A 72,089-nucleotide genomic window follows, 5' to 3' on the forward strand; every position below is an offset into this window, starting at 1 on the left:
TATCATCAATGCTTGTTGCTAGCAATGACTCCACACATCAATTGCACCTATGGCTATCAAAATACTATTACTTCTTGTGGGGCCTACTACTGTAGATGTTGAATGCTGAAATGATATGTTTTTTTGGATGCTTTTTGTTGTTTTTGTTGAATGGTTGTTTTTGGTGATGGATTGTTTGAGTTTGAAGATGTTTTGAAGTTTTTGGAATGGTTTGAGTATGTTTGAAGGGTTTATGTTGGTTTTTGATAAGGATATGATTTTCTAAAGGGTTCAGCGATTCTCTCTGTTTGGTTCTGTAAGGTCTGATTTTCTTTTGTTGTGTTCTATTTTGTTTCTGTTTTGATAGTTGAGATGGTTGAATGGATGTTTTGAGAGATGGTTAAGGTTGTGATAAAAGGTTTATGAAAGATTGAATTAGTTTTGGTTTGGTTTTTATGGTCTCTGTTGATCTTCTGTAAGGTTCTATGGCTTCTGTAGTTTTGTTCTTCTGTTGCCCTATTGCTCTGTGGTCTGTTCTGTTTGTTTCTATTGAGTGTTATCTTGTATGTATGAATGTTTTGGGAAGTGTTTTTGTATTAGGAAAATGATGAATGGAATCTCTATTCAAGTTAATTGAAGTGAAGAAGTGGCTGATGAAGATTCACAGAAGGTTACAGAAGAACAATGATAGAAGCCAGATCTCACAGGACACTATGATGCCTCTGGTGTCTCTTCGCATTAGACATACCTTTTGGGAGGTGTATCCACGACCAAGAAAGAAGAATTGAGTGCCATTATTGAGTATTGTAGTGAGGAGATGATGTACTATTGATAGAGAGAGAGAGAGAGAGAGTCAAGATAGTCAATTCTATCAAAACAATGTATCTATTCTGAAAGATTGAGAGATCAAGAGAGAAAACTATGAAGACAATGAAGATGAATACTATGTGATTTATTTCCATTCAAAGTGGTGTATTCTTTTATATTCTTTGTTCTATTGATGGATTCTATGAAGAAATGGAAGATTATGGTTGATTCTATCGAATCCATGGGAGATATCTACTATGATGTTGCGTGAAGATTTGTTGTTTTCCTTGTTTTGGTCATCAAAAGAATGAAATAGAAGCTTGTTGATGTTACAAGATAGATTTTCTTGTAGTAGAATCCCCTTTTCCTTGGTATCTCTCTTGGGGATCCATGTTTTTGGTGTGCAGCCGGGGAAACTTGCCATCAACAAGCATTAGAAGAGGCTAAAAATGAAGGAAAGGGCATTGCCAAGAAGAGGAGAATTCAATGGATGCTTGCAAAGTTCCTTCTTCCATTGAAGAGTTGGAGATTCTTATTGCAAAAGCCACTTTCCATAAGAATTTCATTCCACAATGGTGGAAACATATTACCATCATGATGCAAGCTCAATGCGATGGACTATTTCCTCTTCCTGTTGAAGCAACAGAGACGTGCATCTTGGTGGCAAATTGTTTGGGAACAAACTGAAGAGTAGAAACAGAGAGAATGACCATTCATGAAAACAAGAAGGAAAAGAGTTGGAATTTGTTCGTGGATGCTCAACAACAATATATGTGGGATACTTGGTGCACTGACAATCTTCTGTTTGTCCAATTAGCAACCCACTAGAAGTTGGTAGACAGAGTGTTTTTCACAATATACATTGTTGAAACCCTCAGAAGTTGGCATTATTATAATGATGGCACAACAATGATATTAAGAAGAATGAGTTTTGATACTTTTAGAATGGAATATCTCCCCCTCCGTAGTGGTTTGAAAGTTGAATTCAGAGATGTTGAAAAGAAGGAAGTAGAGGAGATGTTGGCCAGAGAATCCTCCAGAGACTGAAGCTCCTCTCTAATTCTATTCTATTGAGTACTGAACAACTGGTTGGAGCCAAGCCCCTGATGAATGGTGCAATCAAGAGGCAAGCGTTAGAATGAGTCCAGAGGTATGTGAGAAGAGAGAAGTCAAGAATCAAGGCTGAGAATGAGCTTGTAGTAGAAGCCTCCTTTGACACCCTAAAAGCACTCTTTACAAAAGTCCCCATGGTGACTCAAGGTCCCCTTCCTAGTCAGATTCATCCTGGAAATATTGATGACATGCCAGCAAATGTAGTCCCATTGCCAATTTTTAAGGGAGAGTACAATGAAGACCCCGATCTTCATGTAGTAGAGTTTATGGTAGCATGTGTGGCTAACAATGCAAGAATCCCTGAGCATTGGTTATCAATCTTCCCTGCCACTTTCAAAGGCATGGCATTTCAGTGGTATGAGAGACAAGCAGCAGGAACTTTTGGCACATGGGACGACTTGAAGTTGGCCTTCCTCATTAAATTCAGGCGTGAAGGTTTTGAAGAGCGGATGCGAGAGGAGTTCATGAACCTAAGTCAATCCTCTGGAGAAAGAGTAGAAGCTTATGTCTCGTGAATGGAATCCATCATAAAGAGATGGATTAACCATCATTTGGACGAAGGTATCCAGAAAGGAGTGTTCCTCAGAGGCCTACAACCAGAAGTTTGCAAGTTCGTGGAATTGAGAAGACCGGTCAATTTGCAAGTTGCAGTGGAAGGTGCAAGATTGTATGACGAAGTTGAAGCAAGGTTGTCAATGACTCCAGGAAGAGGAGTCTTACCTCCTCCCATGCCAAGAATGGTATACCCACCAAATGCAATCCCAGGGATAGTTCCCTACCCCTATCCCCAGATGCAAATAGTGCTGTAGTATAGTGCACCTAATCCACTATGGTCGCCACAGACGATAGTGCCTCAAATGATGGTTCAACCACAACAACAGTGGCCTCAAACAGTTCCTCCAATGGCGACTCAACAACAGTGGAACCCTACCAACTGGAATCAACAACCCCAAGTCTCAACAGGAGCTCTGAATCAGAACCAGAACAGAGGACCCTCTGGATCAACCCAAACTGTATATGTGGTAATTACAAAAGCTTCCCAAAACCCTACTACAAGTACTTTAGGAGGTGAAAATCTGAAGGACTACTTATCCAACTCAGTTGCAAGTATCAAGAAAGAGCTTATGGATGTGATTACAGAGCAGCTACAAACGCTGAAGGTGAATACCGCCAATATATCAACTCCTACGACGGGAGGTGGAAGAGATGTGATGCGTTCTAATAAATGGTGCGAGAAGTGCCATCAAGCGGGATATTTAGCCACTGAGTGTACCCGAAAACCAACCATTCCCTGGAGCCTTCTGTTCTTACTGTTTGCGAAAGAACCATATAGAGGATATTTGCTCTCTGAAAGAGATGCACGAACGAAAACAAGAAGATGAAAATGCAAGATTCAACTTGCTAGAATCCAAAATGACAATGCAGGACATTGGACCAAAGCCTAGGGAGTTTGGTCCTAATTTTGGTCCAAGGAGGTTTTCCTCTTAGAGTTATAGAGGGCGACAGTCTAGTGGTGGTTAGAGATCAGAGGTGGAATGTTACAGATGTGGAGAAAAAGGTCACATCTCCCTAAATTGTCCAAATCCTAGAAGATCTGTGGATTATAAGACCTTATGCAGCCGATGCAAAGGAGAAGGCCACACTACAAAAGACTGTCTAAGTCCAAGGCCAATGCCGTTGATAGCCAACAGAAGGCACAAGAGCCTGCCTCCAATTTAGTAGAGTTGGAAATTGTCGCTATCATGCGTGCCAAGAAGAAGGAACCAGTTGTCCAAAAAGAGAATAACTCCCCTGCCAAGACTTTGAAGTTCAACCTGCCAACATAGGGACAGAGTAGTACAGGATAGAACAGTGCAGTACAGAGTACTGCAGTGCCACAGAGAGTCACAGAGACAGTCCCACAAATAGGACCAGAGGTCCAGGAGATAGACGATACAGAAGCACCTCCAGAAACAGAGGGAGTGCCGATGCTGTCACCATTGCTAAAAGAAAAAGGAAAGATGAAAATGGGTGTAGCCCCATTCCCCAGTAGGTTGGAAAAGCCCATGGATCCTATCAAAGAATATGACTTGGTAATAGACCTAGACACTTTTAAACCAAACTTAACGTTTTGACAGTTGTTGATGCTGTCTCCTAGCTACTGAAAGAAATTCAAAAGTATCTTGACTCGAAGACGTGGATTAAGAATTGCTCCTTCAACAGCGACCAAGACTAATAAGGCCCCAGAGCCTGTAACGGAAGTAGATGTGTCTAATGCCTTTCTAGATCCTGGAACCCCCAGAGATTAGTGTATGGATAGAAGGATGCTTTATTTCAGATGCATTGATTGATGGAAGCTCATAAGTAAATATAATGACGGATGTGACAATGAAGGACCTAGGCCTACAAGGTATGCAACCTACCCAGTGGCTTATCAGATTGGTAGACCAAAGCAGAATCAAACCGTTGAGCATCCTCCCATACGTAAAAACAACCCTTGCAAGAAGAGACTATTGATTGCCATATTTGGTGGTCAAACCAAATTATTATGGGACCTCATATCCTCTACTGTTGGGAAGACCTTGGCTTTTTGAAGCAAGAGCCAGGACGACGGACTGGTTCTAAGGCACCCTAACCCTAGGCAAAGGACCCAACAAAGTGGTGTTGAAATTGTATGGATCGTAAAAAGGCAATGGATCCACATCCATTAAAGTCATAACAAAATCCTCCAACAAAGTAACAAATGGTACATCAGGAGACGAAGAGGCTATTAAATAGATCTTTTCCAAGAAAACAGAGGCACAGTCCCTAACAGTGGGCACTGTAAGTCAACTACCAAAGGAAGCCAAGTCTTTGTCTATGGGAGAATACCTCCTACCTCAACCCGAATTGACTTATGAAATCACCTCTGATAGCGAAATAGAAGCATGGATATACTGTTCTCCCTGTTACATGGCATTCGCAGATTCAGAAGCAGAGACAGAGCTAGAGACAGAAGCAGAAGAAGAAGCAGACGTAGAGGTGGAAGATCTGTTCTTCTCCTATAGAGCCCCTATAGAAGCAGAGACAGAGCCTTCAAAGGAAGAGGATGAAAATAATGAGGAAGAAAATGAAGCAGGTTATGAAAGTGCAGTTGAAGAAGATCCTCTGATAGCGAATGATATTGTTGATGTCCCTACAGCGACCTCAGAGGCCGAAAATCTCGGGGTGTTGGATGGAATGACCATGGTTCCATTTGGGTTGACCAATGGACCACAAAGTATGAAGAATTTGCATAAGAAATGGATCAAAGGAATAAAAACTAAGTTCATTAGGGGCTCTTGTCGCCCTGACTAGTCATTTTGGAGAAAGATGATGATGATACCCCTTGTCAACAAAAGCCAGAGCCATTAGAGCCACGCTCCACTCACACAAAAGCAAACAAAGATCTGATACCCTTCCAGCAATCTCAACAGAAAAATGAGTCATTTGTTTAGAAGGAGGACACTGGTTCTAGTGGAACATTAGACGATGACACTACTCCCTTGAAGAAATCAGACCTCTATCTAGAAGCAATCCTTGGAACATTTATCCACAAAGTGGAAGGTGAAAGGCAAGTGACGTTCTTGGATACTGACGGTACTAAACATCACCTGAAAGTGGGTCTCAATCTTCCAGAAGAAGAATTAGTGGTCCTGCGAGACCTACTGAAGGAGAGCTTAGACATGTTTGCTTGGTCGTACAAAGGCCTAAAGGGGATTGATCCCACAGTATGCCAACATCACATTGACCTAGAGCCTAATGCCAAACCTGTGAGGCGAAGACAAAGGTGTATGAATTCTAATTATTTGGCTCTGGTGAAGGCTGAATTATTGAAGCTTCTTGAAGCCGAGTTCATTTATCCCGTGGCTAACAGTGAATGTTTTTCGCCCATTGTGGTGGTACCCAAGAAGAATGGGAAACTTCGAATATGTGTGGAATTTCGTAAGTTGAATTTGAAGATGAAGAAGGATCATTTCCCTATCCCTTTCACAAACCAACTGTTAGACACATTGGCAAGGCATGAGCTCTATTCCCTCTTGGATGGATTCAGCGGATATAACCAAGTCCAAATTGCAGAATAGGACTAATCCAAAACAGCCTTCACCACAGAATGGGGGACCTATGCCTATAGAGTGATGCCGTTTGGGCTCTGTAATGCTTCTGCCACCTTCCAACGAGTAATGATGGATGCCTTCCAAAATCATCTGCATGATTTCATTGAGGTGTATCTTGATGACTTCTGTGCTTATAGCTTAATATGTGAGCATTGGGGACACCTAGAGCAATGCTTTGGTAGATGCCGAGAGTATGGAATTTCTCTCAACCTCGACAAATGTGTCTTTGGTGTCTCATCAGGAGTGCTTTTGGGCCATATTGTCTCTACACAAGGGATTGCAACAGACCCGGCAAAGATTGAGAAGATTGTCGCCTTGATAGCACCAACAAACCTCAAGCAATTGAGAGGATTTCTTGGCCATGTGGGCTACTATAGAAGATTTATTGCACATTTTAAGGAAGCCCCTCTGAAAAAGCTTCTAAGAAAAGATGTGGATTTCCTTTGGACTGATGATTGCAAAGAAGCCTTTAATACCCTAAAATAGTGCCTTATCCAAGCACCTATTTTGCAGCCTCCTGATTGGATGAAGGAGTTTCATGTGCACACAGATGCATCAGTTGAAGGGATAGGTGTTGTCCTATGTCAAAAGGGCCCCTCTAAATTAGATCAACCAATATATTATGCAAGCTGAAAGGACACTGATAGAGAGTAGAACTACACAGTGATAGAGCTTGAGTGCTTGGCAATGGTGTTTGTACTGGAGAAGTTTTGACACTATCTACTATCAACGCATTTCAAGTTCTACATGGATCATGAAGCCCTATCCTTCCTGATGAACAAAGTAGATGTTAAAGGATGACTGATGAGATGATTGCTCCTATTCCAAGAGTTCGATTTTGAAGTGGTCACTAAGCCTGGGCGTTCCCATGTTCTAGCCGATCATCTATCATGGATCCCTCAAACTGCAAAAGAGGAACATGATGATCTAGACCTTCCTAAAGCTTCCTTGTTTCTAGTTGAAATAGTTACTCCCTGGTATGTAGATATAGCCAACCTCTTGGCCACTCAACAGTATCCTCCTAGCATCTCAAGCTGTGAGAAGAAGAAGCTTTTGTTAGAATCATTCCCCTACACCTTGCTAGGCAATGCACTGTACAAGAGAGGCAAAGATGAAGTGTTATGAATATGTGTTGCAGGAGACGAAATCGGGATAGTATTGAAAGCAGGCCATGACAAACCGTGTGGTGGACACTTCATAGGAGAAGCAACAGCCAGGAAGGCTCTGTTAGCAGGATACTTGTGGCTGACCCTCCACAAGGATGCATATGACTACTGCAAGAGATATGATGCTTGTCAGCAAATGGGGAGACCCACCAAAACAAGTGCCATGCCACTGCAACCTATTCTTCCCCTAAAGCCATTCGAGAAGTGGGGGATTGATTTCTGGGACCCATTGATCCACCCACTAGACGAAAGCAAAACATATATATCTTAGTATGTATGGATTATGTCACAAAGTGGTGTGAAGCTAAAGCTCTGAAGTGGGATGATGGTAACAGCGTAGCCCTGTTCATGTACGAGAATATTATCACCCGTTTTGGCAGTCCCCTCGAGCTGGTAAGTGACAAAGGTACTCAATTCCTTAACAAAATCATGGAGGAGCTATCAGAGTTGTATAAGATCCGCCATCGCAAGTCCACTCCTTACTACCCTAGAGCCAACAGGCAAGTTAAAGTCACCACGCTCGATTTTGACAAGAACGATTGCCGCACATCATCACGACTGGGACGATCGGCTTACACAGGCCCTCTGGACATACAGAACCTCCCATAAGACTGCTATAGGGTAGGCCCCTTTGTAGCTGGTGTATGGTACAGAAGCCGTCTTCCTTGTTAAATTGGAATTGCCCTCTTTGCGAGTGGTAGTTAAAGAACGCTTGGGAGATGATGAGTCACTTCAATGCCGCCTCCTACACTTTGAATGTTTGGATGAGATTTGGCGGATGGCCCTACAGTGTATGGAAACTAGCGTATGGAAACCACTCAAGTGCAACGCAAGGCCTATCATGATAGTTTCATCAAGCACAAGGAGTTCAAAGAAGGTGATATTGTGCTAGCCTATGATTCGAGATTTGAAAGTTTCCTGGCAAGCTTCAACAACGGTGGATGGGCCCGTATAAGGTACTTGTTGTCAATCCTAATCGCTCTGTCCAAGTGCAAGCTGTCGATGCTTCTGAGGATCCCTTTTTGATAAATGGCTATCGCCTGAAGAAGTACTTCCCTCCCTAGGGATCTTGACAATCACAATCGGCTCACCCTTTCCCTTTTGGGCATCGCACTGTTCTTCTCCTTGTGCTTCTAATAGCCCTTATAATCTTCCTCATGAGGTGGTCTCGTTTTGCTAGCCCCTCATCACAGATACCTCTCAACACTACCTTGTTCTCTTCTCGTCTGATCCAGCAATGGTGGCGAGGTTGGTCTTGACACATGGTATTTCTATCATTCTCTTTATTAATGAAAAAAATAAAAAATAAAATAAAACAAAACAAACAAACTGTTATGGGAGAAAAGGAAGAAATTCCCTGTTATAGCAGGCCTCGTTCTAAGAAAAGGTGGAAACACCCTTGGGTGGGAAGCTGGCTGTGGAAAAGGTGGTAACACCCCGTAGTCCAGAATAACGGAATCACCAGGTGAAAATTTCAAGATGTACTTTCAAAGCCATCTCCCTTGGTGCACTGTCTCTGTATCTTTATCAGCCCATCTTACCCCTACAACAAACGATATCTTCTACATACTCAATACCCTGATGCCAGCAATAGACGAAGCGATCTTCATCGGCAATCCCTTGAGCGAGGTGAGCTTTCATCCTAACACCAGATGGGGATGTGAGTATGGGCTCCCCTCTGTATCTATTAAAAGAGTGTGAGATAGAGGGTGGGGTGAGTGATCGGTCTTTCCCTTCAAATCAAATGAGAGGAGAGATGTGTGAATGGAGTGTTGCATGCATGGGTTGGGCCTCTCAAGTTACAAAGCACGATTTGTTCCTGTGCATTGCACTGTAAGGCTCCCTGGCCTTCCTTCTTGCATTGTATGCCGGCACAGGACGGGATGCACAGTTGCACCATCAAATGCGCACAAGGCATACGACCTCTGCACAAGTGACAGTGAGGATTAAATCAATGGGTTTCGAGAATGGGTTTTCCTCCTATATCTATCAATAGAGTGTGAGACAGAGGGTGGGTTAAGTGTGATTGGTGTTTCTCCTCAATCAATTCCGAGAGGTGAGATTGAGGGACGTTACGACCATTGGAGTCGGGTACGTTCTTGTTTCCCTATGCACCCACGAGATGGGTCTCTGCCATCGTCACAAGACACGCAACTTTGTTCTAGGCACTGCACTACAAGGCTCCCTGGACTTCCTCCTTGCCCCTATGCCAGACGGGTTAGACACACTGATGCACCATCAATTGTATACCCTGGCATACTCCCTCTGCACCATTCCCTTATCAGTTCCTAAACTGGGTGTGAGATCTAGGTTTCCATCAATATTCACTCACGTGATGTAAGTTATGGGGCGAGTGATTGTTCTCTCATCCCATTTGAGTGCCCGTGAGTTGAGTGACTCTCCTTCCTCAACGACACCTACTTCGATAGACTTTATCAACCAGCTACCTCCCTGGGTGCTGCTGCACGGTCCCTGCCATGCTGGTTGAACATTGGAGTAAGCCATGGTATCTCCTATAGCTGACTCCAACCCTAGCAGTGACGGTTCCTTAGACCATATGCGAAACGGGCCAAGTCTTTCTAACCTTATCCTTATGATTGCAAGTGTACGTTATATTTTAAGTGTGGGGACGCTAGAGTCCAATCGGTTGACTCACTTTAATCATGCATGTATACCATGACCTGATTTTACCCTGATGGGGTCCCTTCCCCACCCACCCCCCGTCCATGACCTAATTTTACCCTGATGGGGTCCCTTCCCCACCTACCCACCCGTCCATATTCGCCCCACCCTTGGGGCTATTCCTTCTTTTTTTCCCTTTATCCCTTGTTGTGATGTTTTTTCTATGTGAACGTATCCTACATTCACCGAGACCCCCATCCAACCGTACATCCCTGTTCATCCCTTTGAATGATACACTTTTCCTTTTTATCAACCCTTGTTCCGACCGCCGGTTCTTGAGTTATTAATTTTTGAAGCATTTCTCGTAAATTGGACGATTTTCCATTTGAACGCACCTTTATTGTTTCTAAACAACAATTTTTCGTGAAAATCCTGTCCTCCATCTTCCCCTTGACATTTTTCCTTTTTACTCCCTAACATTCCGATGCATGGTTCATCCGATATTAAATTTTGCGGGTTTTCGAAATCATTTTTGTATGTATTTTTCACATTTTTTCATGGGAAAATGCCCTATTTTTATCGAACTTCCAGTTTCATTTGACCCCTGTGTCCATCCAGCTTTTCCTCTCATTTTTCATTTTTTCTCCACCCTATTTTGCTTGTTGGATTTTTTGTTATTAAAATTTCAAAGTGTTTTTGGTTCTGTTTTTTGTATTTTTCACATGTGAACCCCTTCTAACTCCCCCGGAACTGAGTTTTGATGTGACAGACCTGCGAATCCCCTTCTTGTGGACATTTTCTCTTTTTGCTGCCCTTTGTTTCACTGCTTGGGTCTTTCCGTATTAATTTTTGAGCCCATTTTTGGGTCCATTTTTTGGGGTTTTTTTCCATGTGAACGCATCCTCTCTCAGTCGGAACCGTGTATTGACGTGATAGGTTTGTCGGGCATGTTATTTGGCACATTTTTCCTTCTTTCCGCCTTGTGTTTTGGCGAGTGGATTTTCCAATATTAATCCTCATATGTATTTTTGGAGCTGTTTTTCGTGTTTTTCCCATTGGAATGCCTTGATTTGATCCCGGACACCTTGTTGTACTTTTCCGCAGTCTCATCCTCACCTTCCGACCCTGTTTTCCTTTTTACTGCATTGCGTTCCGACGAACGGCTTGCAAGTTATTAATTTTTCTTAGTTTTGCTGAGTTCTCACATGTTTTGCCTTGCGTGTGAACGCATGTGTTTTTGTTTTTACATGGCTCACGACACCCCCGTGGTGTCCATGTCTTCCCTATCACCATCCCGGCCCCCGTTGCTTCCTGTCCCTGCAAATGATAGCCTCCATCCCTTCTTTCTTTCTTTATTGTTAAAAAAAGAACAAAAAAAAAAACAAACACCAACCAAAAAACAGAAACAAACAAAAATAAAACACACAAAAAACACACCAAAAAAAAAAACACACACACACACACATATATCACAAAAGAAAATCAAAAACACACACACAACAACCAAAACACCCACAACAAAATTCCCCCACTTCACACTTAAAAAAAAAACCAACAAAAAAAAAAACAATTAACACCCCAATTAATTTTATAAAAAACCAAAAATAAAACCCCCTCCCCCACGACGGTTTTTTCCCCCCCCCTCTCTCTCTCTCTCTCTCTCTCTCTCCTTCCTTCTCTCTCCCTCTTTCTCTCTCCCCGTCTTCTTCTTCTCCTCCTCCCTGCTCTTCTTCCTCTTCTCCCTCCCTTCCCCCACCTTCTTCCTTCTTCCCTCCTCCTCCTTCCCTTTTCCTCCCCCTCCCTCTTCTTCTCCCGCCTCCCTCCCCTCCTCTTCCTTTTCATCATCCTCCTCCTCCCCCCACCCCACCCTGCCCGCTTGCCTCCCTCCCTTCCCCTCCTCTTCATCCTCCTTCTCCTTCCCTTCTCCTGCCGCCGCTAGTCGGCGCCGCCCGCCCCGTCGCCGCCCGCCTGCCATTGCCGCCCCGCCCTCCTCCTGCTGTCACCCTCCTCCTCTGTCTTCTTCATATTCTCTTCTTCCCTTCCAACCCTCCCACCCTCGCACCCCTTACTCCCCACCCCTCCAGTCGTCCACCTCCCTACCGCCCCCTCCCTCCCAACCACCTTTTCCCACCACCCAACCCACAAAATCCCCCATTAGCTCCCCTTCCCACCCTCCTCCCCCACCACCATCGAAACCCGCAGCCCTTCCTCCTCCTCCTTGATAGCCCCTATTCCCCCGCCCCCTATGGTTTTCAAGAACCCAACAATACCATAACCTATGACCCTCCCATGTCGCCCACATCTGCCATACCCCCCGCAACCGTGGGTCGTGTGTCACCTCGGTGTGCGTGTTCGTGTTGTTTGCGTGTGTTCACGCGTGGGGACGCACGTCCAACTTGTTCGTGCCATGGGGTGTTTAGCAGTCATTCATATGCAGTCATTCGCAGCCATTCATATGCAGTCACAGGTACTTCAAATCCCGAAAAACTTTAAAAACCACATTAAAAAATTCACAAATTCATTAAAATCCAAAAAAAATTATTACAAAAAAATTCTTGAAAAATCTCCAATATTTTTGCAAACAATCGAAATATTTTTCAAACTGTAAATCTAAAAAAAAAGGATATTCACAATTCTTTTCAAACACATGCAAAAATGGACCAAATTCATTAACAATTAATAAAAATGTCGGTCTAATTTTTGAATTTTTTTTTAAAAAATCCATAAACTCCCTTATACATTTTGAAAATATTTTTCCAATTGAAAATGCTTTTCTAATTGGTAAAAGTTTTATTTGAAGACATAAAACCCTAATTTTTTGCCAAAATTCATGCAAAATTCATTTTAAATCTCAACAATGAGCTGCAAAATGTGAATTAAATCTGATTACCTTATTGACACTTGATGATCATGTTTGATTGCTAAAATCTCAGTTTTACATTATGTAAAAAAGAAAAATCAAAACACACTATTAAAAAAAACAAAAAAAACCACAAACTTTTCGTACATTGATATTTCAACCCTGACATGTTTTTTCATTTGGTTTGTTGTTTCGATACATCAACATGAACCACCATATTGCCCTTCGTTTTATTTTTCACATTTTTGTCCTTTAAACAATAAAAAAAAAAACAAACAACAAAACCATAACAATAAAACCCAACCAAAACAAAATTCCAACATATCCATCATTTTATTTTATTTTGGTCATGCGTCGCATTTGTTTCATTATTTGTTTTGGTGAATGTGTTAGTTGTTTTTTCATTTTTCTATACGACAGGACGACTAGTTTTAGTCGACCTTTTGTCTGTTGTGTGGAATATTTGTGGATTGCGCCTTTCCTTTTTTGAGAACATGGTCTCAGACTTTGCAAATCGACCCACACATTGCCAAGTTTTTTCTTTTTTTCCCTCTCTCACATTGCACCATAATACACATTTCATTGTAATCAAAATCAACTGACCGTTGCACACACCAAATTAATAGAATGCATATCATAACATTGCAAATAAAATGAATCGGATGTTAATTGTAAAAAGGAACCCTGCCGTTGCACGAGAGCACTTTGGCACAATAATCCACCTAATTTTCTAAAAATTAATTCACAAGTGCACACGCACACGCGTTACATACACATTAAATTGTAATTAAAATAAACCCTCTGAAGTCACGCATGCATGCACTCAACTGCCACACATCATGTAATTGTAACAATGAACTGCATCAGTAGAGACCCAGTCGAGTCAAGTCGTGTCAAGTTTGAGAGGGGCTGGGCTATGCTTTCGACTCACCATGCATTAACGGATGGAATTAACAATGAAATGTGCTTAATTGATCATCTAATCAAAATGAGTCGTTAGTTTTACCCATCCTTCACTGCACTGTAGGACGCTGAGTGCTGAATGTTACATAGGATTTGGAATTATCAGTCTGACATTAGTCTGATTGGTGCTCATTATATTTTCAATTAGATTCTTTGGTTCAGTCATGATTTTTTTTGAGTCTGTGTCTAGGCTACGGTATGTGTGACATTTTTGTTTTATTTTGCATGCCTGATACGGGGATACAAGGTGCCTGTTTGTTGCATAGCATGAAGCTTTCGGTCGCATATATGCATAGGTCCTGTCAAATTTTCTATAGGATATGGTTTGCGTGGGGTGGTTTGGTCCAGTCAGTCTGGTTCTCAATCTATTTCCTATCGATGGTCTTAGTGGAGGTTTTGTTTATGGGTTTTGCAGGTTTTCTCTTTGTCTTCCTGGTTTTGTGTGTGTGGGTTTTTTGCTATAGTCTGAATGGAACCTCCTTCTAGCCCTCTGATTGTGGTACAGCATGTTCCCCTTGCAGTCCATGATTATTCCCTCCTTTTAGAGGCGGATTGCATTTGACGTGCAGGCCTCGGACCATTTGTTGCTCTTACATTGCCGTCTGTGGATGAGAAACTTTGTTACTCCTTCTTGGCTTCTTACAAAAACCAGTCTGGTCTGGTTTATAGCCGCACCTTCTGTTTATTTGTACCTAATATCAGTGAAGCACTGTGCTTGCCCATTTCTGCTTCATTTGTGCCCAACGGTAACCAGTTACTCACTGCTGAAGAGATTGTTACTCTAATGAATAAGGAAACTTATACCCCCTTGCTCCTTAACCAGCTCATTAATAGTTCAGGGGTATTTGTTGCCCATATCTCTTCTCCCATATGGAAGCAGCTATGTCAGTTCCTCTAGGACCAGTTTATGTCAAGCAAGTTTGTATCCAAGTATCTGTCCAAAGAACTGTTCACAGCTTCTGTGAAGATTCTAGAGGGTGCTAAGTTCAATTGGGTAGGCTTCCTATTATCCAAGATGGATCAACATTTCCAGTGAGTATGAAAGGGTCAAAACAGTAATGTCTCTTATGGTGCCTTATTACAGAGAATCCTCACTTTTGTACCTCCTCCTGGTGGTGTTCCAGTGCCTGATCCTACTCCTTTACCAGTGTAGCCTACATCTTCGGTTCCTTCTCCTCGGCCTATGCAACGTAATTCAAAAGATGAAGAGTCCCTTGTGTTTTCTTGCAAGAAGCGCCTTCTCATGAAGGGTCCTTCCAATCCTCCTGTACTGGATTCCCTGGTACACACATCCACTCCTACTATTTCTGACAGTGCCCTTCCTTTATTCCTCTCCTGTACCAATCTATTTGCAACCCAAAAGGAAGGATAGTTAGATTTGTAGATTCCTTCATCTTTACAAACCATATTATCTGGACCCATGCTTCCACAGATGGTTTCAAATGTCCAAGCTACTTTGGAAACCTCCCTTACCTCTTGCCTTCAGACATGTACACATGTGTTTACACTTCCATGCAAGACAAGGTGGATTCCTTAACCAGTCAGTTGAGTAAGGCACTGGAGGATCTGTATTCTGAACGGGCTACACTCAATGATATCCATAACCAAATGACTACTCCCACAACCTTAATGGATTCACAGAAGGTAACTATTCAAGAGCTGGAATCTAAAACTGCTAAATTGGAGGAGGAGAATGCATCTTTGATGATTGAGAAAAAATTTTCCCTTGAGGAAATTGTCACTTTGGCTAGTAAACTTGCTACTATTGAGAAACAATTGCAGCACTCTTAGGCAACTGTAGAGTCCTAAAATAAACTTATTGACAAACTTAACCAAAGAGTGGATGTTCTTAGTTTCTCCTCCCGCTCCTGTATCTTTTGCTTTATCTTCCAAAGAGGAGCTTGATCAGTTGCAACAAAAAGCTAAACTATGTGATGGGTTCTCAGCTAAGGTTGAATGCCTTCAATAACGTATGGATTGCATGCAGAATGATTTTATTTGTTATACTGAATTGGTGTCACCTCCTCCTTCCTTTTGGGTAAAATATAACCAATAGAGATTTGATTTATATATCTCCTTAAGCAATGTGGATTTGGAGCCTCCAGAGGATGGATGGTCCAGCCTCTAGCCTATGGATCTCTTGAGAGCTGTTTTTGATAGATTTGTGGATGACTGATTTCCCATGAGGTCCAGTTACTATCTTTCATGTATCTTACAGGCCATTTGCAAATTCTTGATTAGGAGGACTTGAATGTTTATGTGGGGGATGTGATTTTACAGGCAGTGATGTATGTGCACTCAGTTGAGCTCCTGCTAGTAGCAGATAGTTTGAAGCATTATCATGAGCAGACGTCTTGGTGTAAGGGACGTGCTTGGCATCCACCTTTGGAGGATGTTGCTTTGGAACCTCGTCGACTCAGAAATGTACTCCATATTTCAAGACCTTAATTTTCATTATTCTATTTATCCCTTAGATTCTACAGATCTTCTTTCTTATTCCCTCATGTCTTATCGTTTCCCTCTTTATGTTTATCTTCTTTCATCTAGTCCTAACACCATTCCTCTCTTATCCTTTACCCCTTCAAGATTCCCTCATATTCTTGTTTTTACTGCATGTCCTTTCATTGTTGATCCTACATTATCTCCTACTCCTTCTGAACCCCCACCTCCCATTCCTCTCATTCCTTCTGTTTTTCCAACAGAATCTCTTCATACCTTTTTGATGTATTCTTCGTCTTTTTCACCTTCTTTATCCCTTCATTTACCTTCCTTTTATGATCTATCCTATCCTCCATTACAATGTTCTCATTTTATTCCATTGCCCTCTCCATCTGATTACATTAACCTTCCTCCTCAAATAGTGCTGGATACACCAGGGTATGATAGTGACATACTTCGTCGACGACAATGGACACTACATGATTCTGTGATAGGACTGGTGTTTAACATTGGCCTTTTATTTTAGGGTCATGAGATACCTCTGCAGTATGTTCGAACTCTTACCTCCATTTTGCTAGAGTACATGTTACTTCTTGATATACCATTGTTCACCTTGCAGCTCATTTTTGCTTTTATCTTACTTTCATGCATCAGCAGTCCACCCTGAATACTCGAAAGAGTATCCCACAGTGCTGATTAATCTAAATGAGGATGTAGCTGTTGCTCACATGCATGTTCTCTATTACTTTGCACATGCCTTCCCTACCAGGTTCATAATTTTACTAGAAAGGATGTGTTGTCTACAATTCCTTCAAAATGTACCTCAACACTTTGTAGATGAGAACAAAGCCTTAGACCGTCTTAAATTTAGTATGCAATTTAAGAAGAAATACCTTCATCCTAGTTTGTAGGAGGGTTTTCATGATTGTATCATTCCTCTATTTTTTAATGGAAACTTATGTTTTGGGGATTTGTGCCATTCAGACTATATTTGTATATGGGTATTTTTTGTGTTGGGTTTTGTTTGCTTTTTTAAATATTACGAGGACCTGATGAAGATGAAGATGTGAAGATTGCTAATGATGGTTATATCATGGTTGCAGTTGAAGATTTGGATGCTGAACTCTTATATCCTTTAATAGTTTGAATTATTTTGGTTTTATGGTATTGGAATGGTTTTTGGTATTATTGGTTTTCCTTTCATATGTGTTTTAGATACAGGTTCTATGAAGCTGATATGTTGGGGTCGTGATAGTAGCTGGTGATTTGAGCTGGATTGAAGATTCTTTTTAGCAGATATTAGAGCTTTTATTCATTTTTTTCCAGAAATCGCGAGGACGCTTCCTTTCTAAGTGTGGGAATATATATTGAATGCTAAAATGATATATTTTTTGGGCTGATTTTTTGTTGTTTTTGTTGCTGAATGGTTGTTTTTGGTGATGGATTTGTGAGTTTGAAGATGTTTTGAAGTGTTTGGAATGGTTTGGTGGGAGATTGAAACCTCAAACATAAAATATTGTAAAATGGCAAAAATATTCTAGGCTAGTTACAACTTAGCCTTTTATACTTAGCCTTAGTAGGCTAAATATTGGATAAGGCATTTAGGCACTTTTACTCTATTACATGCATCATCCCCATAATCAAATCCAAAAACCCCAAACCATAAAGAAACATAATGTCACCATCATTCCTATCATCCATGTCATATGCTTATGCATTCCAAGCATAATGTACATAGGCATCCCCATCAAGAAACTTACATGCATCCAAATGAGCTCCGCTTCTTGGTTGTTGCATACCATAGTCATACATAGAGGTTGATGCAGACCAGCATATGCACTATCTTATAATGACCCATTGTCTTCAAGTCATTCAATTTCAGCACAATCCTCTTGAGTTTGCTCTTCCCCTTGATCAACTTGTTGTCCATCTGCATCTTCTTGGGCTTCCTTATCTTCATCTTCAGGTTCTTGCTCTTCATGTTCATGTTCCACCACTCTTGTAATTGAAGTATTTGGCTTTACAATAGGTAGCTTGATGTTATCATGCTACCCATTATCCATATGATTGTAACATCTCAAAGGATAAGCATGAGTATCCCTTATATAGGTTTGGTCCATCGAAGTCATAAGAGTTACCTTGTAGTTCAATTGCATAAGATTGAGAGTTACCCTACAATTCAGTTGGATAGGGTTTTCCGTAAGGATCACAAGAATCATCCTATAGTGTATAGTAGAATGCATAAGAATCCTACCCCCTCTCAGCATCACAAGAATGGTTGTATGAATTTTCACAATGCAACTTGCTTTTTGAGTAGGTCTGTAAGAGGTGCTGCAATGTGGGCATAATTTCTTATGAATATCCTATACCATCTTGTTAGACCTAAGAAACTTCACACTTTCTTGATAGTGGTTGGAGGTGGCCAATCTTGAACATCATTGACCTTGGCAGGATCTATTGATATACCTTCAGCAGACACTATGAATCCCAAGTATTCAATCTTCCTTTTGAAGAAGGCACACTTCTTCTTCTTGGCATACAACTTATGTGTTCTCATTGTTTCTACGACAATACAAAGATGTGGTTTATGATCTTCTTCTTTCTTAGAAGTATTTTGAAGGGTTTATGTTGGTTTTTGATGAAGATATGATTTTCTAAAGGGTTTAGTGATTCTCTTTGTTTGGTTCTGTAAGGTCTGATTTTCTTCTGTTGTATTCTGTTTTGTTTCTGTTTTGGTAGTTGAGATGGTTGAATGGATGTTTTGAGAGATGGTTAAGGTTGTGTTAAAAGGTTTATGAAAGATTGAATTAGTTTTGGTTTGGTTTTTATGGTCTCTCCTGTTGATCTTCTGTAAGGTTTTGTGGCTTTTGTAGTTCTGTTCTTTCGTTGTCCTGTTGCTCTGTGGTCTGTTCTGTTTGTTTCTGTTGAGTGTTATTGGAGCCCCAAGAGGAATACCAAGGAAAAGGGGATTCTACTACAAGAAAATCTATCTTGTAACATCAACAAGCTTTTATTTCATTCTTTTGATGACCAAAACAAAGAAAACAGCAATTCTTCACGCAACATCATAGTAGATATCTTCCACGGATTTGATAGAATCAATCATAATCTTTAACATCTTCACAGAATCCTTCAATAAAACAATGAAAACAAAAGAATACACCATTTTTTAATGTAAATCAATCACATAATATTCATCTTCAATGTCTTCATAGTTTTCTCTCTCAATCTCTCATATATAGTTACACTGTTTTGATAGAATTGACTATCTCTGACTCTCTCTCTCTCTCTCTCTCTCTCTCTCTCTCTCTCTCTCTCTCTCTCTCTCTCTCTCTCTCTCTCTCTCTCTCTCCCCATAGTACATCATCTCCTTACTACAATACTCTATAATGACTCTCAATAATCCTTCTTAGGTCATGAATGCACCTCCTAAGAGGTATGTCTGATGTGAAGAGGCACTAGAGCCACTACAGTGTCTCTTCACAGCTCACTACTGTCACTGTCACTCCAGTCTTCTCTTCAATCTTCAGCAGAGCTGCTTCTTCCATTTGTTTTAGATCTTTTGAACTTAGATTCATCCTTTCCAAAAGTTAGAAAACTTTTTAAAGTCACATATACATTCTACAAAACACTTACAAAAGATCTACAGAACAATACATTACATGACCAGAGCAGATACAGAACAGAGACAGAGGCTCTACAGAAGGTTTACAGAGGGTTACAGAAGGTCATCATAGAACAGTAGATCCTCATAATTCATACTAAAACCATTCCAAACTCAAAAACTATTCAATAATATTTCAAATTATTTCAACTTTCATCAATCATCAATCCATGCTTCATACAGAAGAAAATCAAAACAAAATAGAAGCTATACAGAAGGTATACAAAACCAATCAGAACCTCAACAGAACCTATTAGAATATCACATAGCCTCATATCTCCACTAAAAATCATCATGAACTTCCAAAACATAATCAATATCATCCAAAAAAATTTCAAACACTTCCATTAACAACCATTCATCACTCTAAATCCATCAAAAATCAATCATTCAAACCTCAAAAACAACAAAAATCAATAAAAAATTAGTCTTTTTTCACTCTCAACAGTTATGTTGGATGTATGGATGTTTTGGGAAGTGTTTTTGTCTTAGGAAAATGATGAATGGAAGCTCTATTCAAGTTAATTGAAGTGAAGAAGTGGCTGATGAAGATTCATAGAAGGTTACAGAAGAACAGTGACAGAAGCCAGATCTCACAGGACACTATGATGTCTCTGGTGTCTCTTCGCATCAGACATACCTTTTGGGAGGTGTATCCACGACCAAGAAAGAAGAATTGAGTGCCATTATTGAGTATTGTAGTGAGAAGATGATGAAATATATATATATATATATATATATATATATATATATATATATATATATATATATATATATATATATATATATATATATATATATATATATAGAGAGAGAGAGAGAGAGAGAGAGAGAGATAGTCAATTCTATCAAAACAATGTATCTATTCTGAAAGATTGAGAGATCAAGAGAGAAAAATATGAAGACAATGAAGATGAATACTATGTGATTTATTTCCATTCAAAGTGGTGTATTCTTTTATGTTCTTTGTTCTATTAATGGATTCCATGAAGAAATTGAAGATTATGGTTGATTCTATCAAATCCATGGGAGATATCTACTATGATGTTGCGTGAAGATTTGTTGTTTTCCTTGTTTTGGTCATCAAAAGAATGAAATAAAAGCTTGTTGATGTTACAAGATAGATTTTCTTGCAGTAGAATCCCCTTTTTCTTGGTGTCTCTCTTGGGGCTCCAGTAGAGCACATGATGGACCTACAGCTAATGGATGGCCACCACAAATGATTGTGCGGTTGGGTCTGGCCACATGCTTGAACTCTGTGTCCAAATGGCTTAACAAAATCCTTTTTTAATTAGGGTAGGGACTATTCTCTAAGAAGAAGAGGGAAGCCACCCTATTGGAGATAGTGTAGGACTTATACTAAAGACGTAGGGTCTCCATGAGAAATTTAAGTACATCAATCCTTATCCTTGTGGGTGTCATGCATTGTATTGAGATGTCATTCACTGCTAGATGTAGGCCCAAATATCTATTGCATTTACTTTGCAAAGAGATCCAACATTACTTCTAGTGCTCGCATCACCAAGAAGAGGCATTCTTGGATGCCTTGCTCATTAAGCACATACTTTAGTGCACCTCACTTTCAGGACAATCCCCTTCACAAATTGCTCTAGAATGGCAAGTGCTTTAGGATGAGCATTCGTACATGTCTATGGCAACAAGACAAAAAACGCAAAAGGTTGAGCAACTACAAACCAATCCTCCACTAGTGTTATCATCTTGTGCACCAAGGAAAACATAGTATTGAAAGTGATTGCGCTCCACCATCACTATAAAGAAATGACAAAATTAGAAGTGGCAAAGGTGAAAGTGAGAAGAGGATTGAAGGAAATGGTCACAATGTAAGAATGTAAAAATGGAAGTTGGAAAGAAAGAAATTGGCTTGTGTATAGCGATGAAACATTACAAAGGGAATAAAATAGTTCCACCAATGCATGTGTGCCATGTCAACTTAGAAAACATGATGACTCATAATCGTCACCTATATATTGAGAAACCATACCACTACCACACATTGAAGATCGAGTAGTTGTATTGAAAATAGACTACATCAGCCAAGTTGTCTAGGCCTTTACATAATGGATCAAAGTAATTTGGTCACTTGCATGAGTGCCTTACATGATAGAAGATGTGTCTCCACTTATGGACAAGAAAACTCCATGTTAAGTTGTGCTAAAATGATTGTATTTTTAGCTATTTTTTTGGATTTTGGGTGATTTAAGATTGATCTAAGGTATTCTTGATTGGTTTTTGGATGGTTTTAAAGTGATTTGAAGGATGTTGGAATGGATTGAGTAGGTTGGAGAAGCTCATGATGGTTTTTAGTTGAGTTATGATGTGCTTATTGGTTCTGTGGAGTGTTTGTTTGATTTTGATAGGACTGTTTTGCTTCTGTTTTGATATGTTTTCTTTTTGTTTGAGAGGTTATGATTGTTAATGAGTGGTTTAAGAAATGAATGAGTGTATGTCGAAAGGTTTTGAATGGACTGAATCGGTTTTAGTTTGATTTGTATGGTTTTTATATTCTCTAGACCTTATGTAGTGTTCTATTGACCTTCTGTGAGTCTTGTATTGTCTTTTGCATGCTTTTATAAGTGTTCTATGGATGAATGATCGGCTTGGATATGTGTTTTTGTATTGGAAAGAGACTAATTGAAGCTCTTTGAAGCTAGTTGAATAAGACAAAGTAGTTGTTGAAGACTTGAAGTGAATATCGCATTGGTAGTGATAGTAGTGAGCTCTCAAGGGACACTGTAGTATCTCTTCTGCCTCTTCATATTACATATGCCATTTGGGAGGGGTATCCATTATCAAGAGAGTATTATTGAGAGTGATTATTTTTTATTCTCATGTACTATTTTGAGAGCGCATATGTAAGAGAGATAGTTCGTTTTTATGAAGAAACATTATATCTACATGAGAGAGATTGAGAGAAAGACTATAAAGACTATGAAGATGATGAAATAAGGATACTATGTGATGAATTCCATTCAAAGTTGAGATTTTCTTTGTGTTATTTAATTCTTTGACGGTTTCTATAAAAAATATAAAGAATATGTTGAAGATTTATTGTGATAAATCTGTGGAAGATTCACTATGTGATGTGGCATGAAGATTGGTTATTCTTGGTGTTCTTTTTATTTTTGTGGTTGATTAAATGATAAAGAACATGCTTGTTGATGTGATGTAACGTGCTTGCCTATCAGCTATCAAGGCATTTTTTTAGCAGAATCTAAGCGATGCTGCCCGACACTCCCATGGAATGTTACGGGGTTTATCGCCTAGGGTTTCTCGAGTCCGCCTCGCAAGAGAACATTTGCGGCCAAACCCACTGGGATCAACCTGAAATTTGGGTCCCTAGTGGTCAAGGTCTCCTGATAGTATTCTAGCATCGGGTCTTGGATATCCTACTTTATGCAAAGATACCCAAGTCGAAGCAGATCCATGCCACACTTGGTTCAAAGAGAATGAGAAGCGAGAGGGACGCGTCGCTCAACCTCTCTACCCGTAGGGCATAGTTCCATGTCGGTCCCCTAAAATGGCATGAATCAGGGTTCTAACCTAACAATTTCTAAGGGCCAAAAAATCTTGTGAGAAGCCTCCCAGTTCTCTGGGACCACCCTGCTGTAAGGCAAACCTATCGAGGGTTCTGCCCACTCGCTTCCCTCAATAGGAATTCTTTAGTTATTTAATTAGGTCCTACCATAATTATGTGTGACATTTAAATTCAACTTCCTTAATTAATCCTTTTAGGGAGTAGGGTTCATTTGTGTAATTATAGCACAGACACGAATATAGAGCAAGCAGTCCTTTTGTCAAACAAGTTCAAACAAGCTCCTTAACTTATCTTCAAGTTAATCTTTGTCTCTTGTCTATACATGAGAATTTATATGTCCCTTCTATCCTATAGAAGTAACTGGTCCAAATCTCACAACACCACAATTTCCATCCTTTATCTAGAATATGATCTTCCAATGCTACAAGCATTGGGGCCACGGAGGTCTTCAACTCCATTCCGGACTTGGCAACGGTGTCCAGAGCTCCCCTGACCCACAAGCTGCCTAGGAGTGAAACATTGTTCCCGTGGTTGGTCTTTTCACCACTCGAACTTTGGCCCGTGAATCGAGTAGTGCCCTTTTTGGATTGATCTGCAGTGCGATCATGGAGGTGATCCACCCATGCAAAATATCCATCCTTAATTAATCCTGTTAAAAATCAAGCACAATCAAGGCATTCAACCCTAATATCATCTTTCAGAAAAGGCATCCTTTTATCCCCATGGCAAATTTGTCATCACAAACCCCTGCCATGAATTTACCATCAATCACAAGCACTTAGAATAATCATCCAAACGACAATCCAACAATCAGTTGAATGTAAAAGCATTTAGGATGTTGTTTGATCAATCAACAAAATCAATTGCATTTTTCCAAACAATGCAAGAATAGGCACAATAACATTTTCACTCGCATGTTCGCTCTCCCCCCTTGGGATCTAAGAGCGAGTTTTGCTTAACGCTCCCTTCTTTTGACTAGGGTGCATGCCAAGGCTTCATACAAGCATTACCTTGTAAGATAAGATCAAGCTAGTACTAGAGCATACTTATCCTTATTTTTCGATTGAGCATCCAAACTATTGAACATAGGTTCAAATTTCAACATCTACCAAAAGTTTACCTAGTCCCCCAGATTAAAGTTTTGTACGAAGCTTAGGTAAGTCAATCTAAGTTTCTAATTGGTCGTTCATATCTTGATCCAAATCTATCAAATCTCTAAGTAACTTTCTAGAATTTTTTGTCTCCTGATTTCATGTCAGAAATCATTATGCAATCCTCTTGCCCAACAAGAGTAACTCTATCGGAGATTAGATAAATGCAAAGATTCCTAACTTGCGCAATAGTGGACATCCATTTCCTATAGGTATATGCACATTTTTCTATGAAAACAATCTTGGAGATCGTCATCTCGGTGACCTTTCTAATTTATCACGAAGGTAAAAACCAATGTTCTTATGGAAATTGATCATAGATAATATTTTGATTATCTTGATAGCCATTTTACAACTATCATCTAGGGTTTATTGTGCCACTTGAGGATGCTTACGATAACCTAGGTGATATAACCTCTTTAACTTAGATTAACCTATCCATCCCATTGGGTACACATGATTTTAATTAATCACAGGCAAGTATAAATTTTGCATCGCTAATTACACTTAGGTGTAGATGCATTTATCACACATGGATGAGTGAAATTTTCTTTTTCATAATTTTAACTCTTGCACTTGAATATGCATCCTACATTTATAAAGATGGAATTTATCCATTTCAATGACCTACTCTCATGTGGCATAGTATGGGACCTAATGTATCTCATGCGAAAATAAAAGCAAGCATCTAACAATTTGGAAATGTATTACTTATATCAGGTACCATAGTTGTATTAATAGTGATACCCCTGCTTGAAGCTTTGTTGTTGGTTGTGGGATTACAACCCGCAAGTGACATTCTTTGCCTAGGGGCTATTCTTGATCTTCTTCTCTTTTAGGTGCAACCCTTGCAGGAACTTTAGTAGCCTCTTGCTCAAATAGAGGGAGAAAATGGGGGGAATAAGCTCGTGGGGTAGAAGCAAAGGGAAGGTGCGTGTCTCTCTCTCTCTCTCTCTCTCTCTCTCTCTCTCTCTCTCTCTCTCTCTCTCTCTCTCTCTCTCTCTCTCTCTCTCTCTCTCTCTGTGTCAGCAGTGCGACAGCCTGGGGGTATTGCCTCCTTTCATTTGGGTGCAGGGGGGTTTATATAAGAGGGGGGGAGTTATGTAATGGGAGTGGCTCCCCTCATTGGCACTGCATGGTGGCCGTGAATTGGCCGCCCTTCTCTGCATGGTGGCAGTGCATGGCAACAGGAGTGCATACTCGAGACGCTTCATGGTAGCCAAGGGGTGGTCTGGATTGGACGGGTGGTTGGTCTTGGTAGGGGGGGTGGTAGGCCACGTGCCCCCCTTGTTATCCTCATTATTACCTTCTTTTTCTCTCTCTTTCTCTCTCATCATGATGATGGCATGGAGAGAGGGAGAAGTAAAAACAATTGAGTTACTTTTATTAAAACAAGCTTGGTTTTTAAAAAAAAAAGGTTGTTCACGCACGAGAGGAAGAGAGGATTTGTGTTTGTGAGACATTACATCCTCTCCTCCTTAGAGAAATCAAGATGTCCTTATCTTGAGAGGAACTCGGGGTTCATTGAAAGCAAGTTACTATTGAGCTCTAGGACCTGTGGGTTAGGACTCACCATGCTTCCGTTGTGCTACTCTAGTCACACATGTACTTAACTTCAAAACTAGTGCAACTCATATTATGCAAATTAACTGTAGGTATAAGAGTAGGATCTATTGGGGCTTTCTCAATACCAAATGTATTACATTTCAGAAAGATATAAAGGGTTCCTTATCATCATGAAGGGGTGTAGTGGGTTCTAGGTCTTCTTCTTCATTTGATTCCTCTATATATCCAAAGACTGCACTTGTGTGGCTTTGTTTTCTTGGAGGCTCAATATCTTTTGGGCTTAAGTGAGGGCAGTTTTCTTGGACATGCCCTAGCTCATTGTAGTGGAAGCATCGATAGTAGGGACATCTCTTATGGATGTGCCCTATATGTCTTTGCATGTATGGCATCTCTTGTCCTGATCTCAGGAATCATCTTTGTCACAATTGTACCATTTAAGTTCTTGGATGATTGGATTTGCTTGAAGTAATGCATCTTGCAAGTCTATTGGATGCACTACTTCAAGACAGTGGTTTAGAGGAGTGTTTAGGCCATAGAAAAACTTGGATACTTGCTATGCAATTTCCGTAGGTGGTGCGCATTTTAGTAGGGATAGAAACTTTAAGTAGTAAGCTTCCAAGGTTAATTCCAACTGCTTTAACTTGAAGAATTCATTCATCCTCAAAGTCTAGTATGTTGATGAAAGGTATCATCTGCGTACAACATCTTTCAGTTGAACCCAAGTGACAGTGGCTTCAAAAACACCTTGATCTTTGCACCATTGCTTCCACATATTCAAGCCTTCCCAACTAACTTAAGTTTGATAATGAAGCTTATTAGGAAGAAGAGAAAAAAAAAATGTGGAGACTCTAGTGGAGAATGACTCACTTGCGGAGAGATCTAATGAGTTTTCCCTAAGGGCCCTTAATACATACAGCATTCCTTAGGCGTTCTTTGAAGCTGCCCAGGCCCTGTTCAAATGCCTATTGTCCCACCAGTGTTTAAGCCATGATGGTAACCCTGCTAATGTGGGTGCCAACCATAATCATTGGACTTCCTTAAGAAATTGTCGAAGGGGAGGGACCTCTTTTTCACAATACTCTACAGGGCGGGCACCCTATGGCTATCATTGCTTGATTGACAGAAGCAGTTCCCACAGCAGAGAAATAATCATTCATTGACTCAATCCATATCTCCACCTCCGCTGCGACGTCTATTCCTTTTCCACCAAACTCGAGTGCGTTAATTTGCTTGAGAAGGAATTTCTTCCCTTGCATGTCAGCATTTGTGGGTGCAAAAGATGCCTGACAATCAAGCCATACCACTTAGGGTATTCTGTTTAGGATATATCTATGAACCATACATTAATCAATCACATATCATTATGAAGTTTCGCTCTGATACGAACTGTCATGTGCTCACCTATCGGCTGTCCCATCACGTTTTAGCAGTCCATCAAGAAACAAATCTAAGCATCACTGCCCAGCACTCCCATGGAATGTTCCAGGGTTTTTCGCCTAAGATGTCTGCCTCGCAAGGGAACGTTCATGGCCAAACCAACTGGGATCGACCTGAAATTTGGATCCCTAGTGGTCAAGGTCTCCTAACAGCATTCTAGCATCAAGTCTTGATATCCTACTTTACGTAGAGATACCCAAGCCAAAGTAGATCCATGCCACACTTGGTTCGGAGAGAATGGGAAGCGAGAGGGATGCGCCGCTCAACCTCTCTACTCGTACGGCATAGTCCCATTCTGGTCCTCTAAAACGGCATGAATCGGGGTTCTAACCTAACAATTTCTAAGGGTCAAAAAACCTTGTGAGAAGCCTCCGAGTTCTCTGGGACCACCCTACCGTAAGGTGGACCTGTCAAGGGTTCCGCCCATCCACTTTTCCCTCAATAGGCATTCTTTAGTTATTTAATTAGGTCCTACCACAATTATATGTGACATTAAAAATCAGCTTCCTTAAATAAGCCTTTTAGGAAATAGGGTTTGTTCACATATTTTATAGCACAGACACGAATACAAAGCAAGCAATCCTTTTGTCAAACAAGTTCAAACAAGCTACTTAACTTATCTTCAAGTTGATCTTTGTTTCTTGCCCATATAGGAGAAATTATATGTCCCTTCTGTCCTGTAGAAGTAACTGGTCCAAATCTCAAGGCACCACAATTTCCATCCTTTATCTAGAATATGATCTTCCAACGCTATCATCCTTTAGGGGTGTAGTGGGTTCTAGGTCTTCTTCTTCATTTGATTCCTCTATATATCCAAAGATTGCACTTGTGTAGCTTTATTTTCTTGGAGGCTCAATATCTTGGGCTTAAGTCAAGGCAGTCTACTTGGACATACCCTAGCTCATTGCAGTGGAAGCATCAACAGTAGGGACATCTCTTACAGATGTGCCCTATCTCTCTGCATGTGTGGCATCTCTTGTCCTGATCTCGCGAATCATCTTTGTCACAATTGCCTAATTTAAGTTATTGGATGATTGGCTTTGCTCGAAGTAATGCATCTTGCAAGTCTGTTGGATGCATGTAACGTTCCACCACGGCCATAAGAACCCCCCTCCCTTAATAATTGAAAATCATTGAAATTTTTCTTTTTAAATCTCCCTCAGTGTGTTAGATGCATGACGTTGAGATGGACAAAGAACACGATGATGGGAAGAAGTATGACGATGACGCTGAGGAGGGAGGGGAGGAAGCCGTTGACGATGGTGGCGGAGACTGCAGGTGAAGACAGTGAGCAAGGAGATGACGATCACCACAAGGTGGTGATAAAATCGACGGGGGAGAGGGAACACGTCTACCACTTCTCTTCCCCCCTCCCCCCCAATAATACTACCTCTCCCCCAAAAAACTCTCCCCCCCTTAAGGAGGATAGGATGTTAATTTCCTGCCCCCTGCCGAGAGCCCCCCTCGGTAAAGATAAAATAAAAGAGACACCACTTTCCCTCCCCCCTGTTGTTGACCTGTAGGAGAGAGAGAGAGAGAAGAAGAAAAAGAGGAAGAGGAAAAAGGAAGAGAGGTGAGAAGAGAGAGGAGAAGAAGAAGGAGAAGAGGAAGAAGAAAGACATGTGAGAAGAGAGAGAATAAGAAGAAGGGGGAGAGAGAGAGAAAGAGAGAGAGAGAGAGAGAGAGAGAGATGGAAGGTTTTGGGAGATTCCTCCATTCCCCTCCTTAGAGGGTGGCCACACGCACCCACTCCCCTTTTTCGCGAAATTATCCCCCACCATAGTATATTTCTCTTTCCAAATTGGGCCCGCTAATCAAGAAAAAAAGCACTGAAGGCTTGTGCAATTCAAATCCAGGGAAGATGAAAATCGAGAATGGCCCCCAAGCGGAAAATGTCACATGTGAATGGCAATCCTGCAACAAAGGCGTCAAGCCAAGACATCATTACCCAGTGGTACCAATCGTAAGTAACTTATTTCCAAATTGATAAATGCTTACTTTGATTCCTGCATGAGATGCATTAGACCCGCATTATGCTATATGAGAATAGGACATTAAAAAGGATAAATTGCATCGCAAGTGTTTGAAGGATTGAATTCCCCAAATGCGTGTGTCAAGAGAAGTCATTGTATTTAGATACTATGCGATGAATTCATAAACAACATATAAGGCTTTGAGCATTTTCAACCTCCCGGCCTCGAGCTCTGGGCTAGTAAGATGTGGACTTGCGATTGTGGATCTTGTAAAGCTTTGTTAATTCTTCCATAATCTTGTTCAGAAAGTGATTCCTAGCTCTAGGGGACTGACAAATGGGTAATAATGCTCTCATACAAGGACAAGGCCATGCTATTACCATCATCCCAATTTAGAGCTTTGGCTTCACACCACTTCGTCACATAGTCTGTATAGACCAAAATGTATCTGTTTTGCTTTTGGTTGGTGGATCGATGGGGCCAATGAAGTCGATGCCCTACTTCTTGAATGGCTTTAGGGGAAGGATGGGCTGTAGGGGCATAGCACTAGTTTTGGTAGGCTTTCCCATAAGTTGACAAGCATCACATCATTTGTAGTAGTCATAGGCATCTTTATGTAATGTAGGCCACTAGTATCCTTCCTGCAAGTAGAGCCTTTGTGGCGGTTGCTTCTCTTACAAAGTGTCCTCAATGGGGCTCGTCATAGCATGCTTTTAGAACTATCCCAAACTAGTTTCCTACAACACATATTCACAACACTTCATCTTTTTCTCTCTTGTATAGAGCGCTATCTAACAAGGTGTAGGGGACTGATTCCAGCAGAAGCTTCTTCTTCTCATGGCTAGAGATGCCAGGAGGATACTACTGAGTGGCCAAGAGGTTGGCTATATATGCGTACTATGGGGTTACAATCTCAATCATAAACAAGGAAGCATCAAGGAGGTTTGGATCACCCTGCTCCTCCTTCGTAGTCTGAGGGATGTACAACAAATAATTAGCTAGAACATGGGAGTGACTAGGTTTGGTGATTACCTTTGTTGAGAATAGCAAATGATGTTTGGCCATAGAGGCCAGATGTATGCCCATAGAGGCTGAATCTATGCCCTAAAGAGACTAGAAGATAGACAATTGATGTATGCTATGTTGTTCAGAATCCCATATGCACAGTGAAAATAGTGGTACTATCCAAAAAGCTATATAAGCATGTACTTGACACTCATTACAAGAAATGGAACTATCAGTTTGAGTTACTCAAGACTATCTTTATGAGTCCAAGCTAATCTATCTTGGAACCTAATTCACTTGAGTTACAATCTCTCATTTTGATAATGTATCATGTGTTTGATTTGTGTCCACCATAGCTAACTAGCTCTAGATTCGTGTTTCCTAACATGGTATCAGAGCCATGGCTGAGCTAGATAGCTAGTGAGCATAGTTTCCTAACATTCCCTTCTTCCTTGCATATTCTAAACCCTTTCCATCTTGTTCTTCTCCTTGTACATGCATGTCTCTATTCCAATTTTTCAAGCCAACATCCATTGTTGTGTACAAAGTAAAGAAGCTCAAGAAAGAAGGTGATGTGGTGCTGCTCAAGAAGCTCAGTTTGGAGTTCACATTAGAGGTATTAAGTTTCATTTCTTATTTCAAAAGATGTATTTTTGAAGAAGAAGAAGAGGGGCCTGCTTAAGGCCAAGTTGAGGGCTTGCTTTCAATTGCAAGCAAGGGCTTTGCTTTGAAGAAAAAGGAAAGGGTGCGATTTTTGGTTTGACAAAGAAGAGAAATAAGACGAGGGTGTAATAGATAGAGAAGCATCGAGTTTCAATCATCGCAAAGCCTCATCATCGACAACAATAAGATCAAGGCTCAAATCTGTGACACGGCGGGCTAGGAGGTCCAGTTTTGGAGAAGGAAATCTAAAGTATCCTTAGGAAATGCTACAGCTTGCACTTGTATGGACTTGACACTCATTACAAGCAATGGAACTATCAGTTTGAGTTACTCAAAACTGTCTTTATGAGTCCAAGCTAATCTATCTTGGAACCTAATTCACTTGAGTTACAATCTCTCATTTTGATAATGTATTGTGTGTTTGATTTGTGTCCACCATAGCTAACTAGTTGTAGATCCGTGTTTCCTAACAACCTTAAAGTCAATATCCTAGAACAAAAGAAGCCACCTCATCATTTGGCCTTTCACATCTGCTTTGTTCATCAAGAAGGACAATGCCTCATGGTCCACATACAATTTAAAATGCATCGATAGTAGGTAGTGTCAAAATTTCTTTAAGGTGAATACCATTGTGAGGCACTCTAACTCTATCATTGTGTGGTTTCTTTCTCGACCGGTTACTTTTTGGCTTGCATAGTAGATAGCTTGATTTAACTTTGAGGAGCCTTTTTGACATAATATTGCATGTAACCCTTAGATAGATGCATCGGTGTACACATGGAATTCCTTCATCTAATCAAGAGGTTGCAATATGGGTCTTTCAATTAGACACTACTTCAGAGAGTGTCGCCACAATCAATAGTGCATGTAAGATTTGAATCCTTCCTTAGGAGCTTATGCAAGGGGACTACCTTTGTTGCAAAGTGTACAACATACTATTTGTAATAGACAACACGACCCAGAAATACTCTCAATTATTTGAGGTTGATCAATGCTGTTAGAGCTACAATCTTCTCAAACTTGGTAGGGTCTATTGCGATTCCTTGTGCAGAGACAATGTGGCCCAGAAGAACTCTTGAAGAGACTCTGAGGTCACATTTGTCGGGGTTGAGAGAGATTCCATACTCTCGACATCTATCAAAGAATTTCTCTAGGTGTCCCCAATGCTCATGGATTAGGCTATAGATATAAAATTCATCTAGGTATACTTCAATGAAATCATGTAGATGATTTTGGAATGCGACTATCATCACTCATTGAAAGATAGTAGGAGCTTCAGAGATCACAAACATCATCAATCTGTAAGTATAGCTTTCCCATTCTATTGTGAAGATTGTTTTGGATTGATCTTCTTTTGTGATATGGACTTGATTGTATTCTCTGAATCCATCCAAGAGGAAATAGAGCTCATGTCCACGAGCTACTGTGTTCAACAATTGGTCTGTGAAAGGAATAGGAAAACGATCCTTCTTAGTCTTGGAGTTCAACTTGTGAAAGTCCACACATATTCATAGCTTTCGATTCTTCTTGGGTACCATGGATTACTTCTTTTTGACTTGGGTACCATGTATCCATGAAAGTTAATTGCTTTTCACCTTCCACTTCACAGATGAAGGTCCCATGGTTTACTTCTTTTTGACTCCTTCAAGGGAGTGGCCTCCTCGTCTGATGCTCCTCCTAGAACCGACTTTGGCTTTCCATGGAGACTTAGCTAACTCTTTGGAATACTGAAATGGTACCATGGCTATTTCAAATTTTATAGGAAGGTCACTTATCTCTCGACTCAAGGACTCATCTTCTGAGGAGGCCTATAGGAACATCAATAACATGAACCATTTGAGTTCTGTTTGGTGGGTTGTAGAACTAGTGCTTGTTAGTGAGGTGTATCATTATCATCCTTAGGATGACAAGAGCCACTGTTGAAGGGAGGCTTATCTTGCTTAATCTATTGCTTATGGATATTTTTCCTATGGTGTGATTCATTTACTAATCTAAAGGGTACGAAAGTCATTCTGTCTAATAGCATGGCATCTTTAGATTCTGTAGCCTTCGAAACTTCCTCCACATTTGTAACCTCTTCAGGCTAGATAGATTTTCCAATTTGCTTTCATAATATTCTTCTGCACTATCATCATTGTCCTCTTCACACTTTGCCTCTGCCTTTGTAGGGGCTTTGTATAGGTAAGAGAAGAATATATTCTTTGTGTGTTGTCTTCTACATCTATCTTTGGCTCTGCTCCTGTGTCTGTCTTTGTCTCTCCTTTTGTCTCTAGCTCTATTATGGTTGTATAACAACATGGAGAATAATACATCCATGCCTCTATCTCACTGTCAGATATGATTTCAAAAGTCATTCTTGGTTCAAGAAGTAGGTATTCACCCATCGACAAGGACTTTGCTTCTTTCAAAAGTTGGCTTACAGTGCCCACTATCAGGGACTATGCCTCTATTTTCTTAGGAAAAATATCTATTTGACCGCTTCTTCATCTCTTGATGTGTCATCTGTTACTTCATTGGAGGAGTCTGTTAAGACTTTAGAAGTGGATCCATTACCTTTTTATGAACCATATAACTTTAACCGTACCACTTTGTTGGGTCCTTTGCCTAGGGTTAGGGTCCAATCCATTCGTACTTTTGCTTCAAAAAACCATGGTCTTCCCAATAGCAAAGGATATGAGGTATTGTAGGAATTTGGTTTCACTACCAGATAGGTCAGTCACAATAGTTTCTTCATGCCAGGGTTGTCTTCACATATGGGAGAATGCCCAAAGGCTTAATTATGCTTTGGTTTGACAAGTCTAATAAGCCATTGTGTAGGTTGCATACCTTGCAAGCCTAGGTCATTCATTGTCACATCCGTCATTATATTTACTGATGAACCTCCATCAATCAATGCATCCACTATAAAATATCCTTTAATCCAAACACCAATCTTTGGGATACCAAAATCCAAGAAGGCATTAGTCACATCCACTTCTTTCACAAGCTATGGGGCTTTAATGGACTTGGGGGTAGTTGTAGGAGAAATCCTTAGGCCTTATCTTCTTGTCAATATGCTTTTAAATTTCTTTTGACAACTAGGAGACAACATCAACAAAGATGTTGGAATGTTAGGTTTGGTTTAAAGGTATCTAGGTCTTTGACCAAGTCACATTCCTTGGTAGGATCCACAGGATTCTTTAATCACCTAGAAAATGGGGCAACACCCAATTTACCCTTTTCTCTTTCTTCTAGTAGTGGCAACATCTGCACTTCTTCTATCACTAAGGGTGCTTCTACGTTCTCTATCTCTTGGACATTTGGTCCTATTTCTGTAACTATCTTTGTATCCTTCTATACTACTAGATTTCTCTGTACTAATCTGTTATGTCATGTACTGTTCTGTTTCTCTTTTGGTAGATTAAAATTCACCATTTTGACCAAGGGAACATTCTCTTTTGGAACTATGGGTTCTCTTTTCTTGGCATGCATTATTCCAGAAACTTCTAATTCCAACAAGTTGGAGGTAGGTTCCTGGGTCTTTTGTTGGTTATCAATGGTGATAGCTTTCATAAGAGCTGGATTGGGATAGTCTTTTGCAGCGTGACCTTCTCCTTTACATCAATTGCATAAGGATTTGTAGTCCATGGACCTTCTAGGGTTTGGACAATTTGGTGAGATATGTCCCTTTTCTCCACATCTATAACACTTTTTAAATTTGTGGAAAACAATTGGCTATTGTGATACAAATTTTTGTAGCTTCAGAAGACAGTGGATCAATTTGTCACATAGAGCCTGTATCAAGATAGTAACATGCTTCTGCCATTGAGAGATACACTTCTTATAGAGAGTGGCTTTGGCAATGAAGATCTCCAATTCTTCAACAATAATATCAGGGATTCTCCAATCTTCCATTGCTATTCTTCATTTTTAACAATGCCACTTCCATTGCTATTCTTCCTTTTGAACAGTGCCACTTCTTCTATTTTCAACCTTTGTTTGTGCTTATTGATTGTAGTTTTCTTTGGGCTATGCACCAAAAACATGGAGCACCAAGAGGAACACCAAGAAAAATAGGAAATCTACTGCAATAAAATATATCTTGTCACACCAACAAGCATGTTCTTCACAAGAAGAAAAATAACACAAATCTTCTCAAATCTTCATGTAGCATCATATAGCATTTCTCCCACAAATTTATCACAATAGAATTTCAACACATTCTTCATATTCTTCATAGAAACCATCAAAAGAACCACAATAACACAAAAGAAAGATAAAATTTGAATGGAAATCATCACATAGTATTCATATTTCATAATCTTCATAGTCTTCAAAGTCTCTCTCATGATCTCTCACTCATAGATACATTGTTTTTAACATGGAAAATTGGCTATCTCTCACACACTCTCTCTCTTACATATTCTCTCTCTCTATAGTACATTGGAGTAATGAAGAATAACCCTCGATAATCCCTCTTTGGTCGTGGATACCCCTCCTAAGAGGTATGTCTGATATGAAGAGTCACCAGAGCCACTACAGTGCCCTTTCGTAGCTCAATAGTGTCACTGTCACTTCAGCCTTTACTTGAGTCTTCAGTAGCTACTTATTTCACTTCTTTGGGATATTTTGAACTTTTATTCATCTCTTCCCAATGCTAGAAACTTTTCCAAGCTACACATTCATCCCACAAAACACTTACAGAGCAAACAGAATAGAGACAGAAGCTCTAGAGAGGCTCAATAGGTCTATAATATCATACAAAAAGAAACCTATTAGGCATTCAACAGAACCTTTTAGCACATCATATCTCCACTGAAAAATATAATGAGTTTCTCAAACATATTCAACCTTATCCAAAACTCTATAAAACTCCTTCAAACCAATCAATCATCATTGAAATCATACAAAAATCACCCAAAAATCCAATAAAATAAGCAAAAAACACAACCATATCAACCCTCAACTGTTAGAGTTCATTTTGATTTGTTTGGTCTAGTCAGTGTTAGGGATGTGGTATGTATGAGATTATATTTGATTTGCATGCTTGACTTCAAGGGATTAGGTTGCCTATTTGTCTACATATCACCAAGCTATCTGTCACATGTGTGCATGGGTCACATCAATTTTTTTTCATAGGATGTAGTCTACTTAGGAAAGTCTTGTTGATCATTTGTTTTTTTAAATATTTATCTTAGTGGTGGTCTGTTTGGTTTTTGTAGGAATTTCCATTTTTTTTATTTTTGTGTGTGTGTGTGTGCTTCGTCTCGTATAGTTTGAATGGCATCCTTGTCCACACTATACTGTTAGTGATTCAACATATCCCATTATCAATTCATGTGTACTCCCTCCTTTTGGATGCTGATTGTATATGTTGGGTTGGCCTTCGTCAGTTTGTTGCCCTCAAGTTTTTGATTGTGGATGCAAAACTTTGCTATCCTTTCTTGGAATCTTATAAAAACCATTCTAGCTTGGTGTATGACCGTAATTTCTGCTTATCTTCTATTAACATCACTAAGGCATTGTTCTTACCCCTTTTTGCTTCTTTTGTGCCTAGTGCTAATCAATAGCTCACCACAAAGGATAACATTTCCCTTCTACGGAAAAAAGAGACTTTTATCCCCTTGGTACCAAACAAAGTTATTAGTAGTTTAGGTGTGTAAGTGGTCCATATCTCTTCTCCCATATTATGGAAGCATTTGTGTTAGTTCCTATAGGATTGCTTCATGTTGGGGGAAAGCCTATAGTAGTTTAGGTGTGTAAGTAGTCCTTATCTCCTCTCCCGTATTATGGAAGCATTTGTGTTAGTTCCTATAGGATTGCTTCATGTTTGGGGCAAGTCAATGTCAAAGTGCCTATCTAAGGAACCATTCATTTCATCTGTCAAAATCCTTGAGGATGTCAAGTTTAACTAGGCAGCATTTCTATTGGCTAAAATAGACTAGTACTTTTAGTGAGTCAAGCAAGGTTAGCTTATCAATGTGTCATATGGAGCTTTTCTTCAAAAATTTATTACGGTTGTGCCTCCTCCTCTAGGTGGAGTCCCACTGCTTGATAATGTTCTCTTCCAAAACAACCTCCAGTTTGAGTTCCCTCTCCTCCTCCCATGCAAGACAACTCAGATGATGATGAACCACTACTAGGTTCCCTTGAAAAAAGTGTTTATGCACAAAGGGTCCTTCCAGTCCTCCTTTTGTTCCAGATCCTCCTATATAGGCATTTGCTCTTGCTATTTCTAGAAGCTCTCCTTCCTCATTTCTTTTTTACACAAATATTTGTAGCCCAAAGAAAATGTCAATTGGATTTGTAGATTCCTTCCTCCTTGTAGACCATATTAGCTAGACCCATGCTTTCACAGCTGATTTCCAATGTCCAATCTACTATGGAAACCTTGATCACATCTTGTCTTCAAATCATGTATACATGTGCTTACACCTCCCTACAAGACAAAGTGGACTCCTTGACCAGTCAACTTAGCAAGGCTTTTGCGAATCTAGCCTCTTAGAGAGCTACTTTGAGTACATCCATAAACAAATGACTATAGCTATAGCCTTAATGGATTCACAAAAAGCCACCATTAAAGAATTGAAAACCATGATCACTACTTTAGAGGAGAAGAATGTGTCAATAACTAAAGAGAAAATTATGCTCTCGAGGAGATGGTGGCATTATCTAGTAAGCTTGGTACATGTGAAGGTGAGTTAGAGCACTCTTAGGAAACTATAGAGTTATAGAAGAAGTTTATTGAAGAACTCCACAGTAAAGTAGCTACCCTTTTTGTTCCTTCTCCAATTGCTATAGTCTCTTCATTGCTATCTTCTAAAGAGGAGCTTGACTAGTTACAATAGAGGGCCAAGTTATGTGATAGTTTCTATGCTAAGATAGAACGTCTTCAACAATGCATGGATTGTGTCCAAGAAGATTTTGTTTGCTATGATGAATTGGTGTCACCTTCACTCTCTTTCTGGATTAAGTATAACTAACAATGCTTTCCCTTATTTATTTCTTTGAGTAATGTGGATTTAGAACCCCTAGAGGATGGGTGGTCGAACCTTGGTCTACAGACTTGCTGAAATCAATAATTGATAGATTTGTGGATGAATTGATTTCTCATGAGGCCTAGCTACTTTCTTTCACGTATCTCAAAGGAGATTTATGCGGGCAATGTGATCTTACAAGTTGTCATGTATGTACATTCAATTGACATGACTTTAGTAGATGGCCTTAAAATTTACCATCAACAGACCTCTTGGTGCACATGACATATTTGACATCCTTTTTTGGAGGATGATGTTATTGATCGGCTATCGACGGAGTGTTTTTCATAAATCTGATATCCAGTCATTACACTCTATCATGTTAACACATATTGCAAATAATCCCTTGTTCACATATGAATTCTTCCAAACTTTCAAATTCCATTGTTCTATTTACCCATATGACCCCAATGATCTTCTTTCTTATTCCCTCATTTCCTATTGCCTATCTTTGTACATTTCCATTCTCAATTCCGATCCAGATACTATTCCTATCTTATATTTTACACCTACCAACTCCCCTCAAATTCTTGTCTTCACCAGTAGTCCATTCATCTTTGATCCTACATCTTCTCCTACCCCATCTGAACCTCCTATTGTTGTTTCAAATATTCCCTCTATCTTTTTTCAACAAAGTCCCTTCAAACGCTCTAATTATCTTTTCCTCCTTTCCATTCTCATTGTCCCTTCACTTATCATCTTTTTATTATTTGTCTTATCACCTCTTCATTGTTTACCTATTATTCCATTAAACCACATATTCAAGAATTTGGAAATTTTTATAAAGTTTGAGAATTCCTAATGTGTTTAATATTTGGACACATGGTCAAATCTTATCCCCTTACTTGAAGGTGAAATTTTTCCTAGATAGTATATAAGCAATCTCCCTAAGTCCCACTCTCAAATATGGGGTTAAGATTTAGCCACTTGGTCAAATCTTTACTCATTATTTAAAAGTGGAACTTGGGAGATTCCCAAATTCTCTAATATGTAATTATTACTGCAACCTATTAAATATATCAACCTTTCTCCACAATCTGTGATGGATACTCCTAGATATGATAGTGATATCCTCCATCAATGGTAGTGGACATTAATAATTGGCCTATCATTCTTGGGTCTTGAAATAATCCTTCAACATGTTCAAACTTCTATCTTCACTTTGCATGAGTGCATGCTTAGACTAAGGATACCTCTGTACATCTTACTGTACATTTTTGTTGATATCTTGCCTTCATGCATCAATAGTCCAATCTGAACACTCGAAAGATAATCTTGAATCTAACAAATCAATCCTATTGAGGATGTGACTGTTGCTTAGATGGATGTGATATACTACTTTGCACATGCTTTTCCTACTAGATTAAGTATCTTGTTGGAAAGAATGTGTTGTTTACAATTTCTCTGAAATGATGCCTATACACTTTCTAGATGAGAGCAAAGCCTTGGAATGTCTTAAGCTAAGTATAAAGTTTAAGGAGAAATATCTTCATCCTACATAGTAGTGGAGTAGTTTTTGGGTGTATCTAATTTTTAATGAAAAGTCTCATTCTTTTTGCTCTCCAGTTTTGGAAGCTTGTGCCATTCAGACTACATCATCATTGTATATATGTGAGTTATGTATTCTATGCTTTGTGATGTTTGTGTGGTGTGTATTATCCTTGTCATGTGAAGACGAAGTTGCTATTGAAGGTGATCAAAGTGGGATGGTAGTTGAAGTTAAAGATCTCTTGAAAGAATATGTGCTAAAATGCTAAAAAATCTTATATCCTTTAATGGTTTTATTATTATTGAAATGGTTCATAGTGGTTTTATAGCTTTCTTTCATATATGTTTCTAGATTCAGGTTTATCTGAAGAAGATATGTTGGGGTCATGGTAGTGCTCAAGGATTTGTACAACAATACAAATGCAACATTCCAATAATAAGAGTTTTTATTCTCTTTTCCCAAGGTCGTGAGGACACTCCTTGATTAAGTATGGGGATATATTGAGTGCTAAAATGATTATATATTTAGCCAATTTTTTTGTTGGATTTTGGGTGATTTTAGATTGATCTAAGGTATGATTGATTGGTTTTTGGATGGTTCTAAAGTTTTTTTAAGTATTTTGGAATGGATTGAGTAGGTTTGAGAAGCTCATGATAATTTTTAGTTGAGTTATGATGTGTTGATTAGTTCTGTGGAGTGTCTATTTGATTCTAATATGTATGTTTTGCTTCTATTTTAATCTATTTTCTTTCTATTTGAGAGGTTATGATTGTGAATGAGTGGTTTGAGGAATGACTGAGAGTGTGTTGAAAGGTTTTGGATGGATTAAATTGGTTTTAGTTTGAGCTATATGGTTTTTATATTTTTTGTAGACATTGTGTAGTGTTTTGTTGAGCTTATATTGTCTTCTATATGCTCCTATGGATGACTGATTAGGTTGGGAATGTGTTCTTGTCTTGGAAAGAGATTAATGGAAGCTCTTTGAAGCTAGTTGAAGTAGACAAAGTAACTATTGAAAACTTGAAGTGGACTATAGTGACAGTGATAGTAGTGACCTCTCAAGGGACATTGTAGTGTCTATGGTGCTCTTCATATCACACATGCCTTTTGGGAGGGGTATCCATGACCAATAGAGGATTATTGAGTGTGATTCTTTGTTATTCTAATTTATTATTGAGAGAAAGCATATGTGAGAGGGATAGTGTATGAGAGATAGTCAATTTCTATGAAGAAACATTATATCTACATGAGAGAGATTGAGAGAAAAGACTATGAAGATGATGAAATATGAATATATGTGATGCATTCCATTTAAAGTTGAGCATCTCTTTGTGTTCATTGGTTCTTTGATGGTTTCTAAGAAGAATATGTTGAAGATTGATTGTGATAAATCTATGGGAGATTCACTATGTGATTTTGCATGAAGATTGGCTTGGTGTTCTTTTTCTTCTTATGGTTGATTAAAGTATGAAGAACATGCTTATTGGTGTGACAAGATAGATTTTCTTGTAATAGTTTCTCCTTTTTCTTTTTGGTGTTTCTCTTGGGGATCCACTCCATCATTGGATATTTTACGTATTTTTTCATCTTGTGGCATATCAATTGTTGCTACAAATCAAATGTTAGTGCAATTACTATTTAGTTGTCCTAGCCACCATCTCCTACAAGCAAGGTAGACAAACCTTCATCTGTGCTTATCTTCTATGAGCAATAATTAAAAATAAGGAAATGGCTAGAGGGAAAAAACATTGATGTTGTTAGATAATGGGTAAAATTAAGTTGGTTGCTTATATGAATACCTTACATTATAGAAGATGTGCCTCCGTTTATGGACAAGGCAAGAAAGTATCTTAGTTTAAGGCCATATAATTGCCATGTTAAAAGATTATGAACCAAGATAGAAGTTAGGATGCATTCAATTTACTAGAGAGGATGCATATAAAGCATTCTCCTTATCATGTCATATTTTCAAATTTATGGATATGCTTTAAGGAAATTATATATCATTGACATGTTTTAAGGAAATTACATTCGAAAACTCTTGTTTTGATATGTAATTTGACACATAAATTTTCTCTGTTCGTTTTCCATAACCTTTAATATATTAACTAATATGGTGCAAAGTTTGTCAAGAATCCCAATGTGGGGTTGATCATGGTGTGTACAAAATGATTGATACATTATCACAAAGGATTGTAATAGACAAGGAACTCCATGGCTACAAAGAGAAAGCAAACAATATGCACACTCAACAAATGTTATCTTCTATTTCATTGCATACACAAGTTACATATATAAAGGAGGAGATACTCCATCAATGATCCCTCACACTTTCCATGTGTGTCCCCATGTGACACCATACAACCCACATTTTACACGTGTGCCGTATGTGGCACACTTTACTCCACATCTCTCATCCATATTCATGCACCATACAATCTTAAGCATATAAGAGTGCTTTCACAAATACACACCCGCAAACACCAAAGCTTACAATGCCAAAGCTCCCTCTTAAATGAGGTGTTTAATTTTACCTTGTCACCCATCCAATGTAGCATTGCATGACTACAATCACTACTTCTTAACACTCCCCCTCAATGTTATATTGGAGTGTTTATATTACTAGACACATCTAGTCCACCATATGCATGTTTTATGTGCATGTACAATGTTTGTTTGAGCACCACTTGCTCGGGTGAACCTACTCCATCCTTTTTTAACAATCCTAGATGTTTGGGAAAGGTATGACAAACCTCAAGGTGCAACAATCATGTGCACACTTTACACCACGCACTCACAAATTCCTTTTGAGATCTCAATCTCGGGCAGAGAACCCCTCACACAAGCCAATTCTTGTGCAAACTTATTTTGAATACATGTCGAGATTTGTATGTACGAAACCAACCACTTTTGAGCTCTATGCAGCTCGGGTAGGAGTACCCTCATGCGATGGGTGAATACAAAATCTCAAGTACAATTGCGTGTGACACAAATGTGAATCATGAAGACATTGACAACTTTTATAGTTTCACTTTTGTTGTGTTTTATACAGCCAATCTTAAAAGGTTTGGATAATAGGCATATGCCACATGTGGTCGTGACTCGTCTTCTTTTTCCTTCTTCTTATCTCCGTCAGAGAATCTTTTGATTGGGTGGAGATTCATTGGACATGAACACACATCCATCGATGCTCATGCTAAGAGTGGGACAATGTAATATTTCCGCACAAAACATTAATAATCCTAGATCCCCCACATCCCGCACAAAATCAGTTCAAAATAATCTCCCGCAATGATAAATGTTGGTGGCTAAGTGCTCCCTCTGCACGCATTAATAAACTCCAGCTCCGTGTCGTGTATGGAAGACCGTGGCTAAAAACCCGTAGTTCCACGCGGGAACACCCTTCACAGGAAAAGGCAAATGGATAATGGATAAAATTTTGCAAATTTTTTTACTATTAATCCTCTCCCCTTCAGCCGTTGCATGGTGGGGGAGAGGGAGTGTGAGAGGAATGCTGAGTCAAGTGGAGGAGGAGCATGGGGAGGGGAACATGCTGCTAGTCATGTGTGTGGCTATCCCCTCTCCCCTCTACCTATATATGACCCCCCCTCTCAAGCTTGGAGGGGGAGGAGGGAATCGTGTGTCACCCTGCTGCCATGAGGAGCCGCCATAGCTGCCGCCGTCGTCCGTTGCTGACACCATGCTGCTGCCGCCATTGCTCTCCACCATCTTCATCATAATCATCATCACTATCACCTTCACTTCCATCCTCATCATCTCCCTCATCAACACTCTCTCTCCACGCCATTCAGTCTGTTTCAGAAGCTTAGAAGCTTCTTTGGAAGCTTCCAATAAAGGCTTCCATAAGCCTTGTTTACACATGCCTTCCCAGGTTTCTAAAACCGGTCTTGTAAGCCCCAGTTTCTGCGCGGGGAAAGAAATATCAGCCTAATAGGTAGTTTCAGAGATCGAGAAAAAGGGCAAGGAGAATTCGCGGAGTCCAAGTCCACTACGTCATCGATGGCTCCAAAGCAAAAGTCGCGAGGTGCACATGCGGGAGCTTCCACCCCGAGTACACGTGTGGACAACACTCCGACCCTTAATGCCCAGGTTTCGATAAATTTCCTGCATGAAAAGGATGCATTTAAGCATGTCTTCAATTCAGGTAGGCAAGTTTAAACACGTTGAGAAATTTATTTGCCCGTTCAATCTGCAAAAATTAGTTGCATGTTGAGTAATTGAAATTGCTGCATTTCCATGGTCGTGGGTAACTACAAATTCTAAATGCATGATGTATAAATTAAAGACGGAGTTGTGCAAAGGTATCTTGTTGCATCGCAAAAAAGGATAGGGCATAAACACATAATGCACTTACATAGTAATTTCCTAGCCGCGATTCATGTATAAGACAAAGCATAGATGGCCATTGAATAATGTCCGAATAGTCGCAAAGCATGGAAAGGAAATTATGAACTTTGCAAATTGCATGCGAAGATGGTTACCTTATAGGTTGGGTTACGTGATAAAAGGAAGGATTAAGTCAATGATGGACTCATAGCATTCGCTCATGCATAGAGTTCCTTTATCAGAGTTTAAATGCATCTCGTTAAAAGTATTAAAGCTTTGATTTCGTTGCATCATTATAGTTTACATCAAGGAAAAGAATGATTTCTAAGTCGCATAAAACCAGAAGGTCTATGGTTTGAAGTTGCATACTCGCATGGAATGATGCATCTCACCTAATTACCTACATCTTTTAGGGGAAAGTACTTGCAAGTTTAGAATGAAGTATTTGCATTTTTAAAGTGGAGATTATTTTTACTCACGGGTTAATTAAATCAACTAAGTAATTTGAGTATAGTTGAAAAGCTTACATGAGAATCATAAAGGTATGATTAGTCAGTGTATGACGATCACCTCAATGTGCTAGGTAGGATAAAGCCATGATAAAATTCTGCCTAGTATCGCACTCTGGTTGCCGACGTAATATTTTCGATCCCAAGAACCTACCCACATTCAGGGAATGTTAGGGTTAGCTAAACGCTCGTGCAAGATTGATCTAGGATTCTTACCCTAATGATGGAATGACCAAATGCTAGATTTCCGCAATGAAATTAGGAACCCTAGGACCAAAGTGTTATTGGCCTAGTAGGGTTAGGGTTGGATTGGGTCAAGAGGACTCCCAAACCCTATATCTTGGTCAAAGGTATTCTTGGCCAAGGAATACCGTGTGATGGGAGAAATAACCCCACAAGTTGGGTGTGACACTTGTCTCGTACAACAAGTTGCAACGTCGCATGGTTTTATGCCTAAATTAAAATAGTATTGCCACTCCTTAGAACAAGTTGGCAAGCTCTAAGTACAAGTCTAATTTTCTAGAGGATGAGTAGTCATCTTGCTATATCACCCTTCCTTGGGGCTGATTTGCCAAGTTAGGGAAATTATGAATTGCCTAGCAAGCAATTGACCAATCAAGAGAGGACAATGGGGTTGTCTAGGATTTATTGACCGTAATATATGGAATCCTAAGGTATTGTCAATTTGGGTTAACAAGGTATAAACCCTAACCCAAGGATAAAGGGTAAACAAGCAATTTAACTTACGAGACCCTTGGGATCTTGCCAAGTCGAAATTGATCCCGGATCGAATGTTGGATGTATTCGGAAAGAAGGATTCACACCTTAGCAGTTGGCCGTATAAACAACCACTAGAGTGTTTGTGTTTGTACACTTAGGAGCACTGTTTGTTCTTCTTTGCTCAAGGAACTAATGCTAGAAAAATAACTAATGCTTCAGGTTGAAAGCTTGGAGGGAGAGGCAGCATCAGTTACCCTCGACTGTCTGCCTGACCCTATCCAAGGGGGTTGTTAGCCGCGCCGAGTACGTGGACCGAACCCGCCGCAAGAGGTCTCTCCGTGGGTGCTACTTGGAGCAGGAAGATGCTTGGGTGTCAGGGGGGATTTGGCCGTAAATCCCTTGCCTCTGGGTCCTGCACAAGAGGCCAACGTGACTCGAGATTGGATCTCGAGGCCCGCATACTAATCAACGGGCGGAAACTTGAAATAGCGATCTTCCTGAGGATTGTTGGAATAGCCTTCGGGCGGATTATGGAATAGCCTTCGGGCTGGATTATATGATATATTCCAAAGACTAATAAATAAAGATCAAATGTTGAAAAGGAACTTGTTTGACATTGTTTTTCTATGTCAATGCCTAAGTTGCGTGGAGGAACCAGTGATTAATTGTTTAATTAAGGAAGCTGTTTTATCACACTAAATGTGGTAGATAATTAGATAACTAAAGCACCCTGAGGAAAGTGCGGTGGATGTGACCATGGGTCCGTCCTACGGAAGGGTGGTCCTAGTTGGCCGGGAACTTTTCTCAAGGGAATTGACAGCAAGGTAATGATGACCTAGAATCTTTAGAGCTAGAGTCCCAATTTGTGCTGTTTTAGGGGAATGGAATGGGACTATGCCTTATGAGCAGAGAGGTCGAGCTTCGCATCTCTCTCATTTTCCATTCTCCTTGAACTAAGTGCAGCATGAATCCGCTTCGACCCTGACATTTCTGCACAAGTAGTTCGTCCGGGGCTCGACGCTAGTTACCTTCTAGGAACTTGACCATTAGGAAAACCCTGATTCAAGTCGGGGTCCTAAGTGGGAACGACTGGAATGCTTTCGCTTCATGGCAGACTCAGGAAGACCTAGATCGCAAACCCCGTGACATTCCATGGGAGTGCCAGGCGGCGCTTTCTGGACTCTCTTCCTGATGGGCTGCTAAGACGTGTCCAGCAAGAAGAAAGGGGGACACGTTACAATTGGTATCAGAGCAAACCAACGAGACTTAATATTTACAAGGAAACTTAATGAGGAGAAGTAGAGTAAATGTTGCTGTTAAGAACATTTCCTTACTTACTTATGGATACTGGCCTACAGAGTCGCGAAGCATGGAACAAATTCTTGGTGTTCAAGGTTATGTTTATGACTATGATGCGTTTTTTGGATTATCGATGAAGGCTAGGTATGATGAATATCCTAGACCGCATCTACAAACCTTCACCCCTATACGTGGAACGGAGATGGATGAGTGATTCATGAATTTATTACATAGCTGCCCATCGACTTGCATACCTTCGGACCAACTTGAAGAGAATCAAGTGGATGGAGGGCTTAAAGATTGTGAAGCTGTTCATCTTTGTGGAAGCTCACACAAACGCAACCCTACATGCCGGCGATCAAAAGGTTAAGCAAAACAAGTATGTGTACAAGAAAGTGACTCGAATAATCCCTGCTGACAGAATCAAGGTGTTGGGACATTATGAGAAGAACTGGTATCAAAGGAAAGGATACCCTAAGCTTCCTATTGCCTATCGATTCCTGAAAATCTATGACCCCAATCCACATTATTACTCAGTTCCTGTGTGGCTAAATGTAACACAATCTTATTCTCCCCAAATAAATGTACTCGAAAGGGCTATGCCCACATGAATGAATAAGATTTTTGTCACTATCTGTCTTGGCTGTGAGTGTTGGAAAAGGAGTTAGAAAGGGGCTACCTGTCTATTTGATTAAGCTAAATAAGCTAGATCAGAATCAGGAGCCTAGGGAAGAACCTTCATGATTAAAGGAATACGCAGACGTATTTCCTGAAGAGCTGATTGAACTTCCTCCTCAAAGGGAAGTCGATCATAAAATCAAGCTAGCGCCAGGAGCTGCACCAATCACAAAGAGACCATATAGGATGTCCATCCTGGAAGCGATTGAGCTGAAGGAGCAACTCAAGCAATTGTTAGACCAAGGCTACATCCGTTCTAGCAGTTTGCCATGGGGAGCTCTAGTGCTATTCCAAAAGAAGAAAGATGGAATGCTTCGGCTATGCATTGACTACAGAGGATTGAATCAATCAACCATTAAGAACAAATACCCCATTCCCAGAATAGATGAACTTCTTGACCGTCTTCAAGGTACAAAGATCTTCTCTAAGATTGATCTCAGGTCTGGATATTATCAGATAATAATCAAGGAAGAAGATATCCCAAATATAGCATTCAGCACAAGGTATGGACGCTTTGAACTCCTAGTTATGCCATTCGGGCTTACAAATGCTCCTACTACCTTCAACAGGCTAATGCAGGATATCTTTAGACCCTATCTTGATGACTTCGTACTCGTCTTCTTTGACGATACCCTAGTTTACTCCAAACAGGAAGAAGATCATGAACCCCAGCTTCGCATTGTTCTTGAAACAATGAGGGCACACAAGCTTTATACCAAGAAGAAGAAGTGTGCATTTTTCAAGCGACAGATCGAATATCTGGGATTCATTGTATCAGCGGAAGGAATTTCAGTAGATCCAATTAAGGTCAGAGACGTTCTGGAGTGGCCAACACCAGAGATGTAGTTTTCTTGGATTGACAGGATGGTACAAGGTCTTTATCATCAAAAACTATGCTTTGATTTTGCAGCACCGCTGACTGATCTACTGAAGAAGCAAGTGTCAATTGTATAGTCACCTACTGAACAATCCAGCTTTGACAAACTAAAGCAAAGCTTGGTATCAGCTCCCATCCTGAAACTTCTTGATCTTAGTAAGAGGTTTGAAGTGATAACTGATGCTAGCACACTTGCCTTAGGATGTGTGCTTATGCAAGAAGGTCATTCTGTAGCATACTCTTCAAGGAAACTGAAGAGCCATGAAAGGAACTATGCTACCCACGATCTGGAGCTGTTGGCTGTCATCCATGCTCTCAAACTTTGGAGACACTACTTGTTGGGTAACAAATTTACCCTAGTAATAGACCACAAGAGTCTTAAATGGATTTTCACCCAGAATGAGCTCAATATGAGGCAACGTGGATGGATTGAAGTGCTGGAGGAATATGATTTTGAAATCAAATACCGGCCTGGAAAGGAGAATGTAGTTCCCGATGCACTCAGTCGCGTAAGGCATTTTTAAATTCTCTGATTTTGCAAGATCCATCAACAGCAAGATCTCTAGCTACAAAGGTATCCATGCCGAACAACCCAATTCTTAAGCTAGCTAGAGATGAGGCATGCCATGACCCAACCTATCAAAAATTGCTAAGGGAGATCCCCATCAAGGATTAAGACTCGAAGCTATAAACAAAGTATCAAGAATTCTCTATCAATAGTGGACTTGTCTACTACAGCAAAAGATTATGTATTCCGGCAAGCCAATCACTCAAGCAGAAGATACTTTGGGAAGCCCATGATTCCTCTTTCTCAGGACATCCTTGCTATGTCAAGACTCTTAATGCCGTCAGGAAGAGCTATTATTGGGAGAGGCTCAAAGGTGAGGTTCTCAAATATGTCACTGAATGTTTGTTTTGTCAATGCATTAAGGCTGAACATGTCAAAAAAAGGCCAGGGAAATTGCAACCACTTGACATTCCCCAAATGAAATGGGAATTCATTAGCATGGACTTTGTTGTTGGCTTGCCCCAAGTTCAGGGAGGATACAACTCCATTATGGTTGTGGTGGATATGCTCACCAGGGTTGCACATCTTATTCATGTTAAGACAAACTATAAAGCCTTAGACATCGTAAGGTTATTCATTAAGGAAATTTTCAAACTACATGGGTTACCCAGAAGAATCATTAGTGATCATGACTCTCTCTTCACATCACACTTCTGGAGGGCTATCTTCGAGGCCATTGGGACCCAACTCTGTTTCAGTATATCTTATCATCCCCAAACTGATGGTCAAATGGAGCGAGTCAACCAAGTCATTGAAGATATGCTTAGGGCACACTGTTGTCGCGAACCCAAAAAGTGGATTCAATATTTGCCACTGGTTGAGTTTGCCTACAATGCTTCTTACCAACAAAGCATTCAGATGACCCCTTTTCAAGCATTGTATGGGCACGATTGTTGTAGTCCTTTAAGCTTTTCAGATCCAACCTTGAGGGTTGAAGCTTCAAAGCAGATGCTGGAAGACATGGATGACCAAATCAAGTCAATAAGACATGACATACAAGTTGCCAGGGACAAACAAAAAGCTTATGCGGACCTAAAACGTCAAGACAGATCCTTCGTTGAAGGTGATATGATCTTCATTTGCGTACATCCAAAGAAGAGTTCCCTATCCTTGGGTGAATGCAAAAAGCTAAGTCCAAGGTATTGTGGACCCTACAAGATCCTCAAGTGCCTAGGGCCTAATGCTTACAAACTTCAACTCCCCGAAAACCTAAAAGTTCATAATGTATTCCATATCAGCCTACTGAAAAAGTATGTGCCTAACCCTAGTCATGTGCTTGATGATCAACAAGTTCTAATGCCTAGCCAAGGAGTCCTTGAGCTACAGCCTGATAGGATCTTAGATGTTAGGGAGAGGCATTTGAGATCCAGGACCTTGAGAGAATACCTTGTTCGGACAAAATACCTTGAGAGAAGATCCAGTGGAAAGATTATCGCGAAGAGGATGCCACTTGGATGGATAAAAGTACTCTCAACCGACAATACCCCCAGATCTTCTCGAGATGAGGACATATCAATTCCTCTAAGGGGGAGAGAATGTAATATTTCCGCACAAAATATTAATAATCCTAGGCCTTGCACATCCCGCACAAAAGCGGTTCAAAATAATCTCCCGCAACGATAAATGTTGGTGGCTAAGTGCTCCCTCCGCGTGCATTAATAAACTCCAGCTCCGTGTCGTGTATGGAAGACCGTGGCTAAAAACCCATAGTTCCACGCGGGAACACCTTTCACGGGAAAAGGAAAATGGATAATGGATAAAATTTTACAAATTTTTTTACTATTAATCCTCTCCCCTTTAGCCGTTGCATGGCGGGGGAGAGGGAGTGTGAGAGGAATGTTGAGTCAAGTGGAGGAGGAGCATGGGGAGGGGAACATGCTGCTAGCCACGTGTGTGGCTATCCCCTCTCCCCTCTACCTATATATGATCCCCCCTCTCAAGCTTGGAGGGGGAGGAGGGAATCATGTGTCGCCCTACTGCCATGAGGAGCCGCCATAGCTGCCGCTGCTGTCCGTTCGCTGCTGCCGCCATCGCCCTCCACCATCTTCATCATAATCATCATCACTATCACCTTTTTTATAACAAAGGACTACACCTAAGCCTTCTATAGATACATCAGTGTGCACATAAAACTCCTTCATCCAATCAGGAGGTTATAAGATAGGTGCTTTGATGAGGCACTACTTCAAGGTATTGAAGGCTTCTTCATAATCCTCTATCCAAATGAACTCTACATCTTTCCTTAGGAGCTTATACAAGGGGAATACCTTTGTTGCAAAGCATGCAGTGAACCTCTTGTAGTAGTCCACATGGCCAAGAAATCCTCTCAATTATTTTAGGTTGGCTAGTGTAGTTAGGGGCACAATCTTCTCAATTTTGGCAAGGTATATTGCTATTCATTGTGCAAAGACAATGTGGCCCAATAGAACATCTGAAGAGACTCCAAAAATGCATTTGTGAGGGTTGAGGGAGATCCCATACTCCCGGCATCAAATCAAAACACTGCTCCAAGTGTTCCCAATGCTTACAGAGCAAGCTGAATATACAAAAAATATCTAGATATATCACAATGAATCATGTAGGTGATTTTGGAATGTGGCCATCATGACTCGCTAAAAAGTAGCAATGGCATTATAGAGCGCAAATGGCATCACCCTATAGGCATAGAGGTACCCCATTTTATTGTGAAGATTTTCTTGGATTGGTCTTCTTTTGCAATCTGCACTTGATTGTATCCACTAAAACCATCTAGTGAGGAATAAAGTTTATGACTTGCCATTCTGTCTAACATTTGGTCAATAAAGGGGATAGGGAAATAATCTTTCTTTGTTTTGGAATTCAGCTTTCAGAAGACCACATAGATTTGTAACTTTTCATTCTTCTTAGTGTAACATGCCTGCCTATCGGCTGTCCAAGCACGCTCGGTACTCCCATCAAATATTCCGAGATTTGTCGCTTAGGGTTTCCCGAGTCCGCCTAGTGGAACTTACACGGCCAAACCACTAGGATCAACCTGAAATCTAGGTTCCTAGGGGTCAAGGTCTCCTCACAGCATTCTAGCGTCGGGTTTTGGACATCCTCCTTTACACAGAGATACCCAATCCGACGTAGACCCATGTGAAATATGCGGGATCTAGAGCATGGCAAATGCAGAAGCTATGGAGGTTGAAAGAGGAAAAAGAAACTCATGAAGACATTGACCTTGACTAGGACAAATTGTTACACAAGTGAATCAGGCTCCAAGATTGAGACTTGGACTCATAAACACAATCTTGTGTATTGACAGTGACATGACACTTTACTAGGAAGAAAAGAGTACTGCCATTGCATTAGAAAAAGAGTGCAAGTACAATGCTTTATAGGATTTGAGTGGTGGTACTTTATCCTACTGTGCATATGGGATTCTGATCCTGAGCCCTCACTGCTCCTCACAAAGGGACTGAAGTAGGTGTGATTGCAAATATTTCAACATCTCTCCTCAATCACAACCAAAAGTACAAAGTGTGTAGAGGCTTTAGTGAAAGCAACACCTGCAAAGTGTGGGCACACCATAAACATGGCAAAACACCAGAGGTTGTCGTAGAAAAGACTAAGTGTGGGTACCACAAACATGATGGACATCCAAAGGCAGGGGCCTCACGAAGTGTTCAGAGACCTTCAGGTCTGAGTGGCAGTGGGTTGTTCCAGTGGCAGAAGAGAGAAAATGATGAGATTTTTGAGCTTAGTGAAATTTGGCTATGATTGTCCTATCAAAACAGTGACCAGTGACTGGTAAATGAGCTCCCACGAGCTCCACAGGTTGAATCTACTCAAACCCTTTAAGATGAATGACCCTCACTAATGGATCTAAGTCCCCCTGAGAGTGTTTGTACTTGTTTTGCCCGAGTTGAGAGATCTAAGCATTCAAAGTGGTCGCTGTCAAAACTGCACCTAGATTTGGGGAAATGCAAATCTCGGGCATGATGTGCATCAATCTCCTTGATTTTTGTGCCAAGAAGTTGCGCCTTGACCTGAAGAACAATCTGAAGGAGAAAGCTCGAAGAGATATGCGTGGTTGATGAGATATGGCTGCTCCAACAAAGGTAGGTAGGTGTTGTCCACAGACACAGTTATGGCAGTGACTTTGAAAAGAGGCAATGCTGAAGCTATAGTTGCCCAATCTCAATGATTGAGGTGCCAATGAGGATCTCTAGAAGTATAGAAACACTTTTCTAGAAGGAAGTTCAGAGAGATTTGGCCTATGGAGAGAGATATGAAAGCTCACGTGCTTTTGAGCAGTTTTGTGATGAGCAGGGTATTAAGCGTCAGTTGACCACCCCTTAGACCCCTCTCCAGAATGGTACGATTGAAGGCATGAATATGACCATTCAGGAAAGGGTCCGTAGCATGCTTAGCCAGGCTGGCTTACCGCAACACTTTTGGGATGAGGCAGTTACTACTGCAATGCCTCATTAATAGGCCGCCTACTAGTAGTGGCATTGACTTTTCGGTTGTGCAGAGGAGGTATGGGCAGGCAAGCCCCCCTCTTATGATCATTTTCATGTCTTTGGATGTGAGGCATTCTGCCATGTGCCCAAGGACAAATGTAATAAGCTAGATCCTAAAAGTATCAAATGCATTTTCATTGGCTATGGAGATGCACGCGAGATGGGTTACCGTCTATGGGATCCGCAGGCGCGGAAAGCGATCCACAGCCATGATGTCATCTTTCATGAGGACAAAATACATATGCAGCCTGAGAAACTAGTTGAGATATGCAGAGTTATCTTTTAGGAGGAGCCACCTGCTCCCGTTCAGCCCGCTCCATGGCCAGCTAGGCATCGTGCAACATCACGTAATGCTCATGGCCCAGATGCTAGACATGTTGATGTTAGACAGGATGTCGGTCAGGCAGTAGAGCCTAGGTTGAGGCACTCTACTAGAGATAGATGACCTCCTGACCGTTTTGCATCCTCTATGGATTATGTACTGGATACAGATGTAGGAGAGTTTCTCACTTATGATGAGGCTATGTACAGGGGTGATTGTCACTCTTGGGAGAGTGGTATGTAGTTTGGGCTTGACTCATTGCATAAGAATCAGACTTGGGATTTGGTTTCCTTCCCCCAGGGTAAGAAGGATTTGCCATGCAAGTGGGGGTACAAGCTGAAAAGTACCCTTGGACACCCCAAGCCGACATACAAGGCTCGATTGGTTGCTAAGGGTTTTAAGTAGGAACATGGTGTTGACTTTAATGAAGTATTTTCTCCTGTGATCAAGATGACCACCCTAAGCTTAGTCTTGGCCTTGGCTGCATAGCTTCACCTAGACTTGTACCAGATGGATGTCAAGACAATCTTTTTACATGGGGACTTGCATGATGAGACTTACATGGAGTAGCCTAAGGGCTTTGCAGACCCTTGTAGGGAGGAACACCTAGTGTGTAAGCTAAAGAAGAGTCTATATGGCTTGAAATAGGCACCTAGGGAATGGTACCATAAGTTTGATGCATTCATGCAGTCACAGGGCTATACCTGCAGTGCTATGGATCTGTGCTTGTACACGAAGAAAGCCATGACGGTTCTTTACTGATTTTGGTACTCTATGTGGATGACATGCTTTTAGCACGGACAACTCATGAGGAGCTAGATGCTCTTAAGGCTCAGCTCAAGAAGAGCTTTGAGATGAAAGATCTAGAAAAGGCCTCTCATATACTTGGTATGCACATTACGCGCAACAGATCTTAGGGACTGCTCTATTTGTCACAAAGGGAGTATATGCATAAAGTCCTTGAGCGCTTCCGTATGTAGGATGTTAAGCCTATTGACTGTCCATTACCTTCTCATGTGAAGGTTTCACAGGCTGATTGTCCACGGACAGATGAGCAGAGGGCAGAGATGGCCAAGATTTTCTATGCATAAGCCGTGGGCAGTCTTAAATATGCCATGATAGCCACCTGTCTAGATATAGCTTTTACAGTTGGGATTGTGGCATGTTATATGGCTACACCTGGCAAGAAACATTGGGATGCCATGAAGGGTATCATGAGGTACCTGAAGGGCACAACATATATGTGTCTTTGTTATGGCAGCTAGGATACAGGAGTCATGGGGTACACTAACTCTGATTATGCAGGACATCCAGGTAGTAGGAAGTCCACTTATGGCTATGTGTTCACTTATGCTGGAGGGGCTATCTCTTGGATGTCTAGGGCATGGAAGTGTATGACCCTTTCTACTATAGAGGCTGAGTATATTGCATCCATAGAGGCTTGCAAGGAGGCTATCTGGCTAGGCCGTTTGATTGCAGACCTTGGTATGACAGATGTTATGCCTATACTGCATTTGGATTCTATGAGTGCCATTCAGTTGTTGCCGGTCTTCTGTGCGATGAAACATATTGAGGTGAGGTATCACTTCATTCGCGAGGTCGTTGAGGACAGGTCTGTTGACCTTGTCAAGATTCCGATTGAGCAGAATCTTGTAGACTTACTCACAAAGACCCTCACTATCGAGCGCTTTGCCTTCCTCAGGAGATTGATGGGCATTAGATGAGATGACTTCTTTTTCCTCATCTTGTTGTACATGTGTACATGTTGTACTGTCTTTTTTTTTTCTCTCTCATTGGGGTAGATTCGCCTTTAAGTGGGAGGTTGTTGGGGGTAAAGGCGCCTCCGCCTAGTCGCCCGTATATTACTACACTGACAGTACCCGCCACTGCACACTGCAAGTAGCGGGTGCCCGTCACATTCACTTATTCTTTATTCTTTTAGTTACAGTTTGAATAAAGGAAGGCCCGGTCACTCATTGTGGTTGTTGGAGTTCCCACTTTTGAGTCTCTCTCTCTCTCTCTCCTAGCTCTTACTCTCCATCTGCCATAGCTCTGACCGCCAAGCTTCTTTCTCCTGGGTTCCACTTCCCTTCAGTAGTCTATACAGACCAAGATATATCTGTTCTGTTTCTTTCTGGTTGGCAGATTAATAGGACCAACGAATTCGATTCTCCATTTCTCGAATGGCTTTAGGGGAAGGACAGGTTGCAAGGGCATGGCACTGGATTTGGTAGGCTTTCCCATTCTCTGACAAGTATCACAACGTTTGCAATAGTCATAGGCATCCTTGTGGAGGGTCGGCCCCACGAATATCCTACAAGCAAGGCCTTTCTAATTATCACTTCTCCTACAAAGTTTCCACTGCCACAGGGCTTGTCATGGCCTGCTTTCAACATGATTCCAATATCTTATCCTACAAAACATCTTGACATGACTTTGTCTTTGCCTTTCTTGTACAAAGCACCACCTAACAAGGTGTAGGGGGTTGATTCCAACAAAATCTTCTTCTTCTCACAGCTCCAGATACTAGGAGGATACTGTTGGGTTTGCCAAAAGTTTTGGCTATATATGCGTACCATGGGGTAACAGTTTTGAATAGAAACAAGGAAGCATTAGGAAGGTTTGGATCATCCTGCTCTTCTTCATCATTGCTCTGAGGGATCCACAAAAAGATGATTAGCCAATACATGAGAGCAACCGCGTTTGGTGACCACTTCAAAGTCGAACTCCTAAAATAGAAGGAGCCATCTCATCATTCTTTCCTTCACATTGGCCTTGTTCATTAAGAAGGATAGGGTCTCATGGTCCACGTAGAATTTAAAGTGCGTCGACAACAAGTAGTGTTAGAACTTCTCCAAGGCAAACACCATTGTTAGGCACTCAAGCTCCATCAACATGTAGTTTCATTCTCTATTGATTACTTTTTGACTTGCATAATAGATAGATTGATCTAACTTTGAGGGTCCCTTTTGGCATAAGACTACACCTAGGCCTTCAATTGATGCATCAATGTGCACATGGAACTCTTTCATCTAATCAAGAGGCTACAAGATGGGTGCCTCAATCAGGCATTGTTTCAAAGTGTTGAATGCCTCATCACAATCAGTGGCCCATGTAAACTCTGTATCTTTTCTCAAGATTTTATGCAAAGGGGCTACCTTTATTTCAAAGTGCGCAATAAACATTCTGTAATAGCCTACATGGCCAAGGAATCCCCTCAATTGTTTGAGGTTGGTTGGTATTGTTGAGGCATCAATCTTCTCAATCTTGGTAGGATTTGTTGCTATCTCTTGTGCAGAGATAATATGGCCTAGAAGAACTCTTGAAGATGACGAAATGCCAAAGACACATTTGTCGAGGTTGAAAGAGATCCTATACTCTCAACATCTGTCAAGGTGTCCCCAATGCCCATGGATCAGGCTATAGACACATAAGTCATCTACATACACCTCAATGAAGTCATGCAGGTGGTTTTGGAATGCATCCATCATCACTCATTAGAAGGTAGCAGGAGCAATACAGAGTCCAAATGGCATCATTCTGTAAGCATAAGTTCCCCATTCAATTGTGAAGGTTGTTTTGGATTGATATTCTTATGTGATTTGGACTTGATTGTATCCACTGAATCCATCCAAGAGGGAATATAGCTCATGGCCTACCATTGTGTCCAACATTTGGTCTATGAAAGGGATAGGGAAATAATCTTCCTTGCTCTTAGAGTTCAACTTTTGAAAGTCCACACATATTCACAGCTTCCCATTCTTCTTGGATACTACCACAATGGGTGAAACCCATTCATTATTGGCCACTGGAAAGATAAAATCAGCAAAGGCAGAGGGGTATAAATCCAAATTACAAGCTTGGAAAGATAAAATCAGTCTCTGTCTTTGCCTCACAAGCTTGGCATTAGATGTGATGTTGGCACATTGTGGGATCAATCCCCTTCAGATCTTTGTATGAACATGCAACCACATCCATGTTCTCCTTTAATAGATCATGCAGACGGACAATTCTTCATCTGGAAGATTTATATCCACCTTCAGGTGACGTTCGGTACCTTCAATATCCACAAATGTCAATTGCTTTTCACCTTCCACTTTGCATATGAATGTCCCATAGACTGCTTCTGGGTATAGATCCAACTCCTTCAAGGGAGTGATCTCCTCTTTTGATGATTCATTGAAACCAACTTCCTCTTTCAATGGAGGCTTAGCTTTCTCTTTGGGAAGTTGAAAGCGTATTAGCGTAGTTTCAAGTTTGGTTTGGGGATGATTTACTTCTTGGCTCGAGGACTCATCTTCCGAGGATTCATCCAAGAACGTTACATAATAGGAACCTCTGTGTTTTGTTTGAGTTGCCAAACTGGTGGTTGTTGGCACGGTGCATCGTCATCATCTTTTTGTGAGAGGGGTGGATAAGGGAGGCAAGAGCCATTGCTCAAGGAAGGCTTATTCTTCTTAATCCATTTCTTATGGATATTTTGCATATGATGTGACTCATTAATCTGTCCAAAGGGTACCAGAGTCATTCTATCAAACAACAAGGGATCTTTTGCTTTTGAGGTTTTTTCAACTTCTAGATCTTCTTCCTCATATCTACCTTCTGCGAGGAGGACAGACTCATCTAGCTTGCTTTCATACTCTTCTTCTGCATTATAACTTTTGTCCTCTTCAAATTTTGTTTCTGCCTCTATGGAGGCTATATAAGAGATGAACAGTCTCTTTGTTATGCCCTTCGCTTCTACTTATATCTCTGTCTTTGTCTTAGCTTCTGGCTTTGTCTTTGCCTTTGCTAGGGCCATGTAATAGGGAGAACAATACATCCATGCTTCTATCTCACTGTCTGAGATGATTTCAAAAGTCAATTCTTGTTCAGGAAGGAGGTATTCACCCATTGACAAAGACTTTACTTCCTTCGGCAGTTGGTTTATAGTACCCACTATCAGGGATTGTGCATCTGTTTTCTTGGGAAAGATCTATTTGACAGCTTCTTCATCTCTTGATGTGCCATCTATTACTTTGCTGGAAGAGTCTATTACAACTTCGATGGAAGTGGATCCGTTGCCTTTTTGTGATCCATACAACTTCAACACCACTTTATTGGCTCCTCTTCCTAGGGCTAACCAATCCATCCTTGCTCTTGCTTCAAAAAGCCAAGATCTTTGCAATAGAGGGTATGAGGTCCCATAGGAATTTGGTTTGACTACTAGATATGCCAGCCAATAATCTCTTATTGCGAGGGTTGTCTTCATATATGGGAGAATGCCTAAAGGCTTAATTTTGCTTTGGTGTGCCAATCGGATAAGCCACTATGTAGACTACATTTCTTGCAAGCCTAGATCATTCACTGTCACATCCATCATTATGTTTACTAATGAGCCTCCATCAATCAATGCATCTGCTGTAAAACATCCTTCAATCCATACGCCAATCTCTTGGGTTCCAAGATCAATATGAAGGTGTTAGCTACATCTACTTCCTTCATCAGAGGTTTTGAGGCTCTGTTGGACTTGGTTGCTGTTGAGGGAGCAATCTGTAGGCCTCTTCTTCTTGTCAGTATGCCTTTGAATTTCTTTCGACAACTCAAAGACAACATCAACAATTGTCAGAATGTTAGGTTTGGTTTAAAAGTGTCTAGGTCTTTAATCAAATCATATTCTTTGATAGGATCCACATGCTTCTCCAATCTGCTAGGGAATGGGGCCACACCCACTTTTAATATTCCCTCTTTCTTCTAGGAGCGGCAACAAATGTGCTTCTTCTCCCTGAGGAGGTACTTTGGCATCCTCTATCTCCTAGACCTCTGATCCTATCTTTGCAGCTATCTCTATAGCTCTCTATGGCTCTGTATATAGTGCTTTGTACTACATTGTTCTATGCTGCACTATTCTACTTCTCCCTAGGAAGGTTGAACTTCATGATCTTAGAAGAGGGAATGTCCTCTTTTGGAACTGCAGGTTCTCCTTTCTTTGCATGCATTATTGCATCAACCTTCAATTCCACCAAATTGGAAGCAGGTTCTTGGGTTTTCTATTGGGTATCAGGAGTAGCTTTCACATGAGCTAGACTTGGACAGTCTTTTGTAGTGTGGCCTTTTCCTTTGCATCAACTATGCATAAGGGCTTGTAGTCCATAGACCTTCTGGGGTTTGGATAGTTTGGTGAGATATGATCCTTTTCTCCACATCTGTAACACTCCACCTCCGATATCTGGCCATCGCTAGATTGTCGTCCTCTGTAACTCCGAGAGGGAAACCTCCTTGGATCGAAATTAGGACCGAATTCCCTAGGTTTTGGTCCAATGTCTTGTGTGCTTATCTTGGATTCCAGCAAGCTGAATCTTGCTTCTTCATCTTTCTTTCTTCTATCGTGCATCTCCTTTAGAGAGCAAATATCCTCTATATGGTTCTTCCTCAAATAGTATGAATAGAATGCTCTAGGGATAGTCAATTTTCTGGTACATTCAATGGCTAAATGTCCCACTTGATGGCACTTTCCACACCATGTATTAGACCACATCACATCTCTCCCACCTCCCGCAAGAGTGGATATATTAGTGGTATTCACCTTCAATTTTTGTAACTATTCTATAATCACATCCATAAGCTCCTTCTTGATGCTTGCGAGATTGAATTGGACAGGTAGTCCTTCAAATTTTCCCTCCTGGAGTACTTGCAGTAGGATTTTGGGAATCTTCTGTAATCACTACATACACTGATTAGTTGATCTAGAGGGTCCTCTGTTTTGGTTTTGATTTAGAGCTCCTATAGAGACTAGGGGTTGTTGATTCCAGTTGGTAGGATTCCACTGTTGTTGAGTCGCCATTGGGGAAACTGTCTGAGGCCACATGTGTTGTGGTTGAACCATCACTTGAGAGGCATTGTCGTCTATCACCACTATGGGGATTCAGTGCATTATACTGAAGCACCGTTTGCATTTGGGGGTAGGGGTAGGGAACTGTCCTTGGGATTGCATTTGGTGGATATGCCATTCCTGGCATGGGAGGAGGTAGGACTCCTCTTCCTGAGGTTATTGACAACCTTGCTTCAACTTCATCATATAGTCTTGCAGCTTCCACTGCAACTTGCAGGTTGCATGGTCTTCTCAATTCCATGAACTTGCAAACTTCTAGTTGTAGGCATCTAAGAAAAAATCCCTTCTAGATGCCTTCATCCAAATGATGGTTGGTCTATCTTTTCAGTATGGATTCCATTCATGAGACATAGACTTCTACTCGTTCACCAGAGGAATGACTTAGTTTCATGAACTCATTCACTAGAGGAATGACTTAGTTTCATGAACTCATTCACTAGAGGATTGACTTAGGTTCATGAACTCCTCTTGCATCTACTCTTCAAAACCTTCACACCTGAATTTAGTGAGGAAGGCCAACTTCAGGTTGTCCCATGTGCCAAAAGTTTGTGCTACTTGTCTCTCATACCACTAAAACTTCATGCCTTTGAAAGTGGCGGGAAATATTGCCAACCAATGCTCAAGGGTTCTGGCATTGTTAGCCATACATGCTACCATAAACTCTGCTACATGAAGATCAGGGTCTTCATTGTACTCTCCCTTAAAGATGGGCAATGGGACTACATTTGTTGGCTCATCATCAATATCTCGTGTTCTTCTTGACTAATATAGATTGGGTCTTACCAGAATGTCGAAGCTTGGAAGTATTCTTTAGTATTACAAGCAAAGCCAATTGTCCATGGAGCTCAATCCCGAACTAAGAAGAGGACAATTTGGGAACATAGTGTCTAAGATAAAGGACCACTTTGATATGCTAAAAGGATCCTAGGACAATTTGGTCTAAAGAAGAAACTCTTGCCAAGGACAACCAAGAATCTTGTGATTGCATGTGACAAAGTGCCGCGCTAGTTTTATTGCAGGGAGTTAGGTCATTTCAAAAAGGAATGTCCAAAGCACCCTAAACACTGATGCTCCGAGTGCCACAACATTGGGCATAACTACGTCAATTGTCCCAACAAGACTGAAGGAGAACTTGAACTTACAAGAAATGCAATTCTACAAGCTCTAGTGATCTAGAATATACCAGATACTTAGGAAACACCTCGAAGATATCCATGATGTAATTACAACTCGAAGATATCCATGATCTAGAATATACCAGATACTTAGGAAACACCTCGAAGATATCCATGATGTAATTACAACAAACTCTTCTCTTGTAATCTAGACTTGGATAAGATCTAATATAATAAGTCGTGTTCCACAAGACCACATGCTTATGAGTGATCAAAGTAGTGCAGTGGATGCATGGTGGGTCCTAACCCATAGGCCTTGAGCCCCATTAATGCTTGACTTTCCTAGTTCTTTCGATATGAGGACATCTTGAGTTCTCTAAGGGGGAGAGGATGTAATGTTGCTGCCCACGAGACATAAAAACACCCCCTTTTAAATTAATCAAAAAAATATCCCCCCTTGTCATCACCGACGACAGGTGGCGAGGGGGGGGGGGAGGAAAAGGATGAGGGGAGTCAGCATGGAAGGGAAAGAGGAAGTCAACGTGGAGAGGGGGGAAGCCAAATGGCAGTCGACGGGGGTCTAGGAGGAGATCATGATAGCTAAGCTGGAGTTGACCAAGATCGCAACGATGGAGGAGAGGATATCATCGATCATATCAAAAGGGGAGGAGCACACATGTGCCACCTCACTCCCCCTCCACTACCTCATTCCTTCCCCCCAATTATAATCCCCTCTCCCTTATATAACCCCCCTCATAAGGGGAAGGGGTATGTATTGGAATGGAAGGGCATGGGCGCTAAGCAACTTGATGAGGGAGAGAAAGAGAAAGAGAGTGAGGGAGAGAGAGAGGAGGAGAAGAAGGAGAAGAAGAGTAAGAGAGAGGGGAGAGAGAGGAGAGAAGAAGAGGAGGAGAAGAAGAAGAGAGGAGAAGAAGGAGAGAAGAAGGAGAAGGGAGAGAGAGAGAGAGAGAGAGAGAGGAAGGGAGATGTGATAGAGAAGGAAAAAGAGAGACCCCCCCAAAAGGGTTTCCTCCCTTTCCCCTCCTTAGAGGGTGACCACAGGTGTTTTACCCCCTCCTATCCACAAGCCTAACCCCCATTGTGGTAGAAGGAGATCACCTGCACGCCATCTCTTCAACAAGGGAAGGCAAGAAAGAGATTTACAAGTCGAAGTATGGCCCCAAAATGGAGGATGACACGCACCAATGGAAATCCCGTGTCTGGCAGTGGAGCCATCAGTCCAAGCAATATCCTCAATTCTAATGCAACGTTGGGTATGGTTAAGCCATCTTCGAATACCCAGGTATTAATTGCCTTCTTCCCTATTCATGAGTCATAGGCTATATCACTTCGGTATGCGCAAATGGCTTGAACCTATTTCTATCATTATAATTTGGCATTGTGATTGTTCCTTTTAACCCAACTTAGTTGCATACGGCCTATTTGTTGATAACGCAATTTCAATGAGGAACTAGTCAAGGGTTATGAGCGGTATAGTTGCTAAAGGAACGACACTAGAAGATTGTGCATACAAGCACTAAGTTAAAGCATAGTCAAGGTTTACAACTGGCATAATTGACAAAAGAATATGACATTAACATTCGAGAAATAGAAGGTTCTAGTTTAAAGCTTGGGTACTTCAAAAGTACCTAGCCTAAGGGCCCAAATAATAAGGAACCCTAGATTCTAGTTCAATGCAAGGCCTGTAGAGTTTAGTTTACCTGAGATTATCTAGCACTTATCTTATCAAGTATTTACACATTATGCCTATTGATATATGGGGAATAATTTCCTGTTGCTTCATGGCTTGACTAGGCGCTAGTACAAGGAATTAATCACGAGGATTGGAACTGAGGTGTCTTAAGATCCACTTGTTAACAACGACTCCCACCAATCCAATTCAGGATTGGGTTATCAAACAAGGCAAGTGACCTATAGAACTTACATCACGTACAGTGTTAAAACCCCTAACATATGCCTTAGTCGAAAGAAGGGTGTGTTAAGTAAAATTTATGTGAATTATGTGAAACTATTCCTGATCCCAAGGGGGAAAGCAAATACACGATGGAAAGGTTATTGCAACTATTCCTGCAATGTTTGGAAAAGGATACCATTGCTTTTGTTGATTGATTAAATAATGTTCTATATGCTTTTGCATTAAACAATTTGTTGGAATGTGATCTGGATGATTATTCCAAGTGCTTGTGTTTGATGATAAATGCATGGCAGGGGTCTGGCATGACAAGTTTCCATGGGAAATAAATGAATATTTCCTTGGAAGATGATATTAGGCCGATTTCCTTGATTGTGCTTTATTCTTAATTGGATTAATTAAGGAAGGATATTTGCAAGTGTGATCATCTCCAAGATCGCACTGCGGATTACCTCGAGAGGGCACTGCTCAATTCACGAGCCGAAGGTCGAGTGGTGAAAAGGCCAACCATGGAAAGTTGTGTCTCACTCCTAGGTTGATTGGGGTTAGTGGAGCTCTGGACACCCCTTCCCAAGTTTGGAATGGAGTTGTAGACTGCCATGAGCCCAACGTCTAGGGCGTTGAAAGATTCTATTCTAGATACTATATAAAAATTATTGTGCCATGTGATTTGGACCGGGTACTTCTGTTGGTGGACAAAAGGGAATACATAATTTCTCCTGTATGGGCAGGAGACAAAGATTAGTGAGATAAGTTAAGGAATTTGTTTAAACTTGTTTGTCAAAGGACTGCTTGCTCTATATTCGTGTATGTGACATAAATTATGCGAATAAATCATGTTCCCTAAAATAGTTAATTAAGAAAGATGATTTTAAGTGTCGCACATAAATGTGGTAGGACCTAATTAGAAACCTAAAGCTATCAAGGGAAGTAGGTGGGCGGAACCCTTGATGGGTCTGTCTTATGGTAGGGTGGTCCCAGAGAATTGGGAGGCTTCTCACAAGGTTTTATTGTCATTGGACCTTTAGGTAATGATAAGTTAGAACCTGATTCATGCCGTTTTAGGGGACCGGAATGGGACTATGCCCTGCGGGCAGAGAGATTGAGCGACACATCCCTCTTGTTTCCCATTCTCTTTGAACTAAGTGCGGCATGGGTTGTTAAGATATTTGCAATCACACCTACTTTAGTCCCTTTGTGAGGAGCAGTGAGGGCTCAGGACTAGAATCCCATATGCACAATAGGAGAAAGTACCACCACTCAGATCCTATAAAGCATTGTACTTGCACTTTTTTTCTAATGCAATGATAGTACTCTTTTCTTTCCAGTAAAGTTTCATGTCACTGTCAATACACAAGATTGTGTTTATGAGTCCAAGTCTCAATCTTGGAACCTAATTCACTTTTGTAACAATTGGTCCTAGTCAGGGTCAATGTCTTCACAAGTTTCTTTTTCCTCTTTCAACCTCCATAGTTTCCGCATCTGCCATGCTCTAGATCCCGCATATTTCACATGGTATCAGAGCTTAGCTGAGCATGGCCCAACTCTTCTTTCACTCCTCTCAGCTCCTTTCCATCTCAGCTCAGCTTAGTTTGATTACTGGACCCTATCTCCAACTTCATTTGCATTCCTACCTTTAATGAAGCTTCCATGGCAGCCATAGCCAGCAGCACCCTATCAGCTTGCGATACATACTCACTCCCATTATCTGACCTTAGGTATTTTAGCCTTTTCTGAGACTGGTTCTCTGCCAATGCAAGCCAACGTTGAAATGTGTCTAAGACATCAGATTTTCTCTTTATGGGATAAGCCCAAACCTTACGTGAGTAATCATCTATGAAAGTAACAAAGTACTTTGCCCCAACAAGTGACTAACAGGGCATGGATCCACATACATCTGAGTGCACAAGAGCCAAGGGCTCACCCATGTGTTTCTTACCAGACTTTTTATGCTTATTTCTAGTCTGGTTGCCCTACAAACAATGATCACAAGAATCAAAATGCGAAGAGTCAAAAGACAAAAGATAATGCAAAGCATGGAGCATTTTCATTCCTTTAAGGGACGTATGCCCCAAACGAGCATGCCAAAGGGATACATGGGGGGATAGAATCCATACACAAAACATGATTCAAGGTAGCTCCAGATACAAGGGATAGAGGCTGCCAGACATGGCATCTCTTGCAAGCATAAGCCTGCCACAAGTAATCTTCCATGCAAAGTCTCCAACAGACACAAAATACCATGCATCATCAAGCTGTCCAGCTGACATAAGACTGCGAGTCAACATAGGAACATGGCGTACATCATGCAAAATAAAAGAACTACCAGAAGGAAATTGCAGCCTAACATCTCCAATGCTCATAATGTCAAGAGACATGTCATCACCAAGACGCATAGAACCAGAGATGGTACGATAGGTATGAAACCAATCTTTATAGGATGTCACATGAAATGACGCACCCGAATCCAAAAGCTAGCACTGTGCATACATAGAATGTGTCTCAGAAGCCTATAAGGCATCGCATGAAGAAGCTGCAAGTATGCAATCCTCATCTGAATCAGTGGCCTGCATGACATTAACCTCTTTTATCTTCACACTGGACTTTGCAGGTACAATACTGCATTCAAAATACTTTTCATTCTCTTTTCTCTTTTTGTTGCACTTATCATCGTGCATCTTATGGCACTACGGCCTAATATATCCTACTTTCCCACAATAATGACAGGTAAGATCAGATTTTCATCCATGGGGCTTATTGCGACCACGTGACTTAGACTTGGACTTCTGAGAGTCCATGCCCTTGTGATAATTATCATGCTTGCCATATCTGCCACCTATAACGGTCAATGCATGTGAAGAGTGGGAAGCATCATTCTTTCTCATGTTCATTTCCTCAGTCAATAAAGCACTCTCAACATCTTTGATTTTCAATCCATCAAGCTTGTTCGTGCATATGGCAGTATGGAAGACATCCCATGATTTAGGCAAGGTGCCAAGCAGAAACAACGGGTGCAAGTTGTCTTTGAACTCAATACCTTGTGACAACAGACTCTTCATGATAGCATGAAACTGACTGAAATGAGATGAAAGGGAGGTCCCCTCCTTCATGAGAAGATCCATTAACTACTTCAGCCAATACATATGTGATGCAGGACTCTGCTATGCATAGAGCTCCTAAATCTTCTCCCATAAATCCCATGCACTCTGATTTTCATCTTCAACAACATTGCGATGGGCCTCTTCTGAGAGTGACAAAATAATGGTAGGCTTGCATAGCTCATCAACTTCCATCCAAACATCATCATCCATATCCTCAGGTTCAACACCCTTGAAACGTAAGGGCTTAATTTGCAACTTCTGCACCAAAACCTACCATTTTTGGGACTTTCAATACCCATACTTGGTACCATCCAACTTGGCAATGTTAAAGAGAGCCGTGTCTTTCAGATGACCAACCATATTGTCCCAAATTAAAGCAAAAATGAAAAATTACAAGTTGTTGTAATTAGCAGAAAATGCACTAAAACCACCGCTAAAACTGGCTGAAAGAGTGGATTTCACCAAGAGAAGCACCTGTCCACTAAATATGACCAAGATAACATCAAATAGTAAGCATTGCCCTCATATAAGTGCTCAAAATCTACAGATTTTAGCTTGCTATAATAAATGACAGCAGTGTGTAAAACTGTCCCAAAATGAAGCAATCACTCATACATATGTCACTGCAACTGCCAGGTGGCAAGATATATCCAACAGTGAGTGTCCAAGGGCAAGAAGGTACCAAGAACTGTCAAACCAATCACCTGTTAGGCAAGAGACATCTCATAGGTCTAGAAGTCATGCATGTAATGGGTCTCGGGGTAAGAGAAGAGACCAAGCACAAGCACAACTGATAGAGCAAGAAGCTCAATGCATAACCATCCAAGATGCATAAAAAACTGACAAACCTGTGACAGAGATAGGTGCCGGCCCCAATAGGCATATCAAATCAGCCCCCTACTGACTAACTGCAGACATAAAGCTCTCAAGAGAGCAAATGCATGTAAATGTCCCATAAGCTCAAGCTCAAGTGTAAATAAGACTCTGTGTACATCCAAATATACCAAGAGGCTCCCACTGGAAGTAAAGTCAGATGCAAAGAGAACAAGCGACTCTCTAATACATCAAATACATAGCATCAGACATGCCAAATCCCAGCAGGGTACATCCGGAGCATAAATCCCAAGCTATCTCAGACCTATAAAGCATAAGCCTAAAAGCATTCAAAGAGCATGTAACTAACAACCAAATGTAATGCCCAGTAGATCCAAAATGCTCAAATACATCTGAAGAGGAAGCTCCAAGTAACTATTAAGCATGGGCAAACCAAGTGGTATCCATATCTGACCAAAGCATAAAGACAATAAGCCTAATATCAAGCACTGACAATAGGCATAAACCAATCCAAAGCATGCCAATTGAAGCTAAATGCCTATTCCAAGCTCAAAAGCATTCCAGAACCAAAAAAAAGCATTTGACAACCTCCAAATACATCGGTATGATCATTCAAACCTCCAGTAAGCACCACGTATCCATGAACAATGCATACACCAAGTAAATGAGCTTCAGCCTACTATGTTACAGCAAGCAATTTACTCTTAAATGAAGCTCAAACGGTGCTCAAATTTGTTCCAAATCGGTCCCAAAGCATAGACATAGCATCCCATAACATGCGAGCATCACCGGGCATCAATAGGCATCAAATCGGCAATGCCAAAATAGTAAATGTCAAGTATTTCCCTGTTTTGATAGTCCTAGGACTATGTATACAACAAGGGTTGAAGGGGGGAAAGCACTCAATTTGATCACCAGGAGCCAAGCACTAATGCCGAGGAGTCCAACAATGATTGGAAAGATTGCCAAGAGTGCCGGGAAGCCGAGGAAGACTAGGGATGCTAGGAGCAAGTCAGCCTAGCCCCCTAAAAATACGTCAAAATTTGCACTGGCTATTCCTAGGGGCTGGGGGTCTTCAACAAGCCTTGGGGGCACTTGGCAATGTCGAGGGGGCTTCAATGCAGCCCAGGAAGAAGCCGATGAAGGTCCGGAAACTCGGGGAGGAGGTGGGAGATCAAAATATACCTGCAAATGAAGGTGCCATGGCTGCCATTGAAGCTCGGGTTGAAGCTCTTCAAATTCGGGCTGAAGAGAATGCCGGGCAAGCTCCAATGCCTTTGCTTTGATACCAATTGAAAGGAAAGTGGAACCCATGAGGAAGAAGCTTGGCAGTGAGAGCTATGGCAGATGGAGAGCAAGAGCCAAGAGAGAGAGAGACTCAAAAGTGGGAACTCCAACAACCACAATGTGTGGTCGGGCCTTTCTTTATTCAAACTGTCACCAAAAGAATAAAGAATAAGTGACTATGACAGGTGCCCGCCACCTGCAGTATACAATGGCGAGTACTGTCAGTGTAATAATACACAAGCGGCTAGGCAGAGGTGCCTTTACCCCCAACAACTACATGACAAAGTGGTGTGAAGCCAAAGCTCTGAAGTGGAACGATGGTTATGGCGTGGCCCTATTCCTATACGAGAACATTATCACTCGTTTTGGCAGTCCCCTAGAGCATGTAAGTGATAGAGATACTCACTTCCTCAACAAGATTATGGAAGAGTTGACAGAGTTGTACAAGATCTACCATCATAAGTCCACACCCTATTATTCCAAAGCCAACAATCAAGTTGAAGTTACCAATCGCATTCTCTACTCAATTCTAACGAGGATAATTTTTGCATATCATCATGATTAGGATGATCAACTTATAGAGGCCCTCTAGGCGTACAAAACCTCCCATAAGGCTACTACAAGACAAAGCCCTTTCCAGTTGGTGTATGGAACAGAAGCCGTCTTTCTTGTTGAACTTGAGCTACCCTCTCTGCGCGCGGCTATCAAAGAATTCTTGGGAGATGACGAGTCCTTGAAACACCGTCTCTTACATTTGGAATGTCTAGATGAGACTCGCAGGATGGCCTTATAGTGCATGGAAGCCACATAAGCTTGTAGAAAGGCCTATCATGACAACTTCATCAAGCAAAAGGAGTTCAAAGAAGGTGACTTAGTCCTAGCCTATGATTCACGATTTGGTAAGTTTGTTCCAAGAAAAGGTGGCACACACCCTTGGACGGGAAGCTGGTTGTGAAAAAGGTGGTATCATCCCACAGCCCAGGACAGTCGAATCTCTAGCTGAACTCTTGCAGCAGAAATTCCAAAGCTACCTCCCTTGGTGCGTTGAATCCTATAACCTCATCAAGTGCTTCTGATTCCTCCAACAGACAATGTTTCTCCTATGCAATCCAAGTACTGAATGTGTTGGCTACCTCCCTGGGTATGCCTCTTCATCAACCAATCCACATTGACATTATCAATAGAGAAGCTGATCTTCATCTCGACAAACCAGAGAAATGTGAGCTTTCATCCTAACAGGATGGGGATGTGAGTATGGACTACCCTCTTTATTCATCAAGAGAGCGTGAGATAGAGGGTGGGGTGAGTGACCAGTCCTTGCCCTTTATATCCAATAGAGAGGTGAGATGTGTGAATGGAGTGTTGCACGCACGGGATGGGCCTTTCAATGCACAAAGCACAAAATTGTTCCTGTGCATGGCACTATAAAGGCTCCTTGGACTTCCTTCTCGCACTGTGTGCTCGTGTGCCAGCATAGGGGAAGATGCACTATTGCACCATCAATTACGCACAAGGCATACGACCTTTGCACAAGTGGCTGTGAGGATTCAACCTTTGCACAAGTGGCCGTGAGGATTCAACCTTCACACAAGTGGCCGTGAGGATTCAATCAACGAGATGTGAGGAACTCAGTTGCCCTCTTGTATTCATCAATTGAGCGTGAGACAGAGGGGGGACTGAGCGTGATTGATTTTCCTTCATCGATTGAGAGGTGAGGATTGAGGGACATTCCGACACTTGGAGACATGTACGTTCTCATTTCTCTATGCACACACGGGATAGGCCTCCTCCGCCATCCCTGTAGACCTCGTTCTCTTTGATGTACTGCACAATAAGGCTCCCTAGCCTTCCTTCTTGCACCTATGCCAAATGGGTTGAGACGCACTGATGCACCATCAACAACTGTGCACATTGGCATACTCCCACTGAAACATTTCCTTTATCGATTTCTAAACTGGATGTGAGCTATGGGTTTCACTCATTCTTCTTCAAGTGGCGTGAGCCATGGGGTGAGCGACTAATCTATCATTTCAACATGAGTGATCGTCGAGATTGAGTGTTGTATACCTCACCATCGACAACCTAACCAACGCTTCATCAACAAAGCTACCTCCCTAGGTGCTACTATGCAGTCCTTGCCATGTTGGACGAGTGTCACATGGAGTTCTGTGATATCTCTTCCCGATGACCACAATCCTTCATGCGACATCAATGGTTTCCCTCAATTATCTGCAAATCAAGCCAAGTTTTTCTAACCCTACCCTTGTTGATTTCAAGAGTCAGTCATGTTTTAAGTGTGGGGACGTATGTGTATGGGTTATGATCTCGTATTAGGCCCCTGTCATGTCATCAATCAGATTTATCAAGGTCTTAACTGTGGGGGCATATCCGTGCCCATCTATTAAGCATACCCCTATGGAAATATCCATATCAGATGATTTGAGCATACAAAGTCCCGGTCCTACCCTCATGGGGTCCCTTCCCCACCCACCCATCCTTTTTTCAACCCCATTTTGGGGTTGTTCTTTGTCTATTTGCCTTTTTCCTTTATTTTGCTGCTTTTTTATGTGAATGTACCCTACATTTACCAAAACAACAATTTGACCTTACATCCATGTTCGCCCTTTCAAATTGGCCATTGTTCCTTTTTATAGCCTCCTATTTTGAGCAACGGATCATGAGTTATTAAATTTTGAAGAATTTTCTGCCCATTTAACATGTTTCCATGCAAATGCACCTTTTCTACTTCAGAACAACGATCTGATATGGCATCCCTGACCTACACCTTTCTTAGACGTTTTTTCTTTTTATTGCCCATCATTCCGATGTATCGTTTGTCTGTTATTAATTTTTCTATAATTTGAGAATTCTCGGGTGCGTTTTTTATTGTTTTTCCATGTGAACTTGCCTTAGCCACCTCGGAATTTAATTTTGATTACATAACCATGTTCGACTTGGTTCTCTACACGACTTTCCTTATTCCCCCACCCCGTTCCAACCTACCAATTTTATTTTATTACTTTTTCGTGAATCTTTGTGTTTGTTTTTTCCTATTTTTTTCATGTGAATGCCCCCTAATGCCATCAAAACTGTGACTTGACCTAATGCCCTTGTCCCACAAGCTTCCTCTGACATTTTTCACTTTCATTGCTCTCCATTTCAATGCACAAATTTCTCCATATTAATTTTTGACTTTGTTTTTGTTGACCTTTTACTGTTTTTTCCATGCAAAATGTACCTTACCATCCCCGGCACCGCCTTCGACCTTACCCATCCTATCCAACCCCTTCCTACAAATATTTTTCATGTTTATCTCATTGGGTTTCGACTGTCGGATCTTTTGGTATTAATTTTTCTTTTGAGTTTTGGGTGTGTTTTTTTGTTTTCTCCATGTGAACACATCCTATTCCTATCGAAACAATATTCTGATATGCTAGGCTTGTCCGGCACGTCGTTTTGCCTACTTTTCCTTCTTTTCGCACTTCATTCTAGGAGATGGATTTTTGGGAATTAATTTTTGTTTGATTTTGCATCCCAATGTTGCATAGATTTGCGTG

The sequence above is a fragment of the Lygodium microphyllum genome, chromosome 10 (assembly GCF_053477565.2).
Source record: "Lygodium microphyllum isolate KBCC chromosome 10, Lygodium_microphyllum_v1.1.10, whole genome shotgun sequence".
Classification (NCBI taxonomy): Eukaryota; Viridiplantae; Streptophyta; class Polypodiopsida; order Schizaeales; family Lygodiaceae; genus Lygodium; species Lygodium microphyllum.